General features: G+C 40.3%; 2 protein-coding genes across 4 annotated transcripts in view; one reads left to right on the forward strand and one right to left on the reverse strand.

Annotated features, from left to right (window-relative positions):
- The first annotated feature begins 12977 nt into the window (after nucleotides 1–12977).
- On the forward strand, nucleotides 12978–46804 carry EMILIN2 (elastin microfibril interfacer 2). The gene is made up of 8 exons (XM_042808732.1): nucleotides 12978–13102; nucleotides 13277–13399; nucleotides 26212–26387; nucleotides 28521–30443; nucleotides 34897–35226; nucleotides 35734–35772; nucleotides 41488–41622; nucleotides 42500–46804. Exons 1-8 carry the CDS (start codon nucleotides 12978–12980, stop codon nucleotides 42835–42837), a joined length of 3189 nt encoding a protein of 1062 aa, XP_042664666.1. The 3' UTR covers nucleotides 42838–46804.
- A 1915-nt stretch (nucleotides 46805–48719) lies between these two features.
- LPIN2 (lipin 2) overlaps nucleotides 48720–71713 on the reverse strand; it is a 38744-nt gene continuing 15750 nt past the window's right edge. For all 3 annotated transcript variants that reach the window (XM_042808735.1, XM_042808733.1, XM_042808734.1), the window contains exons 3-20: nucleotides 70937–71032; nucleotides 69206–69504; nucleotides 65259–65366; nucleotides 64141–64264; nucleotides 62983–63304; nucleotides 62642–62741; nucleotides 62104–62291; nucleotides 61141–61234; nucleotides 60765–60834; nucleotides 60572–60661; nucleotides 59856–59938; nucleotides 58579–58723; nucleotides 57511–57659; nucleotides 56950–57036; nucleotides 55077–55229; nucleotides 54126–54240; nucleotides 53417–53520; nucleotides 48720–53072 (exon numbers count right to left, since the gene is read on the reverse strand). In XM_042808735.1, coding sequence (XP_042664669.1) covers nucleotides 52928–53072; nucleotides 53417–53520; nucleotides 54126–54240; nucleotides 55077–55229; nucleotides 56950–57036; nucleotides 57511–57659; nucleotides 58579–58723; nucleotides 59856–59938; nucleotides 60572–60661; nucleotides 60765–60834; nucleotides 61141–61234; nucleotides 62104–62291; nucleotides 62642–62741; nucleotides 62983–63304; nucleotides 64141–64264; nucleotides 65259–65366; nucleotides 69206–69504; nucleotides 70937–71032 — 2472 coding nt within the window. In that variant the 3' untranslated portion in view covers nucleotides 48720–52927. The remainder of the gene's footprint in view (nucleotides 53073–53416; nucleotides 53521–54125; nucleotides 54241–55076; nucleotides 55230–56949; nucleotides 57037–57510; nucleotides 57660–58578; nucleotides 58724–59855; nucleotides 59939–60571; nucleotides 60662–60764; nucleotides 60835–61140; nucleotides 61235–62103; nucleotides 62292–62641; nucleotides 62742–62982; nucleotides 63305–64140; nucleotides 64265–65258; nucleotides 65367–69205; nucleotides 69505–70936; nucleotides 71033–71713) is intronic.

Genomic DNA, 71713 nt, shown 5'->3' on the forward strand with positions numbered 1-71713 from the left:
CTCATTTGTGCCTCATGATGCAAAACCAAATGATCTTTTCTTTCACCATTTTTTTTCCTTTTTCATTTTCAGATCTCAGTAGCAAGATCACACTTTCAAGCAGTCTGTCCGATTTTTTTCATGTTTTAGACCGTCTTGCCATAAGAAAACTAGCATAGCCATAAAACAAAGGATATTTATGACTTTTTTTTTAGAGCCCAGCTTATAATTTCAAATTGGATTTCTCATGAATAAGTGTTACTCAGTTTCTCTTCAGGAAGTTTCCTTTATAGGAGTGAGTAACAATCAAATCCCATGTCAAATGCATGATAACATTATCGAAACACAGGAATTTGGGATCAAAGAGTGTGCTGGTTAGCTCTGTTGCCAAGACTGTTCCAGATCCTTATAAAGACGTGCTGACACATCGACGCAGTGTGTGAAGGAGCTATGTAGAACATTTTCCACAGTGCTACTTGAAATGTAAGCCATTCCTTTGTTGGAATCTCTCTCCTGCATCTGCAGAGATTGCATACAAAAAAAGTAGTAATGAAAAAAATACACCATCTTCCTGGGGGGTAAGAACTGGAAAGAAATCTCTGCTCTTTTTTCTGGGTTGGCAAAGCAGAAAGTTCAGTGCTCTGCATTAAAACGATCTTTTGAGAAACATTTACAATACACTTAAAACTTTGGAAATCACAAGTTTATTAATTGTCACTTCATTATGCTGTCCTCAGCCTTCAGAATGTTCCAAAACATTTCAAAATCAGAGCTCTCACTTTTAAGTCTACTCAGTTTTTGGAGCCTACTTGCTGCATCTTATGTGCACACTGTGCTGATGGTGCATCTCTCTTCCCTCCTTTACACAGTGCTCCAGATTCCTGGAAGAGAAGAAAAACTTGTGAGAACATTCCTGAGTTTTAGGCAATGCCCATTACTGGTCTTGGAATACTTTGACATAGCAACAGAGACAGAGAGAGAGGGAGAGAGATTCAGCAGTATTCAAGCCTAGTTAACATTCACTTAAGTTAAAAAGAAACAATACCATCTTAGAATCCATAACATCTAGAATTTTTATTTGCATAATTGCCTCTGTTGGCAGACCTTGTAAAAAAAAAAAAAGAGCTTTTGTAATTCTTGCTGTTTCTCTGTATATGTGTTTATTTATTAAAAACTGAGAAAGAGCTTTGTGAATGGTAAATGTAAATTGTTCATTAAAAGGTAATAGGAAAGCCAGAGTCTTTAGGATGAAAAAGAACTATCAGATTATCTCTACCAAAGGGTCAGAAAGGCTTTGCAGATGATGTGCTGGATGTCACTTCACTCTTTTTCTTTTTTTTTTTTTTTTTCCAAACTTCAGTTTAGGAATCTGGATGTTCTTTCCAACCAGGTTGGAAAGTAAAGATGATTAAATAAGATTCATTCCTGTAGGTAGTAATGCATTAGGCTCAAGTGGGAGTTGCTGGTTGTTCTGTACTTCTGAAAATCAACCCGTTGGATTTCCACCCTAAGAGAACAATAAGCTGGCTCTGTAAGTAAGTACCCATTTGTTAATATGACTGTGATGGCATGTAGACTGTGGCTACAGCCACAAAATCCAGCTGTTCGGGATGGCTTAACTGCTCATTAGTAACCTGCGTTCAAAGTAAGGCTTTTAAAATCTAATGGATTTTTCTTCCTTTTTCTTAATTTAAAATATTAGAAAAGAACCAAGGCCCTAATAATTGCTGGAGAGCAGTGCAGGATGGGTCTTATTTTTTCATCAATTTGGACCTCTACTGCATTGCATAAATGTCTCAGCCAGGCATAGAAGCTATCATTCATCTGAGTGCACAATTCCAAATGTTCCAAAAGTGTTTGTTTTCTCCAGCACCAAGAACATGCTGCCATATCAGATGCTAACAGTTGAAAGCACAGGAACGGGAGGCCATAGTTAAGATTTCCCATCTGAAACAGCAGTCTGAATCTACCAACAAATGTTTGTGAATGCTAACGTGCATTTTTTGTGTGACCTTATTCCCTGTATAACACACCAGTTAAACACACTGTCTAGTAAGAAAAGCAAGTAAAAAAAATTGTTGGCTATTTATTTTGTTGGTGTTCTGCATAGGTTCACAGCAACTACCCACTTTTCTCATACCCTCCCTACCAGTTTGCTCATGATCTAGGACCACAAATGGATAAACTGCCTTACTAATAGTCCCAGTTACAATGTCAACTGCAAACACAGCAAGCAACTTTATACATATTGCTCTTGTTCATTTTCACAGACAGTGTGTGCTTTGCACAGAGACTGAAAGCTAAAGCTGTAGCTCCTATAACCTCCAAAAGGCCCAAGATAACCCTGTCTTTTACAGCAGTTGAGTTGGTTGTCAGTGTAGTATCTTTTATAACAGCTTTTTCTTGCCAATTGCAAAACAGGACCAGGCCCTAGAGACAGTCTGTAGAAAAGGATTGTTTTGTTCCCACCCCTGGATGTGTGTCCAGCCTATGTTGCAATGCTTGGCAATGGGGGCACGTTTTCTTTTTCTTTTTGCTAACTACCTAGGGGGAAAAAAAAAGAAAAGAAAAGAAAAAAAAAAAAAAAAAAAAAAAGAGTATATCCCTGCAAAGAATCTAGGGTTGAGTTTTAAGCTGAGCTCCTGACTCTTCAACACACTAAAGCCTGGAAGCAATTACGAAGTCTGAACACTCAGAAAAGTTTTGCAAGTCACTAAGAAATGACTCAGGCAAGAAGTGCTGTCTGTAGATTAAGGGACATGTTGAAATATCAATAACCAGTCACCACAGACTGAACTGATGGAAAAGAAGGGAAAGTGTCTTTTATTCTATGTTACAATAAGCATTATTCTGTAAGTTTCAAGTTTATAACTTGACCTAGATAAGCAATGTTTAGTAGAGAAAGCTGGCACTACAGACATGGGATAAAACAATTGTTTTATTTGAAGGCTGAACTGTAAGACAGCAGAATGAAGAACTGTGATTCTGAGACTGGTTAGAGAAGTTAAAATCTTTGCTGCCTTCTAGTATGCCACATAGAAAATACTTCTTGAAAACAATCTGCATTGCCAACTCTGGAACAACAACTCAAAAGGACTGCTCAAGATCAGAGGCAGTTGAATTAAGACATTGCAACTGCAAAGACCTAGCAATAAAAAGAACTGGGAGATTAGCTTAAAAGTTAGGAGATTTTAAAAGCATATAATTTTTAGTATTTGCTTTTTTGTTTCTGAGTCTGTCGGATGGTTGTGAATCAGGTTTTCAAATCACTCTCTGCAAGGGAATGCCAGAACTAACTTTCTTGCAACACAATCTGAAGTGCTCAAATTATGCTGGAATTCCAGGAACTGGAGCTTGAATGAAAAACCAAAATGCATGAGATTCTGTAATACTAAAAAAAATAAAAAATAAATTAAAAAAAAATTAAAAATACAAACGAAGAACAGTGATTGCACAAACTATTTTTCTGCCTCATTTTTTTATAGAAGATTGATATAACAAATGTATCCCATAATCTAACAATGATAAGACTTTCCTCCTCTCAGGATTTCACTGTTGCATCTTATTGAGTTTGTTGAACTGATCAGACCTCTCTAGGAATAAAGGCCTTGGGAGCATTCCCACTTTTTCAGAGCAGAAAGAACAGCTCATCCGAGAGGCAGTGAAGGTTTGGCAGTCTGAGGATGCAGTCAGTGAAATGGCTTTTGCAAATTATCTAAAACTGCTCTAAGCATTTTCAATTGTTCATAATTGGTGTTTCTAGAAATTTGGCATACTTGAAAGGCTGTAGATACAGATGTCTTCTTATGTGAAAGATAACCATTCCTATAATCTCCTAATCTGCAGTATACTATTTGCAGTAAAACTACACTGTAATTATTTGCAGTGAATTCCTTGACCTTTGATTAGGAAATATCCTCGCATATACTTCACTTTATTCTCCCCGAGTTTAAAAAATATTTCTATAATTACAGCCTCTGCAGTACTATTTCTTCATTAATAATTGTTAATGACAAATGACAAGGAAATGACAGGAATGAGATGGTGTGGTTTATTAACCACAGCCAGGTTGGACAGGGTCCTGGGCAACCTGATCTGAATGTGTGTGTTTGGTGGCCCTGCTAGGCAGGGGGGTTGGAACTACATGATCCTTGAGGTCCCTTCCAACCCGGGTGATTCTGTGATTCTGTGATTAATTAATGTTGCCTTCAAGTGTTCTATTGGTGGAGATGTATGAAAGCCTCGAAAGGAATTGACGTCGTACAGAGTTTTTGGTTTCAGGTGAGAAAAATGAAATTCAAAACTAAGCTGCACCTGTGTCTCAAATAACTCACAGATTCTACTGAAGTCTGAAATATTCTAAAATGTGTTGACATTTATCAACATTAATAAATGCTTAATATCCTTTAGATATGCTAAAGGATATTAAGATGCAGAACTGAAACTTCAGTGGTTTGAGATGAGGCATTTTAAGCGTATATTCATGTATTCCTCACCTTCCACTACTTGTAATTAATTACCTACATGGCTTGTTAGGAGACATGTATTTAAACCTACCTACCCACTCACTGGATAAAAGCCATCAGCATGGCTATTGCAATGTTTCTGTATATCCCTGTTCTCAGTGTGCTTCGCTGACCAATGCATGGTTGTGCTTCAACCTACCATGCCTGCACAGAAGAATTGCAAGAATCATAGTATCATAAAGCTTAGCAAAGACCTCCAAGATCATCAAGTCCATCACTACCCAAAGAACATGCCCAAAGAACTTGAGTCATGACTGCTCTCCCACTGGGATGGCAGAATGAGTTGGTGCCCTTGGCCCACCACACTTGAACAAAGCAAGAACCAAGTTGAGGGAACATCTACATTGATGAGAAAAATTAATTACTTACTGGATCTCACCACCACGAGATTCTCTGAGGCCAACTACTAGGATGTATTTGAGGAATATCATCTCTCAAATAAGACAAATTCCAAGAGCTTTGACACAGGGTGGCAGTAAGGCACACAATGCCTTTTCCCACAGACAAAATGAATGCAGCTGGTGATGTTATCTACCAAAGATTTGATTGAAACAAATCCTGGGTAGTTAATCTCTAATTCCTGTGGAGATGTAAGCTTTTAACCCCCACCAAATTGGTGGGAATGAAGTAATTACCTGCTTCAAGATGTTGCCCTTGGCTGATTTGGAATTTTTAATGATCAAAACAGAGCACTGCTATCATGAGCTTATGTAATTGCAACCTTGAGAAATTAAATACAAATAGGTCTGATTAAGACACAATTAGGCATGTAATTTTGACACAATGAGAAACATTTCTCAAGAATAATTTCTAGGATAATCTCTCAAATAAACGTATTTTCTTTTTTGTAAACTCTGAACTAAACAAGAGAAAACTTTTCCTTTTTTTTCCCCAGTTTAGTATGCTTCTTAATATGTTTGTCTTTGCAAGTACACATCTCTTCACAAGACATTTAGGATCGAATAGGGCAACACTTGCAGCCCTTCCCAGCAGGCAGAGGGCTGAGGAACAGTTTTCTCTCAGCCCAAACCAATAGAAACTTGCATTGGGAAGAAAGTACAGTACATTAAGACAAATGTGAGAATAACATTTCACAGTGTTTGAGCTATAAACAGAGCAAGACCCTGCCCATTCTTACACTGCTGCACTTGACACCTCCTCTTTCCACACCTTCCTATCTCCAGTACCTTTCTGTGTCTTATCCCAAGTTACACTGTTGTGCAACCTCTCACATTTTACTGCATCTCCTTCTTTCCCTTTTTTTTTTTAACTTCTCTCTCATTTTTTGAATCGCCATTTCCTTTGAAACTCTCAAATGATAGCAAGAGAATCACAAACTGCAAAAACTCATCAGATGCTTTCCTTTGCACGTCATGTGACATTAAAACAGTCACTTCAATACAGTACTGGAGCCTGCAGATGTGTTGACAGTCAGTATGTTTGCTGCCTGATTCTGATCTGGCTGCAAACTTTTTTTGTGTAGAAGCTGTGTGTTTATCTTTATGAATCGGGCTGTGGTAGCCTTATACTATTGTGGAGGAAGTTGTGCTCATTTTGTAGATCTGTTTGCACATCAAAGTGTTACAGCCTCATTCTGTGTTTTAGGAGGTTGCTGCTGTCATCCCATAAGAAAGCACCTTCAGGGACCGAGCAGGGTGAGTGACTCAGAAGACAGTCGCCTTGGGGAAGGATGATGAGGGTGATCCCCAAGAGAGATTCTCCTCTCCATAGTTTTATGTTTGTTTTATGTTTTGTTGTGTATCACTGGCTGCAGGCACTGGAGGCCCTGGAGCTGTCATTTTGTTCACCACAGGCTGTCTGCAGATAGTTTGAACAGCAGCTTTTGAGATTAAAGACAGCCACATACCATCAGCATGTAGAGAAAATGTATGACTAGATAAGGCGGAAATAAAAATAGGTTTTTGGTTTTGTTCTTTCCTTTATTTTGCTTTTTCCTGTAACCTCAATGAGATTTCATGGGACATGGACAGCATGCTGTACCACACTGGGGAAAAGCTGGGAGAAACTAGAGAAGCTGAAGTAAATTGCTCAGTGTCTAAATGGCTGAATCAGAAAAATGAGTTAGCCTATATAAATCCTCTTTTAAAAACACAGTGTGACTACAGAGAGTCATCAAGTATTTGCAGTCATGGTCTTTACCTAATGAGGTCTTACATAAAATATTCCTGGCATTTTTGTGTTTGGTTAGATCATTTTGAAACTCAAACTTCCTTTATAACCTTAAATCATCTCCACAGTGTGCAAGTTCAAAAGGAGTTACATTTCATTTTGAATGGGGGAAAAGGGAAAAAAAAAAAAAAAGATAAGAATCAGAAGAAACATACAGAGTGCCTCCTTAAAACCATCAGTCTTTATTTATTTTTAATTGGATAATTATTAGGCTTGGAGTTCTTTTCTCCATGAAAGCAAGGAAGACATTGGGAATTACAACTTTAGGTTTCCTGCCTCTTGTTTTCAGAAAGACCTTCTTTATTCTGAAATACTGCACCACCACCAGAGGTGAGATACCCAGACCAGAGTAATACATGTAGCTGTAGCCAAATGTGATGATTATTGATTTCATGGCAAACAAGACTGAAGAAACTTTACAGCTAAAGTGAACAGTGCATGCTGTTTTGGACTCTGTCTTTAAGTATGTTTCAGTTATTTGTAGGGTTTTTGAAGGGTCTGTGTGCAGGCAGCAGGAGTTGCATTGTAGGAACCAACTCTCCCCTTCGCACTTGTACGTTGCAGTGGCCATAGCCATGGAAAGAACCAGAAAGCACTGTGCATCATTTTCATTGAAGTCACGTGGCGATTTCATTAAATCAAAAGTAAGCAAATACAGAGGGAAAAGAAATCTCTTACCCATATCTGCTCTATTCTCCTACCATCATCTGCCAAGAAATGCTGATCTCCTCTGATCTTCTTTCCAGCACGCGTTGACTTCTTCCACCCTTGTGCATGTCAGCCACACAGAAGGCTCTTCACTGAAAGATCTTGTGGAACGTTAAAAAATTTCCTGATGATCATGTCTTCTGCTCTACTGCCTTCTCCATTGGCTCCAGCCTTGCTGTGGCAAGAAACCAGTGGCAACAATGGCTTCAGCCTCTCACACTGTATGCTGAGAGTACAGGAGAGCATTTATCTTTCCTGAGGAAGCAGTGTAGACCTTAGTCACTATGTCTCCTCATATTTAGTAGTTATGTGTATTTAGTACAAAGCGGATACATTTCTCAAGCATGAAAAACTTGTGGCTTACGACTCACACTATTCCTAATGCAGAACAATGGATATTGATCTCTGCTGTCCTGGGCTTGAAGCCTTGAGCAGATTGTAACAGAGTGCTGAGGGTCTGCTCAGATAGCAGTTCCCAGGGACCCAGCAGTTGTTTATCTTATTCTTTAGATAAAACCATAACTATGACCACAGCACCAGTTTTAATACAAACACTTAATGCATGCCACAACTGGGCAATGTTTGTGCTGCAGTTGTAAATCACTGATTTGTTTTTCTGTCTAAACAAGTAAACCTAGCACAAACATTTATTTTTAATTTTTTTTGTTGTTGTTGTTTTCTCAAAAAGAAAATAACTCAAAGAAGAAGAGATGGAATTGCCAGGTTGCCCACTTGTGTGGTGTGACACCTGCCAGCCTGTTCCATGAAGCCCACACAATACCACTCCACCAGAGCCCAGGGAGGGAAACACGGCACTGCAGATGTGGCATAAGCACCGGCCAGGATGGCATTGGCTCTGCATGCTCCACAGATGCAAGAGTGCACAGAAGAGTTCTGCTTCAGGACTCTTCGGTGAATTGACATCTTCATAGCCACAGAACTGTTATGGCCCTCCAAGGTGGCTCTTCAATAAAAAGTAAACCAATATCTTCTGTTCTCTCTCTTTATTTGTTCACCCTGGCTAGGGCTTGATTTTTTTTTCAGTTTAACATCTCTGCAAATAGTCATTTAATTAACAACTGACATTTGCTTTTCATTTTCTCATTAATTTTCATTAAACATTCAGAGGTAGAGGTGTGTCTGTCTGATTTCAGAGATGACTGTACCTAGAAAACAATGAAGGCTGCTTCTTGCAGTGGGGAATAATTTTTTTAAAGATATCACAGTGAACAAAAGTAACTCACAATATGAGATAAACCGAAGGATACCAACCCTGGACTTGAATTATAAATGTTGATGTTAGGATTAATCTGTAGCAACAGGGAGAGCAGGCATCTTACTATTAAAGGCACATTTCTCTTCTGGAGCTCTGCAGTAAATACCCTGGTAATGTTTTTGCTGTTTGCTCTGCCCGCCCACTCTGTGCACTTTCCTCTCTTTGGCAGGCACTTGCACGTGGCCCTTGTTGTTTTCCCAACATCATCCCGTTGCGAAGCGTTAAAGTGCAGTCGATCCTGGTGCTGAAAACACAGCCTCACAGCACAGTCAAGGGAGATACACTTCAGAATAACGTAAAAAGACTCACGTCTGTGATGTCTGTTTTCCAGCAGCCCGTGCTGCTGACCCCTCTGGTCACCATAGCCTTCTCTGTGCACTTGCAGATGACATGCTCCATTTGGAGGGAGGAGTGCAGGATGCTTTCCATGTACTGTAAGAACCGTCTGTCTTGGGATTTCTGTGAATTTCAGAGATGAGAGGATGTAGCACAGCAAATTAAAGTCTCAGCATAGCTGTCTCCTTGAGAGCAATATTAACCTTAATACTTATACTCTGAAATAAAACTTGTTACACCCATAGAAAAAATGCAGCCATTAGCAGAGCTTGAAGCACATGTTTGCTGTGCACCTGAGTTGAAAATTCTCCAGTCAAAGCCAAATTTTTCTTCTGGATATTGTTGAATCCACTGATATCATAGGTCCAGTGTGAATATCATAGGCGCTGAGGTCAATTCCAAACATCTGCCCCAATTCATCCATTTTTATTCAGCTCAATACTTCTCAGCACAAATCATCCTCTGCCTTACCGAGCCACGACAAAACTTCACTCTCAGCCTTGGTGTTTGCATTCAGGCTCCCACAGGGCTCTTGTGTCAGTGAGGAGAGGTGAATGTTGCTGCAAGATTTTGTTCTTCACTGTTATGGTTTATTTTAAATTCAACAAATTCAAAGACACATCATGCTTTGTAGTGGAATCATCCTATTACAGTAATGGCAAAGCAAAGACAGCAAGTACTATCCGGGTTCTCTTTCACAATATTTACAAAGTAATTGATCCAGACAGCAAAGGGACAACTCCTCTCCATCAGAAAACAGGAGAGAGATGTTCTTGCACAGTTCTCAAGTAAACAAATATTTTTCTGAGGACAGAATCCTGAAGTCACAGGCAACTCTTGGCTCATTACTTGCCACAACCAAGAGGGGAGGGAAGGCTATAGGGGCTTTCTGTTCTAATAGTGCCGTATAACACTGATCCTTTGATCAATCAAGCAGTGGAGTCATCGTCCCTGGAGGTGTTCAGAGCCAAGTAGATGTGGCACTGAGGGACATGGGTTAGTGGGCATGGTGTTGATGGGTCCATGGTAGGACCAGATGAACTTAGTAGTCCTTCTGACCTTAATGATTCTATGATTCCATGATTCCATGATTATTCAATTTGCATGTCAGAAAGGAACACTCTTGGCAAATCAGGTCATAGCTGCCTCATCTTCCCTCACCAAGATATAAGCTCTGTGCTTTGTGTATGGCAACACATTTGTTTCATGTTCATTTTGGTTAAATTAGCCTTTTAATTTTTGTGCCGTGCAGTCATTCTCAAATGGGCATGACCTCAGTCTTTCATTATTTAATCCCTTTGTGGGATGATGTACAGCTCTTGCACGCTGATCATCACTTTTGGAAAAGGACCAACTTCAGGAATTCCCTGACTGGATGAGGGGGAAAAGGAAGGAAGAACTGTTATTACTTTTTAGGGGCTGAATTGTAGCTTTGCTTTATTCAGATTGGAGAAACTCCAAATAATTTCTGCCAGCACAAATAATGATGCCTGAATGTCATGCTGTTGCAAATGTAAACAGCAGAATGGTAAATTACTTACTAGTTGCCTGAGGTGTAATTTCTTACATAGTGAGGTGTTGCCCTCTTCAAAGAGGGCGGAAGGATGACATTTTTTCAGGTGAAACAGGTTGGATTCAAATGATTGCAATACACTCAGCTTGCCCCATCACTGTTTATCACTGGTGAATGCTGTGCATGCGTGAGCTGTTGTGTTTCTCTTCGGGGCTGTGGACAGAAAGTGCTAGTGTAGGTTCCCAATGAAACCATGTCTAAAAAGCAGTTTGAAAGCATAATTTTGACCCCTGTGTTTAAAGCTTATTTTCCTGTCAGAGTTGGAAGCTGAGAAAGCGAAGTAACGAAGGCAACAGAAGATGCTGGATAAGGCTGACAACGGCCAGCAGACAAAAGCTGCCTGTTGGGGCAGGCCTGACTTGACAACCCAGCCTACAACTCAGAGCAGGCCACTGCCTAGAGCAGAAGAAAGGGCCCAGCCCTGCTGCCTGCTCTGCCTGCGTGTGAGACCTAGAAAGCCAGGGCTTGGCTGTAGCCAAGGGAGGCTCTGGAGCACAAGGACTGGGTTGGGACCAATCACGCTCTGCAGCAGTCATCACTGCTCCCAGATCTCCCATGGGCCTCGTGGTAGCTGCCCAGCTCCTGACTCTCCACCCAAGTACTGTTCCCTCCTTCTCTTCCACATCCCGGGTGGGGGCAGCCTTGCAGCTTTATTCAGCTGTGCTAAGTCCGATCATGGCGGCTTTAAATACTTTACTCATTGTCAAAGATGTTATGAAAGCTTAAGGGACTCCTGAGTCCCTGCCCTCCACCCTTCACGTAGTCCTACAGACCTGCTGGAGCTTGGGGTGAGGAGCTGGCCCAAGGTTCAACAACAGTGCAAAACAAACAGTTGCTGACTGCATAGTCTCAATGGCTGTGTCTGAGTGACGGAGGCAGAAGCCATCAGGCTGCTGCTGAAGGTAACACTGGACAAGCATGGCCTGCAGCAAGATAAGAGCTCCCATCACCTGTGCAGGCTTGATGAAGGCACCAGGCCTCCTGCACGCTGCTCAAGCACAGCACAGAATCACAGAATCACAGAATTGTAGGGGTTGAAAGGGACCTCTAGAGATCATTGAGACCAAAACCCCTGCCAAAGCAGGTTCCCTACACCAGGTCACACAGGTAGGCGTCCAGGCAGGTCTTGAATATCTTCAATGAGCTCTGCCTCTTGAATATCTCCAATGGGCTCTGCCTCTAAACCTCACAGGACAATGTTGAAAGGATCACTTCAGAAAGAAACAGGATCTGGTGAGGACAGAGGGCCTCACTGTGATCTGCAGAGCAGGGAACCTGCCACTGGCTGCCTGGAAGGGGCACGTGGTCCAGTCAGGGTGACTGGAGTGCACTGAAATGCAAGTGAATTCCAATAACCATCACTACCTGCTCAGCAAATAATTTATCCTATGGCTGTCACTTGTCTAAAAAGAGAATTTCTGAAGTAGTTTTTAAATGTGTGTTATTTTTTACCCATATAGGTTAGTTTAGAAGATGTGTTATTGGTGTTGTGATGCTTGCTGCAGGATGAAGGGCAGAAACTGTCTTATAGACACAAGCTCCCTGACACTGAAAGATCAACAGGGTTCACAAAGAATTTAGACTTCACTGGCTCTTACGGCATTCTGAGCTTAATAAAACTGGGCATATGAGGAAAAAAAAAAAAGACCCTTGGGAAGTTACTGCTTTTCTGCTTGCTCCTTGAGCTCTTGCCATCTTTTCTGAAGTAGCCAGGGCAGAAGATGCAGCGTTGGATGAGCTTATTCAGCTTATTCCTGCTCATTCAAGACAAAACCTGGAAATCAGGAGAAATCAAAGAAGCTCATGGCATAGGCAGACGGCAAGGAAAGGGTACCTGCACTGGGCCAGTCTGGTTGAGCCACTGGGCTGCACATAGGACTGCCCGTGGCATCACCACAGTCACCTCGAGCGGGACAGCAGGGCCACGCATGGAAGCAGAGCCCCACACCTCCCAGGTACGCACCACCAGCTTCCCACGCCTGCGTTTGCCCCACTCGAACTGGAGCCCCGCACCCAAGGTTCCGGGGCAGCCATCCCCACGGGGCCCCTCTCCCAGCCGGTCCCTGGGGCTCCCCCTCGGGAAGGGGGAGCGGGGCCCCCGCTGACGGCGACCGGCGCCACGCTGAGCCTGCGTCCATCCCTCCGCCTCGGCGCTGCCGCGCTCCCCCTCGGCAGGGGAGAGGGGAACGGCGGGGGGCGGGCGGCGAGCGGGGCCGGCTAGGTCCGATCGGGCGGGGGTGGAGGGAGCGGCGCCGGGGCCGGAGGGGCGCGGAGCCACCGCGGAGGGCGGAAACAGGGTGGGGGGGATTTGCGTCAGTGAGGGAGCGGGCAGAGCGGCGGGGCGGGCGGACAGACGGACGGAGGGAGACGGCGAAGAGGGACTCGCCCCATGGAGCTGAGCCCCGGGCCCGCTGTGCCCTCGGGCTGGGCGCTGCCGCTGCTCCTCGCCTTGGGCGCCGGGCTCAGCCACGCCACCCCGCACCTGCGCTACTCCCGCCCGGGCTCCCGCAGCAAGTGAGTACCCGCGGGGCAGCGCCGTGCTCGGGCGGGGTGGTCGCACGGCTTGGGGGGCCGTTGCCGGCAGCGGGGTGAGCCGAGGCGGGCTGGGCTGCGGTGCCGGGACGTGCGGGGCCCCTCGCGCCTCTACCGCTGCCCGGCGCTGACGCCTCGTGTCTCTTCTGCCCTCAGGAACTGGTGCGCGTACATCGTGAACAAGAACGTCAGCTGCTCGGTGCTGGACGGGACCGAGAGCTACGTCCAGGCCCAATACAAGTGCGCCTGGAACGAGTTTCCCTGCCGACCGACCCCGGTGTAAGTAGCCGAGGAGGAGGCGGTGTTAGGAGGGGGAAGCGCTCAGTTGTACGAAGTCCTCCTGAAGCCTAAGCACGATCCCGGCGGCACGGAGCTGCGATGGCCGTGCTCGGGCTGCACCCCAAAGCGAGCACAGCCCGGGCGAGACGGCCGTCCTTCTCCAGCCTGCGGTCCCCGAGCACGCCCCGAAGCCAGCGCTCTCTTTTATTGCAAACATAAGGCCGCTGGAACTAATTAGAGCCACATTGAATCTGTTGGTGCGTTCGCTGTGCGAACTGACCGGGATGGGGGAGCTGTGCTGGCACACCGCGCCGTGCTGCCTGCCCGGGCCCGCGGGCCGCTGCCACGGGCGTCTGGAGCCCAGCACCTGCTGGCTGCACACCTGTGTGCTGCTCCGGGTTGTACCAGGCTGTGTGCTGAGCACGGCGGGTCTGGGGCTGCTCTGCGCAGCTGGATCAGCGAGTAACAGCAAGGGAGAGCCAGGAATGTGAGCCAGTGTGTTTGCAGCTCCTCCATCAGTTGCCCGTCCAGCAAGAAGCACAGCCAATGCAGAGATTTGTGCAGGGCGTGATGCAAAGTTGCTCGTTTGGTTTAGCTTCACGTGATCATTAAAAAGGGCGACAAAGCTGTGAAGGGTGTGGAGCGTTATGGGAACCAGCTGAGGGAGCTGGGGTGGTTCAGTCAGGTGAAGAGGAGGCTTAGCAGTGACATTATTGCTCTCCACAACTGCCTCAAAGGAGGCTGTGGCAAGGTGGAAGTTGACCTCTTCTCCCAGGTAACAGCAATAGGACAAGAGTGTATGGGAGTTGCACTGGGGGAGGTCCAGGTTGGATATTAGGGAAAACTTCTTCTCAGAAATAGTGATCAGGCAGAGGTTGCCCAGGGAGGTGGTGCAGTCACCGCCACTGGAGATGTTCACAAAGGAGGTAGATGTGGCCCTCAGGGACGTAGATGGTGAGTATGGTGAGAATGGGCTGATGGTTGGACATGATTTGAGAGGTCTTTTTCAAACTTCGTGATTCTGTTATTAACCGTGAGCACACAGCAGCCTGCAGAGTGAGCATCGCTTAGAGCTCAGCCTGCTGTGTTGAGGCTGTGTTGTCTCGCAGGTGGAGCAGGAAGTGGGGACAGCTGCACTGCTCTGTGGCTAATCTCTACCAAATTCCTTTCCTCAGTTTCCCCAGTGGAAGAGCAGCAGTATTTTGCGCTCTTTTATTGGAAAATTGAACATGATGAGTGCACTGTAAAAGTATCTCACCTTCTCCAGAAGTCATTGGGAAGACTCCCAAATTTTGCGGGGCTCAGGCTTACACTTGGACTGAGCTGATGGCAAGGATTCTTTTAGGACAAATAACTGTTTTTGATTTTGACGTGTGGGTAACTGGTTTTAATCTGACATGAGAAAGTAAGGCCATGACTGATACTGCTTGGTACCTGGTGCTACTGGAGTGAACCATGTATGATGATGGCACTGCCTTCCCGGGGCCTGGGACAATAGATGTTGGGCATTTGGCATTTGAATGCACTGCTTTTTGTTTGTTTGTTTGTTTAGAAAAATAGCTTTTCTCTTTTGGGATATATAAATACAGGAATTTGAAGCAAATAACAAAGGCAGCAGGCAGCCAAGTCACACTGCCTTGTGTAATTTCCCTTGTTTCTCTCTGGAGTATTGAACTGGCCACTTTGGACTTTTGATTGAGGCTGTGTAATGGAGCGTACACTCCGTTGCACAGTCTCAGTAGTGGAGCTGTGGAGGAGTGAGGAAGGGTTACAGCTGAGCTCTGTGGACACATAAATCAGCAATCATGTAAGTAAGGAATTTCAGAGGTGGTAAATTAGCATTTTCTTAGACCATCTGCTAGTAGATGATGAAGAAAGTGCAAAGGCATCTCTTCTGGCTTGGGAAGTTCCAGAGCCACGAACTGGTTGAACTGGTGGCAGTTTTGGCGGGAGTCAGAAGGGGAAGCCCGGCTCCAGTCGGGGACCGAACTGGATGACCTTCAGAAGTCACATCCCCTTCCAGATTACACTCTAGTTCTAAGAAATTGCACTGCCTGTCCTTCAGCTTTTCCTACATGTCTGGAGATGGCTGCTGTTGGAGATACAATATGTGGCTAAACAGACATTTGTGCTTGCCTGCTGTGGCCAATCTCATGGAACTTTTCTGTTCTTTGAGAATTGAACTAAATAGTTAATGTAAGCCTTTGTTTCCTGAATTTGACTTTCTGGTGAACGTAAGTGTAGTTTTATTCATACCCCGAGTGGCAACTGCTACCTAATTCCTCATTCTTAACATAAAATGCCCTAAGTACCTGTTGTAGCAGCAGCCAGTGAACACGGAAAGCAGCTAGAATGTCCTTTAAGTAGATCCTATGAAAGTCTTGAAATCTTATTGTGTACAAAACAATCTTCTCATAGACAGTGACTTATTTTTCTGTCTGTTGCTGGTATGCTTGTTTTCTTAGCAGCAGAGTAAGAAAATAACTAATCCAATATGTTTGAAATACATTGTTCAAATCCTGCACACCACTGTGCCCAGGAATAACTTCCTTCAGGTGGAAAGTATTGTTTAATTGAGAAGGAATAGTGGTTTGAATAACAAAATGTATTTATATGTTTGCTAGCTCAGTGCCTAGCTAGCAAATAGAATAGAACAGGAAAGAGCTATAAAAGAAACAAAGAAATGGCTGTGAGGATTTTTCTGGAGTTGTTCTCTTTTTTTTTCCTTTATATGTGGGCATAGAGAAGTTAAAAATTAACTAAATAGTAGAGATTCATTGGAATAAACAACAGTCCCTGTGTAGTCTCCTTCAGATACTCTTGATTTATCTGAGACCTCATTCTGTTACAGACATGGGGTACAGGGAGATCTGAATCAAACAAAGAATTTGACTGTATCAAAGATGTATGGGTTTTATTAGTACTTGAGCTGGGTTGGTTTTGGGTCAGTCACTGGATGAGTTGAAGAGCCCTTCTGGTGTTTCACTACAGCCTAGCTTTTGCACAGCAAGTACTTAAGTAGTTCTGCGCATTTAAGGCGCTGTGAGTATTTCACTGCCTTAAGCATACAGTGTGCTCCTGAGTTCCAAGTGTTTTTCATGTATGGGAGTGTTAGGTGTTGCAGATATGAATTACAGTCATCAGACTTTTTGTTTCAGTACAAATAGAAAGCTCTTGTGATTAAGCCTAAAAATTATATACATGCATGAGCCCATTATGTCCATTCAAATATCATTCTACTCCTAAAATGTTAAGTGGAAACTCAGGAAATAATTAAATTTCATTGTTCAAATGTTTTATAGATATTTGGACTAAGTAATATGTTTCCTTGCTGAACAGTTAGGGGATGATTAAGGCGTCAGGGATTAATGTGAGTTAGTGTGGCTGCCTAAGAGATAGGAAGAGAGGGAGTATACAAAGAAGCAGCAGAAGTGCCCTTTGAAGTATGTTCCCTTTGAAGTTCGGGGACTCCTGATTTATTTTATTTAGAAGTGTGACTGGTGAAGGAGAGAGAACCTTTGTTAGGTTCTCTCAGGCATGAAGGATACTAATATGAAAATATTAGTCTTGTTACGCACCAAAGAGAACTTTTATATTTGAAATTTAGCACTGTTTCATAAATAACTGACCTCTCCCCACTTACTGTGCTGCAAATTTCCTTTCCTGGCTTTCTTGTGAGTAGTTTAGAAACTTAATTAGCTTAAAAGCAGATTGTACAATCTCCTTGACTAGATTCTGTAAACTCTTGAGGGCTGTGGATCCGCTGTAATGCCCCATCGTAGAGGGGCTGGAGGAGCAGGGTGCCTGGGCAAGACTTTCAGGGACATGATTAGTGGGCAGTATCAGTGGTAGTTGGACAGTTGGGCTAGATGATCTTAGAGGTCTTTTCCAACCTTAATAATTCTCTGATTCTGTGTTGGACATTTCTCTGGTCAATGTAGCTGCTTTGGCGTGGGATGTTGTTACAGGATTGACTATACCTTAGATGCTCCAGCTTCTAGCCCAGCATTCTGGGGCAATTTTGCTTTCACTAGTAAAGTTAAACTGATAATAAGCCAGCCTGTGAGGTGAAAAAGGGGAGTACTTTCTGGTTTTTCATTGTTGCTCCAGAACTGGCAAGCAGGATGTCCCTGCCCGTGGAGAGCTGGAGAGTATGAGGCAGTAAATCAAACAGAAAAACTTAGACTGGGAGGAACCACTGGAGGTCACGTAATTGCCCCCGTGGCCCCCAGCTAACAGCAGAGCTAGCTTTAAAGTTGTCATGTTCCCAGGGACTTGAAGAAAGGATGTTTATCAGATCCCCCAATTCAGATAACAGTCCCCATTAATTCTGTGCATGTGCATGTAGATAAGTGTGTGCTCAAGTGAATAATGAGTCAGGTCACCTGTCTTTAGCTTGTGGGGAGTGGATTTCGTGATTTAGTGTGAGCATCTTATCTTAACGCTAACGATCAACATGTAGTAAGCAACCCAATTACTGCAGTAGGTTGCACATGCTTATAAAACTGCCAAGAAGGTTATAAATGAATCAATAGCTAAATTAGCAAACCTTTCCAAATCTCTCGTTGAGCAATATTTTCCAACTTCTTGTATTAAATAACCTTAAACAAGCCTGCTCCCAAAGCAAAGTTCAGTCATTGCCAAGGGGAAGACTTAAGGCAAAAAGACCGAAGTAACTTTAGAGGCTGTTGCTGCTGGTTTTCTGTAACCATAAATGTCAGGATAGATGACTATACTGATTAGTTACACTCGGCTTTAAATAACCAATATACAACACTTATTAATAAAAATATTTTGAGAAGTGGAAATTTTCCTGCTGGCACACAGGATGTCAGACTTCCAGTTCAGTTCAGATGGCTGTGTTGATTTATCGTTCTCTGGCAACCTCAGAGCGTCCTGGGTGGAGCACACCAGCCCTCGTCTAGAAACATATAGTAAATCCACATGTAGTTTTCAGTTCTTGAACAGTCCCAGTGTTGTTTTCTCTGAGAATGCTCACTTGATGAAAATGGAGCGGCATCAGAGCACTCAGCACCGGGCAAATCAGACCTGAGACATACAAGTCAGTACAGGATCAGACGCTGTGCTTGCCTCTGGCTTCTAGCAGTGCATATCTCATCAGAAAAACTTTCAGGATGCACAAAAAGTTGAGGGCTATTTCATGTTTCCCCTTGAAATATCTAGAAAAGTCTTTAGGGATTTATTTTTTATTCCTCCTTAGGTATTTTGTATGCAGCAGAATTTCTTTGTACAGGCTCCAGCTAGCTGTCTGCATAGGGAGTTTAGCCTAAGGGATTCTGCATTGAAAACAGTAAGGAAACTTAAACAACTTCAGAGCATACTTCAGTTTCCTGGAGTGCTTGTTTGATAATCTTTGAGAGACTGCTGAGCATGGTAAACTTTCCTGGCAGTCTCCCTGAGCTTGAAACTGTGCATCTCTACACACTCAGTGCAACAATGACTTTCTTCTCTGTGAATTGCACAGGGGATTTTAATTTCATGCATCATTCATAGTTTGTTGCTGTAATTCAGAAAGCCACACACTGTTCCTCAATTCACATTAATGTAAATAATTATACTCCTTTGTGTTCTTCTGGTTTGAGAAGTATATGACTTACAGGTCTGGGGCCTCTTCTGTTTCCAAAATAACAGATTGTTAATTTTTGGGAGCTGCAGACCCACTTAAGGTCTATTTTGTCATAAATCACCCCCTGGAAAACAAAAACAAAAGAAAAAAAAGAAAAAAAAGAAAAAAAAAAAAAAAACAAGTAAGAAATATTTTGCATCATTAGAAAGCGAGCAGTTCCTGTTTTAGACATTGCTGATTATTCCTCCCCTCTTCCCACAGTTCTAAGGACATTTGACCTCCTTGCTTTCAGTTCTCATCTTTCCTCTCCCCTCCAGGTCATTTTGACCACTTTACTTGGTAAAGTATTAGCTCTCAAAGCAAGGCTGTGCTTTGTTCTGAAGGTTGTGATCTCAGCTAATCCCACAGGCTGGCTCTTGTGTTCATAACAACGTTGGTTATCCATTCCATGTATTCAATTTGTATGTTTTCTACTATTGGCAGTAGCTCACACTTAGAAATAAGCTTGTGTCTTGGACAGTGGAAGCAAAAGGGACACTGCTGGAGCTGTTGTTTCTCAGGGAGCTTTGTCAGAAGCAGTACTCTGCATTTTCACTTGGCCTTTGCACTGGTGTAAGGTGAGAAGCTTGTTCCCCACTGCAGGCAGGAGCAGGTGAAGGTGTTGTAAGCATGGGAGCTGTTGCTGCATCCCTTTCTGTTCTGTCACTATTGAACTTCTGCACAGTGCTGTTCTACAAAACTCTTTTGGGTTCTTGGGCTCTAATATCCCATTTTAGTTTGTTTTTCTTTTGTTTTGTTTTTGTAGAGTCAAAGAATCATTAGATTTGGAAGGGACTCCTAAAGGCCATCTTGTCCAACTCCCCTGCAATGAACAGGGGCCTCTGCAGCTGCATCAGGCTTTTAGTAGCTTATTGTTGGTCTATCAGCATGTGGTTGACTGGCATATGTTTATCTTGTGACAAAATAGAAGGAAGTAATCATGTAAGAAGTACAAATCTCAAGAACAAAGCTGTGCTTTAAGCAATACCTACAAGTTCCTTAAATGCATCTTATATATTTGTTTCTCTGTTCGTAGATGATGCCTGCCTAGCTTTCAGAGGTAATAATTCAGTAACATTAAGAATATTAAAATCTACACCTGAAACTTGGTTTTCATCATTTTTTACTAGAGTTTAGTGGTCAGCATATTAAAAATAAAATCCTTGATGACTGACATATATTCCAATCTCTGTCTCTCCATGTATATATACATGCATACCTCACTGTGAGACCTATCTCACTGGAAGACCTCTTTTGCCCCTCTTATGTTTAAAAAACAAAAAAATAAAAAATAAAATCTGGTAAAATTGTAAAATTATTTTGGATACATTGAATCAATGCTCAGCACAAAAGAGAAGCATGTGAAAGATTAGGTTGTAGTGAGCTGATTTTGGTAGGGTGGTTCTCTGATCCTTTGCTGTCACCAATAGATGATGGGACAGTATTCTTTAGAGGTAAAAGAAAGCAACTTTTGTCTATTTGTCCTAAAGTGCTGATGTGCTGGGAATAGAATGGGAGGGAGGGATCTTGGAAAGCAAAACTGACCGCTAAAGTAAAAAAGCAAGGATAAAGATGAGACTTTCATAAGTCTGTAAGAAGTAACTTGGTGTCTCTAAATGCCAGATCAAAATCAATAACCATTTTTGGGTTTATTAGGATTCTTTTAAAATAGATTTTTAGCACCTTGACTTTTAAGTTAATCTGCTCCTGTCAAAACGTCTTTCCACCAGTTGCTCTAAATGCCTTAGGACAAATTCCAAGTAAAGACATATTCTTCTTAAATTAAGCTCATCTGTGGGCTAGGGCTGAAGATAGCTGCCACTCCTGCTGTGTAGATTAGCAGCTGCCAGTGCTGCAAGATTATAAATGAGCAAAATGCAGAGATGGGATTCAACTCATCCTAACTTCACTTCTTTGCCCTACGGAGATATACGTATGAGTATGGAAATTTAGATATCTGCAGTTACGGTGACTCAAGTGCAGGTCAGTAGTGTCCAACATGCTTGTTGGTTAATCATATGAAAATAGGACTTCAGGATGGGATGCTGTCCTGTTTAGACTCAGCTGGCTGTTCTGTTCCCTTAGTGGCACATGTGGTTAGTGCCAATCCATACATTGTAGGCAGCTGAAGTTCGGTGTCCTGAATCTCACTGTTAGTGACAATGACAAAATGTCTGCTTGGTTTCACTGGAGCTGGAATTTCTGCCACCTTTTGTAGGGGCTACAAGTAGGTCTAGAGAGTTGGGAAATAGAAGACGCTGGGCTAACTACTACTAGCTCAGTAGCTGTGTGGGAGGAATGGACAACTGAGGTATATTTTCAGCCGAAGCCCCTTCAGCCTGCAAAATAAAAAAAAAAAACTTTTCCAAAATGTGATTGCATTTCACTTTATCTTATAGGTAAGTGATGCGTGAGGAGGAGTTGTATGCTACTCCAGCACCCCCATTGAAGTATATTGGAGATTTGGATGACTGGGATGTGCCAGAGCATACTAGATCATTTAGAAAAAGTGGATCTACATTCAGTGAAAGCATTAAGTAATGAAGATTAGCTATCTTATATTCAATAAGACCACGATTTGCAGGCCTCTGAAGTTATGGGACCTGTTCCAATGGCTACAGAATTCTGGACTGACCTTGAAGTTTTGTGCTCAGAATAAACATTTTATACACTGCTTATGTAGAAACATGCTGATTCTGCAGTCCCTTGCTCACAGTGAGGATGTGGTGGCAGTTATCTCCTTGCATTTCCCTAAAGATTGGATGTTAATATCTAGTTACAGAACTGAGCCATATGTTTTCCCACCAGTTCCGTCCAAATGTTTCTGATTTGTTTTATCGCTGTTAGGTGACATTCCAAATATCAGTGCTAACTGCTTCCTTCTGTGGTTTAGCACCATGAGAAAATTATAGCTCATTCCATAGTCAAAACGTCTAGCTTTTGAAGCAAACATGTATTTTTAATTAAAGCGTTTTCCTAAGAAAATACTTTCCTCTCAAAGAGGAAGAGACACTGAACATTACTGCTGCACTGTACTACTTCAGTTCAACTATGAAATATTTAGTTATTAAAAATGGAGATGTACATTACTGTTCTGAATGTGTTGTCTCATTTGATCAAGGTGTTGAATTCATGGCAAAGGTAGTAGGCACTAGTTGCTAAAACTCTGTCATGGAAAGACTCCTAAAAACCCAGCTGTTCTTATTTTCTTTCTTTCAGGGAAAAATGAGACTGTTGAAATCACTCTGTTCATGCTTTCTAAAAGAATGACCTCATTAATATTATTTGACTTAATTCAACAAAAGGATATGATCATCTTCTTTAGCTGGGGGTCCTCATGGGTGGGTTACTGAGGTACAATAAATGCTGGTGGTACAAGTTTTAATAATATAATAAAAACATTGCAATCTGTGAGATACTTGTAAAAATAATTGTGACTATTAACACTTACTTGAATAGCAGAAATCAACTGGAGGAAGACTTAATGTGTTATTAAGTCTTATTAAGTTATGTTCCAATATTTGCAGGCATTAAAGTGGGGCCAGAGTTCTTTAAGTGACTTGAGGAACTTTTCTGAATCTGTTTGACTAAACTGCTTCCTTAGGTAACTGTGTAGAGATACACATCTATGAGATAAAATATGGGTATAAAATATTGTTAAAAGCTGTCCAGTTGTGTAGAGAAGCAACGTTATATTGACGTTGTCTCTTTTCCTATTCCGAGTATGTTTCGTATGCCCTGATATGAATATAAGTGAGCAATTTGATTGGAAGTACTGCAAATATAAATACAGACTTATTCAGTAGCTCCCGATCCTATGTCATTAATTATGTAGAACTGCAAATTATTTTTTGGATGTTCTCTCTACCAGAAAGTTATGTTTTGCTTTTGTTCTGTCAGAACCGTTTCCAAGGATATAATTGTGTTTGGTGCTATTACACTGTTAAATGCTGGCACAGCCCTGGAAGTCTGTGGCTCCCCTACTGAAATCCACTCTGTGAGCAAAGTTCTGGCTTTAAAAACCTCTTTTAAAAAGTTGTATAATTTGCCCATATGAAAAATATTAAGCATGATTCCTTCAGATTTTTTTCTGTTGTTCTTTTGTATGTGATAGTGTCTTGTAATTTACTTTTAGCTGAATGTTGAAGTCATCTGAAGGTGGCTGCATTGATGAACATGACAGTAGAGGAAGTATGCATAAACTTGTCTGAGCTCTGATTGAAGTGACAGAGATGGTACAAGGAAAATTGTATAATTTGAGTAATCAAATACGTATTTTGCACTACAGTTGTTTTTATTCCTTTTACAGAATTGTTTTTAGCTATAAAACATTATATATATATAATAAATATATAAAACATATAGCGTAAACATTCTCTATGGAAAGAAATAAGGAAATGCAACTTGGTGGTGTCTGAAGACAGTCAAAGTAGTTGGATTTGCAGAAGGGATTTTGGCCCTGAAAGTGTGGGAAGGAACACACACAGAGCTGTGAGCAGTGAAGTGCTTTATGGAAATCAGAGCAAAGTATGTACTACCATTTCCGGCATAGGAAAATTGATCTGGATTTTGAGTTTGTACTTCAGTAATGTGGTGCTTGTGTGAGAGATGGTAATGGCTCTTCAACCACTTCAAACCCCTAAAGCATCTAGCTAATCCTGACACTTCTCTGCCTCTAGCAGCTGGTTCAAAGGGAGGGAGTTGTACCCAAACTCCCTAAGTGAGATGTGGTTTAACATTCAGATAAGCAAGAAGGAAAAGGAAGTTCATGGGTGGCTGGGATGTTGTCCTTTACAGTGGTGCCCTCTATGCTGCACTCATCTATTTAATTTTTAAGCACTTGACCTTGAGATGTCTGCACTTTACATTTGTAAACAGCATTCAGCAGACGTTTTCATGAATGCAGTAAAAGAAACTATGAGCTTGAAACCAGCCCACAGCTGTTTCACGTATGCTATTGCAAAGGTAAAGAAAAAAGAAAAAAAAAAAGACTGGAAACTCACTTGGAGTTAATGTTCACCAAGTCAGAATCAGAAAACCTGATAACCGCAGCAGACCACCATAGCTGGGAGTGGCTGACAGACAGATTTACAGCCAGACCCACCCTTGCCTTTCTGTTAAAAGAAAAGAGAATCCAGTATGGCTTGTCAGACTGACTACTGTTTGGCCCCAAAACAGTTGTGAAAAGAGGACAATGTCTCTGGTCAAAGTAACTTATTGCCCTTTAATGAAAGGTTAAAAGGTAGATAATGGCAGAACAAGGGGAAGTGTTTTTAAGTTGAAGGTGGGAAGAGGAAGGTTGGATATCATGGGGAATCTCTTTACCAAGAGAGTGGTGAGGTGCTGGAACAGGCTGCCCAGAGAGGCTGTGGATGCCCCGTCCATGGAGGTGTGCAAAGCCAGGTTGGATGGGGCCCTGGGCAGCCTGGTCTAGTATTAAATGGGGAGGTTGGTGGCCCTGCATGTGGCAGGAGGGTTGGAGATTCATGATCTTTGAGGTCCCTTCCAACCTTGGCCATTCCATGATGCTGTGATTATAGATGAAGTGGTAACACAAAAGAGCACCAAGTATTTCCTCTGTGCAAAAATCAGAATATATTGTTGCAGAACTGGAGAAGAAACAAATTAGTATTTAACACTTTGAACTCCCCCACCCCAAATTTGTGAAGCAGCTCACCAAAAAGCACACAGCAAATGGCTATCAGATGTAGGACATATTAAAATTACGTCTGTGAAGTGGGAGATGTTGCATAAATATATATATATATAATTCTTTAATTATATACAAATGTGGCGGGAAAAGTCATGGAGATTGACAGTTAAACTCTGTTACATTCAGTACGAACTGCTTCACAGTTGGCACAATACTTTCCATCTGATAGCTAGTTACTGATTACTTTGAGACAAAAAGGGAGTTTGCATACTAATACAAGGAAACATTGAATGAAACATGGAGTCGATTCTTTGTGATAGCACAGCTGTTTCTGGTTCTGCACTGTATTCTGTGTCCTAAAAGACATCCTGTATGAATGAAATCTGTTGGAGAGCTCTTGTTGAGCCCTTTGCTGCTGCCTTTTGTTTCTTGTATGGTATTACTACTCCCAGGGCACCTCAGTTGGGAAGCATGTCTGTCTTTAATGGAAGCAAACTGAAATGGTCTTCAAAAAACAAGTCCTAAAAACTGTAGGCACTATACAATTAGTTTTATTCACAGAAAGGAATTGGTATGAGGAATTGGGATAACTTTTTGTTTATGTTGAAGAATGTGTTCCTGGTGTACCACTCCTGTTGTATTTATTTTCCTCATTTAGTCCATATTTATTCCATATTCTTTCTTTATTACATATTTACTTTTATCAATCCAAATAAGCTATTCCTTAAGTTGGTGCAGTTTTTATAAAAGAAAACAGCTTCTGAAATTTGGCTTGGGGGGATTCTATATTATACGTGCATAAGGAAAACTGTGAAAATAGTCTTGGTTAAAGAAAGTTGTACAGTTAGAAGCAGTTTGCTATTTAATAACTTTTGAGCAAATAATTAGGGATCCTTGAAGTTGTATGCACGTAACGTGCAGAGGTTTGTCTGCAAGACCCTCTTGAGCTTAACTGGAACAATGAAGTGAGGAAGAGTTGCTTCCTTCACTGGCCCTTGCCTTTCTTCCAGCTCCTTCTTTCATGTCCTTATCTGACTCATGCTTTCAGTGTTTTGTCTTTTCCTGGAATAGTCTTCCTGGCTTTAACTGCTCTGTACACACAGATCATGAGGAATGTTTAAGTGGTGACTATGGAGAGACAAAGCTGGCAGAAACATTTTGTGATATCATGTTACTGCTGGAGGAGCCTCATGGGTTGGTTTGTGATGACAAGTAGTTAGAGGAGAAAAGTTTTGAATTTATAGAGTAATCCATACTCTGGCAGTCACTGTTACTCTCAGCAGTGTCTGGTGGATGACCCTTCCCCCAGCACGTTATCCCACTTGCTCTGGCCATGCTTGCTCTCCCTGAACTGGCCTTGGTTAAGTGCAGGTAACTTTAAAACCTGGACAAAAACATTTGTTCGTTTGGTGTTCCAAGAAGAAAATGAAGTACATGTGAAATGATTTTAAAGGGAAAACAGTCTTGATTTTAGGTTTGATCTGGATAACAGATGAGATTACAAATAATTTAAAATACTCTCTGTTTTGGCAGATACCGAACAAGTTTCAGACCTCGCTACACGGTTGCATATAAGACTGTGACAGAGCTAGAATGGAGATGCTGTCCTGGGTACAAAGGAGAAGACTGCAGAGAAGGGCCATCGGAACAGCCTAGGGCAGCTCGTCGGCCCACAGCACCAGCAAAAGCTATTGTGAAGAAAGGCTTGGGTAACTTTTTCTTTCAGTTTTGGTATGCATGATCATGTCTGGTTTCTTGCTTTTGTCCTCTTAACAATCGTTATGGTTTTGATTAAACTCAACTGCTGGCAGGTACAGGATCTGTATGCAAGATACTGTGTGGCAGGAAAATAATAGCCAGGCAACAGTATTAAGATTACTGAGAATTTCCTGAAGAACAACGGAGGGATGGGTGTGGAACACTGGCCAATAAATGCCAGCTCTCTGCTCATGATTCAGGGAAATATTAAGGTCTTTTTCTTTTTTTTTTTTTTTTTCTTTCTAGTAGTATGAAGAGATTTTGTGTTTGTTTGTTTCTTCAGTCTTTGGAAAGAAAGATATATTTGAGAGGAGCTGCTATTAAAACAAAAAAGAACGTACTAATTTTAATACTAGGAAATTCTTCCTAGCAGTTTCACAGTGCTTTGTTTGTTCAAGGGCTTGAGCAGATTTTACATATTAATACTAGATTACTTGCCTTAAGTAATGGGTAAGGGAATAATAAGCCTCAAATGCTGAAAAAATACCTTAAAGAATGAATTATGTTTGTATGAGATACTGTATTCTTAAAGGGTAAGAGGAGTGTTCTTACTGTAGTATTATGACTTTTACCATTAAGAAAAGATGATGAAAAGATGTTTCCTTCTAAAGGGCTTTTTCACAGCATCACAGGAGATTAATATCACATATAGCACTTAGTCAGATTTCCAGTGGCTTTTTTAATGTAGTTGAATGAAGTGGTTTGAATACATGGCTTTAAATTATTCCTATAGATTATATACATTCTTTAAAAATAAGGCTTTTAAATATTTTAGTAGCCCACCTAAAATATTACTTCCAAAGGTGTTGCACAAAGGTTGATAATAAAACACAGCAATCTCTTTAGTAACTTGTATGCTGCTTATATAGAGAGATTTTCTTTCTGCTCCTACAAAAAATCCCCAAAAAACTGTTTCCGTGAAAACATGGACCAATGTGTATGTAGTAGCTACACTCCATATGTTCATACTTCTTCAGTATTAAATTGGCCACCATGCCAGTCTTGAATATCCTTTATGCTGTCTTCAAGCTGAAATCCAGTTTAAAACTAAGAATAATTCCGATCTCGTGGCTTTCAGAGCCTATCTTAATGTTGTCTTACCTTGCAGCTTGGAACCAGTGCTAGGATTCTTTAGTCTGAAAATTAAACTGTTAACAATTCTTGAGCGCAACGTAGACACAATTTGACAGGAGACTTTTCTTATTCTTAGCTGTTTACTTGTCATCTGAAAGAACTCTTCTGATGCTAAGAATTTGTGTATCTGTTTTCCATAATAAAGTATATTTTCTCCTTCACTTCTGCTTCTTAACTTCATTTTACTTGTTCCTGTAACGGAATGCCTTAACTGTGCAAAGGTCTTTGAATTTTGAATTATAAGAAGGATATAGTGCAAAATCAGAATTGGGACTGTGGATGCTGTTGTTACAGAATTTGCTTCTTAGTGCATAATGGCACAGAGGTATGTAAATAAATAGTCTGCTTGTACTTTTTTCATTGGAAGTGCGTAGCGCCAGTGTTAGTTTAGTTTTGGATAGGCAGAGATTATGCGTTGTTTACTATTTAAATATGTATCAAGTTAGGGCTAGGGTTGCATAATTTTGCAATGAGTGTGATAACAAGAGTGAAGAACTCTATCCAGTATATGCATTTGAACTCAACTCAGCAAAATACTGGAGCACAAAGCCTCTTAATGCACATAGGTTGTTGCTACTCAAATCTTCAATGGAAATTTAAGAGTGGCACATGCTAAGTTATTGCTACAGAGAATACCATTGTTCTAAGAAAATTGTGTCTTGACACGTATAAATCTGTAACGTTGTATTAGTGATTTTCTGCTTGCTAATTTATTTAACAATTAGTATCATGGCAGGAATTGGTCAATGTTATAAAACTTCGAGTTTGAAAATATTTGGTAGAATTTTAATAACAAACTACTGAAAGAACTGACAGGAAAAGGAACTAACATTGTGCATTCTAGAACATTATTTGGATTTCAGCAAAAGTACAATCGTTTTCCGTTGACTGAAACAGACACAGCTAGGAATACTTATGTAAAGACTTTGTCTGCTATTTCTTTGAAACAGATGCTGAACCAACAGAAGTGCCAGAACCTCCACCACATGAGAAGAAAATGCAGTTTTTTGAGGAAGAATTATTTAGACTTACGCGATCGGTGATAGAACTTCAGTCCTCCTTGGCACGTGTGAACGAAAATCTGAAGCTGACTGTTCAAGAAGATGCCAGTAAGATGTTGGTCACTTGGCTGAACAACCTTTATGATCGCCCAGAGCCTGATAGTGCAGTTAGTGGTGAAACAGATAGTATTCATCTGCCTGGACTCAGCAATAAAGATCAGAAGGACCCTTTTCTTGATTTTGAAGTGGAAGATCTGAAGTCTGAGCTAGCTGAGGTCAAAGAGGCCTTGAAGAACAGGAATGATAAGCTGGAAGAACTGAATGGTAAAGTAAAAGGCTATGAAGGACAGTTAAAACAATTGCAGGAGGCAGCACAGGGACCCACAATAACAATGCCTAGTGACAATATATATCGGGAATATATAGACTCAAGATTTGAGTCTCTCAGACAGGAATTGCTGGAAGGATTTGAAAAGAAAATGGCAGATCTGAAGAACTCTTGTGAATACAAACTACAAGATATCCAGCAGCAGTGTGATGACAATGAAAATAACTGTTTAGGTATAATAGATGTTATAAAAGGCAAAGAAAATGACTTGAAGAAGGAGATAAATTCTCTCCGTACTCAGATTCCATCAAACCATTCCAGTTGCTGCAAGGAGAGTGAGAGAAATGACTTGGACCAGCAGATAAAAGATTTAGATAAGAAGCTTGACAGAGTTGTGGAAGCACACAGGATCTTGAACGTGAGAATAGATAATGAAATCAGTCGATTGTCAACTCCAGATTTGGAAGACATGTTTGGTGAGAGGCTGGAGGAGCTAGATGCAAGGATGAACATCACTGAACGAAATGCTGAAGAGCACTGCTTTTACGTTGAGGAAACTCTCCGAAACACTATAGCTGTTGAGGCAGATGAGCTGAGAGACTTGTTTGACCAAAAACTGCGGGCACTAGAAGATAGGCTGGGTGGCACTATTTTAGAGATGGCTAATACCACAGACCCAGATGGAATGTACATGAATCCTGTGCCTATCATGCCCAGTGACACTGGGTTTGCAAATGAGCAATTTACAGCAGAGATGAATCTCATGAAAAACAAACTGCTGTCCCTTGAACGCCTCTGTGGGCAGAAGTGTCAGTCTGTACCAGAAGGTATGGAGAACCTTCAGAAAGAGCTAGAAAATTGTAATAACAGTTACAGTCACTTGCTTATGAAAACAGAGAACAACTCTGCTCTTCTGCAATTTTTAAATAGCTCTCTTAATGAGAAAATTAAGGGCAACCAGCGTGACAACCAGAAAATACAGAGAGATTTACGTGTACTCCGGTATAGTCTAAATGTCATGGATAAAGATGTGAAGAATATTCAAGATGGCTTGAATAATTGCAAGGAGCAACTTCTGGGAGTCAACTCAACCTGTAGAAAGACACAAAGAGGTGTCTACCGAAAAATTGATCAAATGCAGAAGACATTTGCAAATCAAACCATTCATCCTAGTGATAATTGCTGCAGTGAAGTGAGAGAGAGACTAGAACAATTAAATGACCAAATCCTGAATGATCATAGCAAGTGTAAAGAAAAGACCCATAGTATGCAGGACGGCGTTTCAGATGTTGAGAGCAGAGTCTCACGTGTTGAAAAGGTTTGTGGCAAGCTGGACTCTGTTTCGGGTAGCTTGCAGAAGATAAAAGAAGGTCTAGATAAGCACGTGAGCAGCTTATGGAACTGCATACGTGAAATGAATGGAACTATATCATCTCATTCCAAAGATATTTCTGGCCTCAAAAATTCTGTCCAGCGGTTTTATAGTCAGGTCTCTAAAATTACCACAGACATGGAAGGCATGCTGAAATCACAGTCTGACACAAGTAAGTTTTCCTGTCTTTTTAATGCCGTTTTATTTGCTTTTAACAGGCCTTCTTTTCAGAATCATATATAGATTAACTAAACAAAGGAGGAAAAAAATAATTTTACACCATTACTGCTTTGTTTTTACAACTGCAATTTTGACTCTTTGCTTTAGAACACCATTGAGAACTTTGACTGCTTTTTAAAAGCATTCTTAAAAGAAAAAAAAGTACCATGTACTTTCATGCCTTCTTTAAGCCAGAATAAGTAATATTTTTAGATAGTGTATTTAAATGAGTTATAGTTAATAGTTATCTGTGGGTGTTATTCCAGTTAATTTTGTTCAGCTTTATTTTTCGTATGTGTGTATATGTGAAATTATGTGTGAGAATCCCCCAGCTGATTCCTCCAGGGGAATTTAAGGGTAAGTTGAGAAAACTGAAGACAAAGGAATTTGAATTTAAGATAAGAAAGATTCCCTGTAAGTTTTTTCCACAGCATGTGTTAATAATTATAACTCAGCATCAACTCTTTCATGTGCAGCTTTCACAAACAAGCTCTGGCATATTTTGAGGTGTCGATTTAACACTTCATAGCCCTGCCAGAAGTTTGCATTCCCACAGTGTAGTTGGCAAGTTGACAATATGCTTACGTCACCACTGGCGTTGTTTTCACGTCTCGGCCATTTCTGTTAGTCATCCAACTTGTTAGCTCAATGTGCCTTCCCGGTGAGTTTCAAGTTTGTGTCAGAGTGGTTGAGAAGCAGAGGCACATCCTGTTTGGATCATAATACCATGAAATGGTGACTTCTGCATGTCAGTGAACCTGGCTATGATGGTTTTAGAGACCTTGCCAAATGCCAGTCACTCCCCTCTGCAGTTCTTGCCTAAAATTTCAGCAATGTTTTTTGAAAGAGTCGAAGTTTTCTGAAGCAAGTTGGTTTCCTGTTTCTGTTTCCATGAGGAAAAAAAAACATAGGAAGTTCAGACTATTCTGAAATTTCACTTTTCAGTTGGTTGTGTAGTGCAGGAGATGCTTCTCGTTTTAATTCGGTGTATATCTGAGGTAAATTTGACACAAGGCAAATTACTGTGTCAAAAATCGAGATAGAGGTGCCATGTTTGGGTCTGTCCAGTCCTGCTGGAGTATTAATTCTTGGATGAAGTTGGTGTCTTCAGAGGGCAGAATGCATTCGGGTGGTGAGAGAGCAGTATGAAAGAGGCCAATTTCTGTGTCTGGCCCTAAATCTGAAGAAAAGGTGCTAAAAGAAAACCTCATAAGTTGTTGGAGCTGGTGTTGTTTGGGAAAAATCTGATGCATAACTGAGAGTCTGCTTGTGTGCATGGAAAAGTTTCTTCAGGAAAGATCCAAAGTAATTTCTGTTGGGAAGAATGCTTCTCCCATCCCCAGGCAAAGACTTGAAAGCTTGTGCTAGACGTGTTTGTTTTGAGTGTTTGATTAAGACCAAATGCATTGCAGTACTTAACACAAAATTCCTTCTGAGGTGAGAAGCTCTTGTATTAAGTACTAATTAATTTAATTATTTTTAATTCTCTTCCATTGAAGGCAGAAGTGAGGAGGAATAGAAGAGGTCCAAAATTCTTGGATATTCATAGTAAAATCTTCTCTCAACATCTATTACAGCATTATAAGGCATTAAAAAGCCTAAGCTTACCTGGGCTGCCATAGCATAATTCAGTTTCATAGCAGAGCTGTTCTCTGTATCCACCACTGGGTTTTAAGGCACCCAGGGAGAAGCCCAGCTGTTAGAGCTGGGAAGTGGAGTAACCTGGGCGGCTGGTTCTGCTTCAAGCTGCTTCTGGCCCCTCAAGGGTTCATGCGTTGATCCTCGAATGTTTCCAATTAAAATAATACTGTCTAGCACAGCAGTCTGGTAAACTTTGATAATTGGAGGTCCAGAAAGATTTTGGCAAAAGAGCCACTTTGGAAAGCAGTTTGGGAGCCCCGTTACGGGAGCTGGGCACGGCTCTAACGGTTTTTACTTTCATGTGTGACTGCGGGATCCTCTCTGATACCTATGCTGATTGGAAAGGTTTTCAGTTCTGGCTGTAGATCAGTGCTAAATTTCTTCTGTGCTATTTGCCAGCATATCATAGCATTCAAGTGATATCATTTGACTTCAGAAGGACCAGAACTGGAACAACTCATTACTAATATATGGTTGTTGGGGGTGGTAAGGCAAGGATACTTCAGAAGGAATACAACTTCAACTCTTATCACTTAATCTAGGAGCATTGCTATATTTTCTTCCGAATTTTTTATTCAGATGTTTTGAATTCAGAGTCCAAACTAAGACACTGCATTAGAGAATGGCTGCACATGACAGCACATAGAGACCCAGAGGCCAGAAGCATGTGGTATTAGTTTGGATTTCTGGTGAAGATTGCATAACATTGTTCTGTTAGCATTAAACAAGGTGATGGCAGGTGGTGGTCTGCTCCAAGCACATAAATGACTGCATATGATGTATTTGCCAAGGTAATGCAATCCAGCCATATTTTGTCCAAAATAAAATGATCGCTGCCCCCAGCTCTTCATCTTATACTATAAGTCCTTGCAGAAGAGCTTCTCATTGCAGTCTGTTCCTCTGTGCAGGCACAATTGTTCTTCGAATGTTGTGAAACTAAGTGGTGTCAAAGTCAGAGGTTTCTTTTTTGCTGCTGGCTTTTCATGCAGATTCATGAAGCTTTTTGGTGGATGGAAGTATAGTCTTAAAGCCAGCTGCTTGCAGTTTGCTTTGGTTACCGTTATTTGACCTGAGCTGCAATTCCTCTGGTGATTGTAGAAGAGTTTGAAAAATAACAGCTAAACATCATCTGCTGGACTTACAATGTAAGAAACAGACCGTACACTCTGCATTACGTCAGTGAGAGATAACATTAACTGTTAGCATTGTATCACAAATTAGGGTCATAGAATTGCAGAAAGGTTTGGGTTGGAAGGAACCTCAAAGCCCACCCAGTCCCACCCCATGCTATGGGTAGCGCTGCCCCCAGCAGCTCAGCTGCCCAGGGCCCCATTCAACCTGGCCTTGAGTGCCGCCAGGGACGGGGCACCACGGTTTCTCTGGGCAGCTGTGCCAGCACCTCACTGCCCTCTTAGTAAAGCATTTTTTCCTGACATCTAACCTAAATCTCCCCTTTTTTAGTTTAAATCCAGGGCAAAGAACTCATTAAGTACCTCAGCTTTCTTCATGTCTAAAGAAGCCAGTTCTCCTCATTTCCCAGAGGGTGCACTCTCCTTTGCTTGTCTCTTAGAACTGATGTAAAATCAGCCAGCAAAACTCAGGAAGACTTTTTTAGAGGGCATATATAGCAAATGAATGCAGGTGTTACGAGACTGTAACTTTGGATAGCCTTATAGTGATTTGGAAAGCTTATGTGAAGTTCTTATGAGAGGTATGGAGGGCCTGGGTCCTGCTGCAGACTCTGGTGGAGTGTCTGGCATGACGAGTTGAATTGGGTAGTTTGCAAGGGGACGTTTGTCCATTTCTCACTCCCATCCCTTTGCCTAAAGTCATGTTTCAGTTTTAAATTTCAACAAATATATCCAGTGCTAATGTACTATAGCAGTATAGTTGGAAATTTTTTACTATGCTGAAATGTGCATTTAGGCAGGAACTTTTTTTTGTTAATACCATTCTTGATGTAGACATAATTCAGCTTCCCACTTCAGAGGATATTGTATCCTTAAATTTAATCTGGGACTTCATTTATATGAATACATCATAATTCCTATAAGGAATTTAGAACTGGAACAGATCTCAAGTGTAACTGTGTCAGCCCTGATGTCATATGCATTGGCTGCCCTGCTGGAAAACTCTCTTAATGGTATCTCTTCTTTTTAAACAATAAAGGCACTTTGGGTAAATTATATCCTGGGGTTCTGTCTTTGTTGTTAGAAAATATTAGTAATGGGAGCACTTAGAATTATTAATTCATTGCTTTTCAAAGGAGAGGAAAATCCCTAAGCCAGTGTCCATTTACTCTTTTTCTTCTGTGGATTTATTTTTTTTCAAGCTCAAGGCTTGGATATGAACAAGTCTGCTCTGTGCTGGGTGTTGAGGGCAGAGTAGAAGGAAGAGATGTCAGCAGGAGTGACGTGAAGGAAGGAAGGAGAGCATGGGGCGGGGGATGAAAGCACTGGTGGGAGGCAGCTGTAAAATACAGGCTGGCTTGGTGCAGAAAGCCCAGGCTGGACTAATCAAGGGAGTGTTCACAGGTTGCTTTGACTGTTGCTCATCCCATCCCTGTGGCACAGGCTGAGGAAGTGGGCAGTCTGTAGTATTTCAAGTGCAATGTGGAGTTTTGTCCACGTGGCTCAGTGTCTGAGTGGTAAGATGGTCCTGAATTGAGTCCCATTTAATTCTGAAATACTTCCATCAATGTGCATGCAGCAATTCTGTGTTAGGCAAATAATTCTCGGTTATTTTCTTCTTCAAATGTTCCAAAGGGCGACCAGAAGCACCGCGGCAGGCAGTGCCACCGAGACCTGCGCTGCAGCCCCAGCCTGGCGCACCATTGCTGCCCTCCAGGCCCAGGATCCAGTCCCCACGGCAGCGGCCCCCGCTGCAGCCGCCACAGCCCAGGCCTGCACGCCCGGGGCTGCCTGGCTCAGCCCTGACTCCATTCCTGCCTGGCACGACCGGGATCATCCTGGAAACCGGGGAGGCCGGACCTCCTGGCACGGTGCTGATGTCAGGGAGAGGCCGGCTGAGAAGCGTCGATGGTCAGGCTGGTCAGAGCACCATGCCCATTGCAGAGGGGTACGCTGGAGCACCAGGTGAGAGTCAAACGAATAGTGAACTCTTCAGTAAGACCCATGGACACGCCAGGTCTTTTCTGGGGGGGCCTTCCTGTTCACCCGTTACAGCTATTTGGAGCAGGCTTATGGCAGAGGTGATTTGTAATGGAGCTTGGCAGCCTCCAGCTGGCGATGGAAGCATGCTCAGTACCAGTTTTGTTACCTTTGTCAGGGCTGTGCAGAGCATGATGTCAGTGGGGCTGACGTAAAATTCTTGGTGAGTACAGCAGCATTTGCCACTAGGGAGAACTAACTTTTTCTTCCTGTAGTGCTTATAGTGTATTAGAATAAGAATTTAGTTTTCTTTGCCACAACCACCACAGCTTAACGATAACCTGAGCATTTTGTAGGAGATGCTGTTTGTTAACTATTTCAGTAGGCTATTTTATGCTAACAGAGGATATTTTTCTAGAAGAATGCAATGATTCTCTGTCATAATGTACTCAGTTACATACCATTGCAACACATATTACTTTTCCTTTTCAGGATATCCAAAGTTATCACCTCCAAACATAGACTCACAAGGTAAGATCATTGTTTCCTAGAAATTCTTTGCACAGGTGCTTTATTTCAGACTCTGGAGAGTGCTGGCTGGGAGAACAAAGTGATGTTGAGGAAAATCTGATGCGTTTTTTGTTCTACCCAGGCATTAAATCTGCATCTTTTGAAAATTTGATCTTAAAAAATAATTCATTTGGGGCTCTTGTTGCTTATTTTGTGAGGTTGTTTTTTTATTTTTTATTATAGTTTCTGTTTCCTAGTAAATGTCAGGACTGACTTTGTTCCTTTTAAGTGAAGAAATAGATAATTCTTTCCAATGAATTTAATATTTCTTTAGTAAGATATTAATAAGGCTGATTCTAAGGTCTTGAAGCACTGTTAGTAACTGAGATAGCACGTGAGTTGGTCCTCCTCACGGGGGAGTTTCTGCCTTTGTTGAAAAGATGACAACGTGTTCCTGACTACAGTGAAAGTAGGAGTGTTTCCCACTGTCCACCACCATTTAGAAAGATGTAAAATGCAGTTTTCTATGTTAGGTGTGGCTTTATCATAATTGTCCATATAATAATTCACTCATGGATTTGTGTGATAAACAGGTATATTACCTTTGTGTGGGAGACACTAGTTGGCCTCAATAACTATGTTGATGGGGTGCTGCCTGCCCTGCAGCCTCACACCCCGGATATTATCAAAGTCTTGTGAATGATATCCTGTGAATATTCCCACCCTTTCTTCACAAAGAATGATTTCATCTAAATTTGTTTAAGGAAGTATCATAAGTAGATACAAAATCAGGGCTTGATGGCATCCAAAATCCCAACCTTGGGTTTTAGTTTAGTAGCCTTAAAAAAATCACAGGTGCTCTTTCTGAAGGCTGGTCTGAGGACTGACAAGAAGAGCTGTGAAGATTCGATGTCATAATTCTGATACCTATACTTTCTAATTAAAAATCTATCAGAGCCTTGAAGCAATCTTGAGGATTGCAGTGGCAAGAAAAAGCAGCAATAGATAAGGCTTCTGGAAAAGGATGTGAAGAAAAGCTCATTTATCTTGATGCCAGCTAAGTCAATATAAATGCCTAGATTTTTGTGATAAATGGATATCCTGGGGCTTTATTCTTCTCTATACAAACTTCTGCAGTTATAGGCAGTAGTATTTTAATAGGTTTATGCTAAAAATGTATGAACTTGTGCATGTTGAAAATGTTGGAAGGACAGGGTGGGGTAGCTGATGTGCATGATTGCTGCTTGGTGGGACGTGTTGCAACGAAGGGTATCACCCTGAGATCTACAGAGAGACAGGCTCAACCAAGGAGCTATTTCTCCTATCTATGCCTCTGAAGACTATCTCAATATAAGACAGACCTGCTGATCTGTCACACTTCACCCAAAATCCCCTGCACACCCTGAGGTCAGATAAGGTCGTAGAAAGCAGTTAGTATGGTGTGGTACAAATGTGATGTGGCACAAATAGCTATTTTACTTATTGGAGTTGGGGCATTTACACCCACAGACCCTAATCATACGAGTGGGGACTGCTTATAAATAGCAGTGACAGAGGGCTATTTGGGGCAGAACACAGCAGCTGAAAAAGTTGTAGAAATTAACAGCTGAGGAAGGGAAGATTTGGAGTTTATTGGAGGAAGGACTTAGGTAAGATGTTGAGGAATCTTTCATCCCTAATTCTAGTTAATGATGTCTTTGTCAGCCTTCCACATTTTACGGTACTGAAATGGTAATTTGAAAGATCAAGCCTTGTACTGTAGAATCATAGAATCATGGAATCCTCAGGTTGGAAAAGACCTTAAAGATCACTGAGTCCAACCACAACCTAACCAAACTACCCTAAATCTGACAACCCTCTGCTAAGTCATGTCCCTGAGCAAAGTCCTGTAATTCCTAAAGCAGAAAGCATGTATTATTAAATTGGCCTTCTAAGCACTCCCTTTTGTTTCTGATTCCCTTTCATTTCTGTTTCTGAACAACAAGTTTATGATAAAGGTGAGCTAAATACCAGGACCAAAGTTCATCCGCTTAATCTCTTTTACTACAAAAAGCGTTGAATCAACTGTTACTGAAAAAAAGCATCATGAGCAGATATTGAAGCATGACAATTTTAGAGCCATGAGAACTTTTCTTTACTGACATTTGCAGAGGCAGAGGTCATAGATTGGCTGATGAACTGGTCTGGGAGCCAATTAAAAAGTGCTTGAAGATCCCCAGTCACACAGATGGGCAAAGACAGAGCCAAGAAGAGGATTTGGACACTCTGATCAGCATACAGAGGATCACAGTGAAAACATTTCACTGAAAGCACAGACTGCCTTCCCCACTCTCTGGTTTGCATTGTTGGCAGTGCCCTCAACCCTGCAGCTCTGATGAGGGGTGATGGCTTCTCTCAGAGAAGCTTTATAGGAGATTTGTGTTGGATATTAAGAAAAGTTTCATCTCAGAGCGGTAAGGCAGTGGCACAGGCTGCCCCTGGAGGTGTTCAAGAAAAGTGTGAATGTGGCACTGAGGGACATATTAATGGGCAATATTGGTGGTTGGTGGATAGTTGGACTACATGACCTTAGAGATCTTTTCCAGCCTCGATGATTCTCTGATTATTGTGCTGTGTAGTACCAAAAACTGCTGAGCCAATGAACCCTACTGCTGTATGAACACTGCTGAATATATGCAGATGAATGTTGGTCTGGGCTTTTTAATTCTTCTCACTTGTCTGATATTGAGCCATTTCCAGTAAAGCTATGGAAATGTTTCAAATATAAAACCATGAGGTTTATTGTGATGTAAGATTTGTGTTGCTGCAGGTGCTCCTTGATTTGAAGAAAAAGTTTATTGAATACATAAATTCTCCTGCTGTGCTTGCAATGGATTCTCTTGCTTATTTAGCCCTTCCTTTTGATTGTTTGACTGGGAACAATATTCTGGTTATTACGCATTACTGATTCGGTGCAGTGGAAGGCATTGCGCCGGTGGTTGTGTTTTGCCACTGTTTGTATGAAAATACAGCATAATTCACAGAAGCAGACTTGAAGGCCTGGCTAAAGGACAGATATTTGTGCAAGGAACAGTAGGTCAGCCACAGGGCAAACCTTTTCTGGCTGAGATTTGTAAATTAGGAGCGTTAAGACCAGAAAGGGCTGTTACGGACAGACTTTTGGGCAAATTAGCTGCATCTTCATAGCACACTGAATGAATTATAGAATCATTAAGGTTGGAAAAGACCACTAAGATCATCATGTCCAACCATCAGCCCATCCTCACCATGACCACTGACCACGTTCCTCAGTGCCACATCTGCACGGTTCTTGAACACCTCCAGGGACGGTGACTGCAACACCTCTGTGGGCAGCCTGTGCCACTGCATCCTTCTGAGAAGAAATTTTTCCTATTGTGAGTTATGATCCATTTCAGAAACAGGTGACTTTAGCACAGCTCACAGGGCCTGTGAATCTTTTGTGAAGCTTTTTCTCTGTCAAGCTGTGTCTTCATGAGGATGGTGTATGTGATTCCTAGCTTTTAAATGCTTTGAAGCTTTTCTTCCTGATTTATTTGTAATTCCACATCACTAGCTTAAGTGAGACGTTCCAAGCACAGACCTTGCCTGGAGAAACTGGTCTCTGTGTGAGGAAAAGCATTTGCAGGTGGGGATATGTGTGGGAGGTTGGTTAGCTTCTCTGTAAGGTTCTGCAAAAGCATTGCTGAGAGCTATTGGTAGGACTTGTGAAAGCTTCAAACAGGTGCAGCTGGAAATCATAGAATCATAGAATGGCCTGGGAAGAGGACCACAGTGATGATGTAGTTTCAACCCCCCTGCTATGTGCAGAGTCACCAATCACTAGACCTGGGTGCCCAGAGACTCAGCCAGCCTGGCCTTGAATGCCTGCAGGGATGGGGCATCCACAACCTCTTTTAAACTAATCTACCAAATATTTAGAGGCATTTAAGATTCCTCCTTTAGACCAGTACTCATGAAACTGAGCTGATGGCTCAGAAGAACAAGGCTGCGGATCTGAAGCAACTTCAGCAGCAGAATCTAAAGTCTATTCAAACAATTATTGTCAGTGCAGGAAAACCTAAGGGAAGCTGTGGTGAGCCAGGACAGGAGTCACTTCCCCATCCGGATGGTATGTAGCTGCTGTGAGTTCCAGCACAGCGATTATGGGCAAGCTGCAGAGTTTGTGCCATCTGTACTGTGTGGCTATAGGTGAGAAGAACCTGTCTGAGTCAACCAGTGAGAAGTTAGTTGATGTGCACTAACTGTTGGTTTCAGTCTCAGAGTAAGCTGAGAGTAGAAAGTGGTGTTGAAGTGCTGGAACTTTGCAGGAGCTCCTTAAGTAGACTTCCTGCAATTCATTTGGGCCCTTTGAACAACTTCATCTCAGTTCAAAGGAGCTCCTGCACGTGCATTGGCAGCTAAAAGGGCTTCTGTCTCACAAAGCAGGCTAAGTACTGAATGAGGAGATTTCCAAAGATACATGAGACATCTGGTTAATAGCCCCGAAGGGAACTGCTGGTGGCTATTTGCATCTCCTTCCCCTAAGTTCCCCTGTGTTCATGCCAAGTTACTCAGGGGGGAAAAAAAAAAAAAAAGAAAAAAAGAAAAAAAAGAAAAGTCTAGTACGGCATTGGTGTATTCTCATTGTGGACAAAGATTTGTCACCTTCTTTGTACTGAAGTGAATTGAATGGTTGTATCATTGGTTGCTACACTGTCCAACTGAGAGAAAGAGGAAACAAATGTTTATTTTAAGGAAAGCAGAGCAAGGAGCAAGGACTGGCACAGCACAGAGATGACATGGATCCTAATCTGAATAGGGAAGAAGAGAAAGAGCAGCCAAGGGGAACTTTAAGTGTATTCATTACTTACTAGTAATTGAGCATAGAAACAAGAGCTGACCACTGTTGGCAGTGTTCCTGCTTAGGGGAAATGTGTAGAGGAAAGGGAACTAAAACAGGATGAACAGGTGGGTGGTCACTTAAGTCTTGTCTTTAAGTTTGTCTGCTTAAAAGCAAAATTTTGTCCTAATCGTCCCAAGGACATTTCATCAATCACCAGTGTAACTGCACTGTTTAGCTGGTAAACAGATGATAGTCATTGTGAAATAGTCATGTGTCTGTCTGATTTGCTTATAAAACAGTAAAGATATAGAGTGAAAAATTCCCCAAAAGAAAAGGAGAAGAGCCCCAGGGATGGTTCTCTTTGTTGGAATACCTGTTGCTTTTGTAGATATTTTCACGGCTCTTTAGCAGAGGAAATCAGAGCTGTATGCTCTGATTCTCAACTTAACTAGGAAAGCTGGCATGAACTATAGACCTTCAGCACTTCTGTTGCCACTGTGATGGTGATATAGAGCAGAGATGTCCAGGGGCAGCCTGAATCCCATGGAAATTTTATGGCAGAGACTTGCTAAATTCAGGTACGGCATGATTTCCGCTTCCAGTATTTATGAGCCACGTTTCTTTTCCTTAGAAGGAAAAACAACCTGTAGGCAATGCCTGTTTTCTGACTGGGAGGCTGTGGCCAAAGGGAAGTGTTGCAGTACTCAATGTCTTTTTAATGGTGAGACACCTGGGGCTTGGGCCAACAGTATGTAGTCTGCTAATTCTGGCATCCCTCAAGGGCTAGGCTGAGTGGTGTACCTGTGGGAACAGAGACACTGGGTTATAAACCATTACAGGGAAGGGCTGTGTTGTCCTGAAGTGACCCTAAGTCATGTTCTTACCCATTTTAGGACCTGCTGCTGCTGCGGCCTCTCTGGTGTCCTTTTCAGCTGGGCTCACGCAGAAGCCTTTCTCCAGTGACGTTGGTGTTGTTCACTTTAACAAAGTGCTCGTGAATGATGGGGATTTTTACAACCCCAATACAGGTAACAGCCAAAGAACGGACCCACGGAGGTGCCAGATGGCAATAACACGTTACCAGGGTATGATGCCATCCCTGGCCTTGTGGTGCATTGAACAAAACAAAATACATGAGTCCACCCAAACCAGATCCACCACGGTAGGAGCTTCCCATGGATTTAGCAGGCACACTCTTGTAATATTTGGTTTTCCACACCACCCCAATCATGCTGAGGCACAGCTCATCACCAGCACTGCAGGTCTGTGTTCCCACCCCACCTCAAGCAGCTGCATCCAGTTAGAGCCGAGAAGCACTTGCTGACCCACCTCACTGTGGCCTGGACAGAGGAAGGAATGAGGTAATGTATTTTACCTCCCCAGTGATGGTTACCATGGCCACCTCCTTCTCAAGTGTCATATCTCTTGAGGGTGTTAGGCGTGCCTCAGCCTACTGGACACTTGCACAGCACGTGGCTGCCTTTTGCTTCCTCACCCAGCTATGAGTTGTGGCAACTCCTTAGGACAGGTGGCTTCTGAGTGTGGACAAGACATGCTAGTTAAAGTCCTGAAGGACTGGTGGGCTCTGACACAAAAGAAGTAGTAGGATTACATGTGTATCTCTGCAACAGGACTTAAGTGTACATCCCTGTGGTGTTGGTACTTTCTGCAAGCCGAGCCTGAAGTTCTAAAATGAATGGTAGTGGAAGAGTCCTGTAGCGCAACACTCTCCTTTGCCTTCATAACTGCTTCCAGTTGGTCAGCTGCCTGAGCTGATCTTATCGCAATTATCTATGTGAGCAGAGGATTAACCCATGTTGCTTCGTGTTTCTCACTGTGCATAGGGTGCTTGGGCCTGTCTGTGTTGACCAACTCGGACTAGCTCAGCCTGTCTCTCTCCCGCAGGCATATTCACATCACCATATGAAGGGCGCTACCTGATCACGGCTGTGCTGGCTCCGGAGAGGGATGAGTATGTTGAAGCAGTGCTGTCCGTCTCCAATGCAAGTGTTGCTCAGCTGCACACAGCTGGGTACAGAAGGGAACTGCTGGAGTACCACAAACCCTACTCGGGGAAACGGACCTGTGGTGGTCCTGGAACATTCCACCTTGTTCTTCACCTCAAAGCAGGAGATGAAGTAAATGTCGTCGTAACAGGAGGCAAGCTGGCCTACACAGACTCTGACGAAATGTACTCCACGTTTAGTGGGGTTCTCCTTTATCCTTCTATTTCCCATGTTTAGGCCCACCATCAAACAGGAGAGAAGGGTAAGATATTCTGAAGAAATTAAGAGTAATAAAATTCAAAGCTTTAATATATTCAGTTTATATATTTGATTTCAGTGATGATTTGTCTGTAATGAAACCTTTTTTTTGTCCTGTTACCTGAGATAGCTACAGCAGACCTGGTTCTGTAGCCAAACTACTCTTTCTCCAAGTCCTTGTTTACCTGTACAGACAGAACAGCTGTTAAGCAACAGTTGCATTCTGAGTTGATACTTCTCCACTGCGCTCTTATCCGCTATATTAAATATCCTTTTCAGTTTTATCCCCTGTTTATCTCTGCCAGCATCCCAAGTGTATCAGAGTTTACATCTTAGCTGAAGTTTACAGCTGCAGTCAGCTATTTTTGCGCTTTCAGTAAAGCAGGGACAAGAAAGTGAGATTGTACAGGACACCATCGATGACTTCCTCGTCCTTCTGTTCTTTAATAACATGTTGTCAGTACGTTCTCACAAACCAAAAAGCAGTTGCTAACCATGGTGGTGCAAGGAAGAAAATGATGTTTGCATCAGGTTTTTTTCTCGCCTTTAAGGACCGAGTGCAGTGCTCAGAGTGAGTGAGTGACTCCAGCACTGTGCAAGGAGGAGCAACCCTTGCCCCAGCTTTTCATGGGTGGGTGAGAACTCTAAGGACTTTTGACAGTGCTGTTCTCTGGAACTCTTACAGTATTTGCATTAAGAAGGTATTTTTCTTCTTTGTTGCATTGTAAAAGATAGACCAGAGGAAAAACAGATGATATGGGAAAACAGTCTTTTTAAACAGTACTGTCCAATGTACAAACAACGCACCAGAGGCACTGTAACTTTGTTTTAGCAGCCTCCTGCTTCAAGTGAGCTTTGTTTTACTTGTTTCACCACTCAGCATCAGTTGCTGTGGACAGGACAACTTGCCTCTTAGCTTAAGCCGCAACAATTTTCTGTTTCTCCTGTCAGCCACTTCTCAGTGAAGGTGAGAAAAACGGTTTTTTGTCTCTTTTGAGTTAGCATTTTGAGCTCCTCTATGGCTGGAAAAAAATCTTAACCATGCTTTGATATGGGCAGAACTATTCACTGCCATCTATATGTTATACAAGTGGATCATCTTTTCATAGTCTGTTGATCCTGCATAGAGCTGTATTTATTATCACAGTAGTTTGTATAGTACGTTTTCCTTCTTATGAATCCAGAATGGCTTTTTGTAGCACAGACCAGATAATTCCTTCACGTGAAGGAAGAACTCCTTGTGCTGTAAGCCTTCAGCTGAAGCCTTTCCCATCTGAGGAGGTCAGATGAACACTTGCCTTTGTTGCATAGTTTTGGAATAGATACTCCCCAGTAACTCTGTTTCCAGGCGATGAGATGGGACCGTCCCACAACAAATGATCACATCCTGGAAGTTGAGCTGCCTTTGAGAAAAGCACACAGAAAAAGCTCTATCCCCCCAGGAGCTCTTCGTCAGTGCCTGTGTAGATATAGGAAGGAGCAGAGGAAGGAAATGGCCACAGATTTTTAAAGCATGTGAATGAAGGAGGTCTCCTGGTACCTGATTTTCTGCAGTTGGGGTTTTGCTGCCAAGCACGAGGTAGCACTGGATGTATTCTGCTGCAGGAGCAGCTTTAGGCAGCAGCTGAAGGCACCTGGCACACTTGGCAGCCTGGGGAATGGAGCCAGTCCCTCTCCCTCCCCTGAGTTTGTCCTGATCTGTGCCGGGGCCATTACCATGCAGTTAGCAACCGTGTGCTCATTCAGGAGTATCCTTTCTTATGTCCTAAATCAACAGCCCACTGCTCTCTCACTCCTTCTAGGTCTCAGAATTGAAGGGACAGACTGGAAAGATTTCTTTTTAGTCTTTCTGAAAGCCAGTTACATCAACCGTGTATATATATATATATCTGAATCAATTTCTCATTATGTATGAAAGCTGTAGAGGCATTTTTCCTTTTAGGATATTTTCTACTCTCCTCAAGAAAGCTGTGTGCTCTAAGAAGCTGGCTGCTGTCTCTGTGTGACTCAGTATTGTTGCATTTTGGTGCCTGTTCTAAAAATGACTCATGGAAACAAACAAAGCAAGCTGAGTGCCTGGGGAGTCCCAGCTGGCAAACACCACTTCTTCATTTTTATTTTTTTTCCCCTTCCAAGTGAGACATATTTTTAAGAATCAGTGGTGCAAGTTTAGCACTGGAGTTGTGTAGCTTTCATCACCTGATTCTCACCTAACTGCTCCTCCAGGCTTCTACCTCCAGCTCACACATTCTCCCGAGCACAGTGCCCTCATGGCACAACGCTGTCTTTTGCCAGGAACCCTCCTTGCACCTGGGATCTGAGTGATCCCATGCAGTGCAGCACAACCAGTATTCACATGCAGCTAAAATTTTCTAAACTATATCACAGCAGGAGTGGTTCTCCTGTTTTGAGAACACCTTGTAGGGCTGTCAGGGATAGTTTCCTATTCACTATCTCTAGTGATAGCTAAAGCTATGAACTATGAGCATCCATGAGGAACCTCTGCGTTACACTCCTGCTTCACTTGAGAAAAATGAACCTTAATTACCACTGTCTCAGTAATTGCTGTAATCGGGGCAAGTGGCTCAGATCTTCTCAGAGCTTTCAGGGCATAATATCTGCCCAGCTGGGATGATTGAAATGCTGTAATATAGGAAAGGAGAATCAGAGATCCAGTTGTCCTTCAGTCAGAACTTCGTTAAAACATTAGAACAAAATTCTTTGGCAAATCAAGCAAAATTATCTTGTCCCCTGTGCTTCTGTTTCCTATCAGAACAGGACAGACCAGCAAGCTGACAGCCAGGGAACATACCTCTGCTCTGGCCAAACAGATTGCATCCTGGAGCAGTTGGGAAAGGCAGCAGAGAGCCAAACAATAATTGCAGGAAATTATAGGCAAGCTTGGAGCAAAGCAAGAAGGCAAATTTTCACCACAAAACATATGAAACTACCTCATTAATTTAATTTGCTGTTAAGACTTAGGAGACATTACTATACTGACCATTCAAAGCAATGAGGATTTTCTACAGCACCCCACCCTACAGCCATTCAGTGTACCCCAGGTTACTTGCAGCAGTTTTGCACAGTTCTTCTGACAGAGCATCTGATCAGCTTGGTGAGGATAACCAGCCATTCCAGAACCACTACAAACAGCCAAAGAAGAACAGCTGTAAGTAAAAGGCATGGAAGGCAATTTGAAACAAAGTGCATGCAAGTCCTCACTAGAGCATGAAATGGCCCCAAGGCACAGGGAACACACAAAGGGCTCCTCAGCTACAAGCTAGAGATTTGTATCAGGAGCAAATTTCTTCCTGAGGAGTTGGACTCAATGATCCTAATGGGTCCCTTCCAATTCTGGCTATTCTATAATTCAGGAGCATTGTATTTGCTAAGTAAGTCCTTATGGTACAGTGCGGTAGTGGATATGAATATGTTCCACCAAAACCACAAACGCTGTCACACTGTCAGCTTGCAGATTGAAGGAACATCTGCTTCCTTGAGCTTTGACCAGCAGCTAGGCTTTGGTTCCAAGTTGCTCCGAGATAATGGTGCAGACTGTCCTGGACCAAGGATCTGCCGAGGCTGATCATCAGCACAAGGTGGATTTGCAGTCAAGCCAGCCCTCCTGTAATGTATCCTGCAGACTTCAGACAAGGTGCAAAATAACAGCTCTGCCAGTCTTTTGTACAAGGGAGACTTCAAAGAACACCTTAGAACATGTTCATACGTAAGCAGGTTTTGCCATTTATGCATTTTGCTATCTTGATTGTATCAGAAAAGTATTTTTTTTTTCCAGCAAAGAGCAGCTCATTTGAGTGTGTGCTTTGTGTGCATATGTATACCTACAAAAATGGATGTACAGAAACTGATACCCAGGAACAGGAAGAAAATTGTTCAGTGGAAACCAACTGCTGCCATGTCCAAATAAAACCTGCCTGTTTTGTGATCTTGGTGCCCCTTTGCTTTCCAGTGAACGTAGTACTATCTTAAGCTGAAATTTTTGTTCTCTCCTCCACCACCTTTAGAACTTCTTCAGGTTCTAGTTTCTTAGTCAAGTTTTCCTGTGTATATTTACTTCAGTGTCAGACACTGGTACAGGTTTTGTGGTAGTACAGAAGTTCCGCCAACACAGTTCTTAGCTGCCCTTGTTTCTGGCTATTTCAGTTAATCTCCAAATTTGGATTGCAGAGAGTAAATTTTATAAGAAGTCAGGACAAAATATGGACAGGTAGGAAGAAGGAGAAATAGTAAGGAAAGGGGTGGGAGAGAATAAGTAATTAGGAAAAAAACAGTGAAGAGCCTCAGATCTCTGTGCTGGCTAAGCATTACCTGCAGATGACAGCTGCTGAAAGTGGGCTTCAACAGCACAAAGTGATGTTTGAGTCAGGTTAGGGCTGCACGGCTCCCTCCAGCACTCCTTCAGCATGCCTGCCCACCTCTTCATTGTGTGACTGTGGGAAAAGTGGAGGTTAACTCACATGCAGGAGCCCAGCTGTGAAGGAAGAAAGGACCAGACTGTACGTAACAACACCGAGTCCTCACATGCTGGATGCAGGCACTGGAAGACACAGGAACAGTCATGGAATTCTAGACACAGCCCTGCTGTGGCCTCCCCTCCTCACCACCTCTCCCTCTCACAGGGAGGCCAGGCCTGCCACCTCACAGGCCATGCAACCACCTTCCTTTGGGACTCCACCAAGCCGCTGGTGAGGCTCCTTGCCAGCCCCTAAGGCCCTCAAAGCACAGTGACCAGTTGCCCACCACTCTATAGGAGCTTACAGCAGAGGCCTCTAATTCTCTACGTGTCTAAAACCGTTCTCACACACAGATCAACCCACCCACCGAAAACAGGCTTACTTACTGTCAGCTACAGAAAAACAATACAAGACCAGACAATACTTCTGCAAAAAAGCTGAACATTGGGCATACACAGGACATGCCCACCTTTGCACTGCTTGCAGTTGCATTGTTGCTCACTGCACACAATGCACGAGCACTGAAACCTACGTGTGAAAGATGGGCAGTGTTGGGAAGCACCCAGATGCAAAGAGAAGGTTTCTGTGCGTGAGCAGAATCACAGAGCACTCCAAATACCAGTAGAAATTCTGCCACTGGAGCAGGAGATAAAACTAGCACTAAGCTGTGTGTGGGCAGAGGAAAGCTAGTGTGCACTGGTGACAGCAATGCAAGAGATAAGAGTTAAACTGCAAAGGATCAAAAGGCACAACGTGATTTACACTTTGATGTAGATTTGCCATACATTTAATTGTGATTGAAATGGTTGGATGTTCTGTTTGACTGCTAGTCAGTTGCATTTGTCCATAGCAGTAAGAGGCCAAGAAGGGTAAGTTTCTACCAAAAGCTTGAGATCCCTTTTCCAAGATGATCTCACAATAATTACCTCAAGCAAATTAAACAGCTGTCTTGGAAGACAATACTTTGCCTTGAAAGGAAAAAGTTAGCTTGGACAGAATTAGGATAAAACTCCAAATTAGGCCAGATTTGCAAGTGCTTACGCTACATCGTCGCTGGATTTTCTTCAAGGCAGCTAGTGTGTTCCCAAGATGTATCTATGATTACAGTGCATCTGTTACCTGACATCAATAATGCACATTTAGTTTCATTATAGATATAAGCAAATATTGATATTGGCAGACAATGCAAGTCTGATTACAGCAATCATTTGTCAGCTGTATAAATACTCTACAAGTAAACCAAGCATGAGAGAAAGCAAATGTATCGTTGTCCTTAATAGAGCAAGCAACTCTAAATGTAAATATAAATGCAATTTAAATAAGCCAACATTCACTAAATTAGCAATACAAAAATAGAATTCCTAAGTACAAATTGAAGAAAGAAAGTGAGTTTAAGTTTGTTTATTGTGATAACATTGTTCTCAACATCAATATGCATTGCACTGAAGTGTGGGTTACTGCACCCAAGATAGTCCAGTCTTAACAAAAACCACTATTGGTACAGTCACAGATTTGACAGCTTTAAACACACTACCTTATTAGTGATTGGGTTGCCTGAATAGTCAGATATTCCACTTCTTCACTGTAAAAATGAAACAAACTATTAAAGAGAGTTTTCCTATCCTCAAAACAAACCCAAATGTAACTTTCATCTGGAAATAATTAACACTGTAAAAAAAAAAAAAAATCCCAAACAATTCCATTCTATTCAACAGGATTCAACTCTGGAAACTAAAACTACTTTAGGCAAAAGTGACTTCTCAAATCCATTGTACATTTTTGACATTTCATTATGAATTTGCATTAAAGCCATTTAAACAACTCTTATTTATATGACAGTATTTTCTGGAAGACTTGCATGGGATATTAACACAAAATCTCATTTATTTTAGTCTTTACCCTAAGCAGATTCAGTGTTTGTTTCAGAAGTTCCATAAGTAAGATGACACGAGCATTAAAACCTTTCCAGTTGAAATATTAAATAAAAAAAGGACAGGAAGCTGAGGATACACGAGCCATATTGCACATGCAGTAGGACACTGTCAGGGGTTAAGTCACAAGCATGCTTTGAACAGTAAAAAGTAAATCCAGAAATGTGAACCACTTAAAAGTTACTGATTTTTAAACCATCACAGAAATGGGTAATGTCCAAGTCACTAACAAGTTCTGAATCGCAGTGCTCCTTTATATGTTCCTGGATAGGTATCATTGACACAGCTTTGGAGATGGCTCCAACGCTAAGTGGATCTGCATCTTCAACAACACAGTCTTAACTGGGAGGTGTATGTGCTCACACACACACACACACACACACACACACTTAGAAAGTTCCTCTTTCATAGAAAGAATATGTTACTTGTGCTAGTTTTAAGTACAGCACAACTTGTTTTCAAACATGATTTCAGGCCACTTCTCTCAACTAAGGTAACAAAGGACAGACTAATGCAGACTCTATATCTTCCCCCTTCATATGAATACTGCAGTACAAGCCTACAGCTTGGTAGCAACAAGATGTCTTTCCTTGTCAATGAAGTGTCCAGTACTCCAAACTATGTAAGTATGCAATGGCAGGTACAGTAACCCATATTCTGTACCTAAGGAGGGTTAGAAAAAGCTGAACAAAGCTTTGCATATGAGTCAAATTAAAAACAAAACAAAAACCAAACCAATCAACCTTACTTGTACCAGAAATTCTCAAGAACACTTTTACATATCACCAAAAACCAAATAGAGCAGCTGTTACAGAGATTGAAAAGCAAAATTTTTAAGTAAGCAAATTTTTGAACATCCCTATACTGCAAAACAACAGATCAGCAGAATGAGGAGCTCACTGCAGCCACATCCATATTCATATCATCTAGAATCGCATGCATTTGGAAATACTCTTGATTCATTAATTCTCATTAATTCTCACTGCTGATCCAAGTCCCCAACTGAAAATCCAGTTTCTCTTCTTAGCAACCCAGAAAGATGAATAGAATTTCAGATTAACAAACAAACAAACAAAACAATCACCAACAAAGTAAGAATGAACAAAGATACAGCCAAGCCTCGGTAACAATCTGCACAGATTGGAATCCCACTGCAGACAAACTGTATTTTTCTCAAAGCGTTCCCCCTTCCCCAAACCTATGTAACATCAAGGCCACCAAGAATAAGTCAGGGATGGTATGTAAGATTTTGACTTCCACAAAGGACTGCTTTAGCAGAAGCAGTTTCATCACCTTCATGAAAAATGGAATCTTCACACAGACTATTACATCTCATAATTAAAATATTATGTGGATTCTTACATATCTTAAGGTATTTAAGTGGCTTAAAAGCTCAAATCCCGTTGATTTTCAAAGCACTTAGTGATCATGAAAATGTAAATTTCTACAGAAATCGAGGGAGTAAAAGTTTAAAAAAGAAAGGAAAAGATACATGGAATGACATTTGCAAGCTTCTGACATAGTGCAAATAAAATAATGCAGTAGAGCAAAATATGCTTTCAGTTGAATCCTGTGAAATCCACTTAAACACTCAGTAGATTGATGACGAGCAAAAATGTGCTGAAACAGTCACTGAAAGTATTGTTCTCATTGTTTGAGGATGCCCTTTAAGTCAGTTAACACGCATGGCACACAATAACAGACAGGTGTAATTTCCTTTCGATCCTCATAACCCCATTCTGAATGAGAGCTTCCACATTTACCCTGGCCCCACCCCTCTTTCTTTCCTAATGCTTTATAAAATTCCAGTATATTCCTGTGACTATAAGAAAATAAAAGGTAATTTAATTTATATAGCAATCTGAAAATTACTGCCCCACGCAGTTCACCAGTTGTCTAGTATTAGGCTGGTGTTACATGAGAATGCTAGGTTAAGACTACTCAGCTTGATAAAGGAAACAGTCATGTGGGTGGGGTAAAATTCCCTAAATGCACTCATCTGCATTTAGCATAACAGAGATCTTCTACTACACCCAGGCCAAGTAAGTTAGAGCAGAAGGGCTTGGCCAAGCCACGTTTCATTCAGAAGCAGCCCTAGGTATGCACTGCAGCAGTAGCCATACAAGTACCTTCTAAAGATCACTTACTTTGCCACTGGGAGTTGAGTAAAGGTGAGAGCTCAGCTCCAGAGCCTGGCAGGATCCTTGGTACACAGCTTCAGGAACTTCTTGCTTAAAAAGTGTCAGGAAAGACTTCACCCACATAAAGTTTGGGACTGAAGTTTAAATGGCTGAAGGCATTAAGCCCTAAGGGCTACAAGCATATAATTCTCACCACAGACTTGTCCTAAGGAGGTTAAATGTACTAGCTCAACTTAAAAAGCAGAACTACTCTCTTATTTTCAAGTATTTCTGGAAAGAGAAATTAATTAGCGGCTTTCACAGCTGATAAACACTAGGCTTGGAATGCAGTTTGTTCTCAGGCTCTGATCTGAACCTGAGGAATGACCAGCACAATGTTTATGAATAAAACAAAAGAAAAAAAAAAAAAAAGAAAAAAGAAAAAAAGATTTTATTCTGCTCTGCAGCATTTAACCATTCTTATACTTGGAATCTCATATTGAGCCACAGTTCCTTCCAGCTAGTGAAAATCTGCAATACAGAATTCTGGAAAGACCTGCAGTAGGTAATTAAAAAAATTAAATACTTTTTTTTTTTTTTTTTTTAGCATAACAATTCCCTGAATATAATCTGAACATACTTTTTACTGGCCTCCATAGCATACACACATACACACCTCCATGATGAAAACTGAAATCAAAATGCCAGCTCCCCAGCTCTTACAGAAACGTTCAAGATTTCTCTTGATGGAAATTTAACATGAAATAGTGCAGCCTGAAAGCAACAAAAGCCATACTAATATCTGACAACAGCTTTCATTTTAACAAGCTTATGATATAGTTTAAGCATTGCATATTAAAAAAAAAAAAAAAAGCAGCAGAGTTAGTTTGAGCACAGACTGTACAAGAACAGTGTTGCACATGTGACAGAAGGCATATTTACATTTGAAGATGAATTTTGTGTTTTCACACTGTCGGCCTAGTAATGGCCACATATTTTCTGTATTTTAGTGGAGAAAGAGCACACTGTCTTCAGTTCTGGATCCTCTGCAAAAAAGGTCTAATTGCCCATCTGAACATTAGACCGTGTTTTTTATTAATAGGTCTGACATTCTATTTGGCAGTTTCTGTATACTTTTTGGCTTTGTTTTAGAAAATATACTATTAAGACTAATACAAAATCATCTACGCTTACAATAAGGTCTGACTGATGAAAATGCAAAGTCACTCAGCATTTAGTTGCCATGAACCTCTTGGGTACCGTGGCCATCAACGACAGACCAATCTCAAGTGCCTTAGAACAAGTATACAAAGACAGGCAATAAAGAAACAGACAAAAAAAAAAAAAAAATCAAAAGCCCACAAAAAATTGGACAGCAGCTTTGCATTTTCTTCGTCTTACACCAACGGAGTTAAAGTGATCTCTTTAGTAAGACTTATGGTACCAGTATATAAATTAGAATCTTCATTAAGAAAGTTCTTCACATTTAAACTGAAGTCGAGTAGCTGAAAATGAAATTCCATTTCTAGATGAGAAGTATTTTTCAGGCCAGGTCTTCCATGTTAAGGTCAGGAAGAGGATCTCTCCAATAGCAAAAGGAGCTAAATTCTGGGCATGGAAATGCAGAACTCTGTTCTTTATTAAGCAGTGGGAACACATGTTCCACAAGCTCACTTAGTCTGTAATACCTACATTGAAAAAACAAAAAAGAAAAAACAAAAAAGAAAAAACATTATTTAACAGTCTAGTCACTGCTCAAGTGTAGCCAAAAGAGCTTTAGAAGTCTAGACCAGAAAACTAAGTACTAACTAAGTACTGCTACTTCAGGAGCAATTTTCGATTTTATTTTGCCAGTTTACTTCCATTTTGAGGAGTTTCGGTTAAGTAACCAAAGCTGCAAAGTCTCTGGCAAACAAAACATGTCTTGTATGTAACAGGAGATCATAAGGAATCATCATGGCCACAACTGCAATTATTTTGTAATCTCACTCCCAAGTACCTTTTCTAACTGAAACAATAAAAATGATCTTACGAAGATTTGTTTCCCTTAGTCCTTTCTTGGATCAGTTCACCCTTTGGATTCACAGTAAATATTCTACAGTCTGGAACTCCCACTTGCATGTAGGCATATACATCCTGCAAGAAGCACGAACAAATGCACGTACTTTGTTATTTCTTTCTGTGATATACTGGAAAGCATACAGTAAAACTGTCTCTGAAAAGAAACAAACAAACAAGCAAACCTCCCAAAAGTAGACCATAACAAAACACTTCTCTCTCAACCCCATAAGCCTTGTTCTCAAGCCTCAGACCACAAATATGCACCACCAAATCTATATCACACAATGCTACTTCTCATGACACTGTTCCTCTTTGGAATACCTATCTCCCTAGCTCAGTTACAATAACTGTAGAGAAAGTACAGGAATTGTATTGATAGAAAAAAGATTCAAGACTGAGGAAAATCAAATACCCTTAGTTACGATGCAAAAATGCTGATAAAGAATTTGGAAAGCTGTTATATCCTGAGAATATTAATACATCTGTGTAACAGTTCTAGTAGTCCTGGCAGCCTTCATTTAAGGTATCTGCATTTGGACTTTCACGACCAAACTCAGAGAAAGACCAGTGTCCTGCTGTCATATTCAAACTTAAATAGACACAACAATAAAAGCCTATTTCCTTTCCTTCCCAAATATTTCATGCATTTTAACCCTTCAATTAGAAAAGCTCAGACTTACATTGGGCCTGTTTCCAAAAGCAGCATAGAAAGGTTGTTTACTGGGAGCAAACAAATTCTTGATATCATTTAAACATTCAATTTTGAACTTTTCAGGCTTCTTTTCTATTACTTCCCTAGAATAAAATTTGAATAGTCAATCTTTAAATCATGAGCAAATAGTGGGTATCCTGCACCCATTTATCTGATGATTGTGTTCTCACTGATTTCTGTTTCTGCTGTGGCTGGTTACGTAGACATTGGTAAATACTTTTCCAGGGATGATTCAAGAGATAATAAAAGAATAAAAGATTGTTTTCCAACATCTACAGTAGAAATAGGTGAATAAACTGTACCTAGATTAGGTAAATGCAATGAAATTCACAGCTTATGAATGCAGTTTGGGAATTGACTATCTGGACCAAAAAGCTGAAGGAGGCCTGCCAAGTGACGACAGTGGACGTGGCTGTCATTGTTAGCCATAACTTAATGGTTTGGTTTTAATTAAAAAAAAAAAGAACTAACAAAAAGGCTTTTACATTATGAGCACTTCTCATCAAGAACAAGCAGACTGCAGTTCAAAAGATTGGTTGAATCAAGTGATAGCTAAATATTCTTCTGCAGGCAGTCCTGTATAGAATGCTCCTCATACTGCAAGATCAGCAAATTGCACTGATAAGAGCGGAACCTAACAGTAATCAGTCACAGAATTGAGGAACAAAGAAAGTAGAAAATAAGATGCTGTGTGACTGATGTTTTGTGCTTTGCAGCCACATCTAACACATCCATAGAAACAAAAGTGAAATTCAGATAAATAGCTTATTGCTAGAGGAACACCCAAGTCTCAGTAGCATATCTAGCACAGAGCAGAATGTTTGGTTACAACTATAATGATTAGCATCAGAAATCTTTTAAATTTGCTTCTTTCTCTGAGATGGGGAGCAAATAGATGTATGAAATCCCACACACTTACCTATGAAAGGCAGAAAATAAACTGCTCGGGGACAACATGAGAGGTCCCCTGGGAAGAATTGTTCCCTTGTCGTTCACCCAGTGCAGGTATCCTCTAGTCATATCCGCCATTCCAATGGCACGAGCAGAACAGTACAGAAACTTGTAGCCATTTCTAGAAAAGAAATACCAACTTTGTTCATTTTACTGTTGAAGACATTCTTAGTAAACACAAATATCCTGTTGCAACAATGTCACTAGATTAGGTACAGACTTGTGGTAAGCTGCACCAACTCCCAGGAAAAGACTGTTCCAGTGTTCTGGTATCTGAAAAGTACATTATAGTTTAAAAACATGGCTCTATCAAAATTAAGAAGTGCAAAAAAGAACAAGAATAGTAATCGTAAGATTATGTATCTAGACAGACTAGACTGCACTTAGATAAACACCACATTAGTATCTCCCAGTTTCTTGCAGCCCAGATATAGATGTTAGCAATTATTTATTTGCATTGCATAATATCAGACACCAGATCTCCTGTCTTGTTGGTTGGTATTTTTCAGATCGTTACTAGAATTTGCAGCTCAGAGTGAAGGAAGCATAAAAAGCACTCATCAAGCCCCATTCTTTTTTCCTGAGGACTTCATAACCATCTCTTAAATAGATTTGTAGACAATTACAGCATACACAAGAGACTCAACTTTTTAATGCAGATTTTCACAGATCTGATTCTATTTGGCAAATAATTTCCAAACTACTTTTCTATCATACATTGAACACAAAACAAAGTTCAAGTTTTCTGCCAAGGGGCCTCAGATGAAACACAGCAAAAGTCAACAAAGGATTTCCAAGGCCTCAAAATTATTTGGGGGGCGTGGGGAGGAAGAAACTTTAAACTAAGCTTTGAACTAAAAAACAAAAATAAAATTTGATTATTTGAAGGGGACTATGGAATGGTTTAACAGCTGACTCTGTGATCTCCAGTAGCAAGTATTATTTCTGGCAGCTCTATTTTTTAATTGTTAAACAAAGGACCTAATCTAAATGAGAAGATACAAAGTAGGTTTATTTTGCACAAAGTCATTGGACATAAATATTACAAGGCTATATACCTCTTAAAAGAGCAGTACATTTACAAGGGTATGACTCACCACACTTCTAAACTAAGCATACATCTCACCACTGCTGCAACAAGAAAGCTATCTTCCCTCTCCCTCCTCCCCTCTTCTAGTCACATAAGCTGCCTAGGCAGGTCCTGCAGATTACAAGGTGAGCGTGCACAGTTGACTAATCCAGACAGCAGATGGGGAAACTGCTGTTTTGCTGGGTTGTGTCAGTTTATGTCAGAAGCATAACAAAGTGAGTAGCACAAAACTTGATCCAGGCCACCAACCTTTGTGTCCATGTCAGTTTTTAACTAGGATTGTTTCAGAACATGGAATCAAATCCTAAGGAAAGTTCACTTGAGTTTGGTAGTGAATGTGTTAAAACAAAAAGTATCTAGATATTGGGATGACACTGTTTAGGTCTGAATTCACACAGGGCCACGTTAGTAAAGGCTTTGAGATTAACTTGAGTTACTGGAAACAAACATATGCATGAGTGTTTGAGAAGCTGTTACTATTAGTACACTCTTGTAGTCACAAAAATGCTACACAGCTTTAAAAAAAACTCAAATGCAGAATCAGAAATTTGAGAGGAGCAAAACTGGTGGCTTCCATTCCTATAAAAGGGTACACCTGAGGGACAAACCTGGCTTTGTTTGCTTTTGACTGAAGTGATTACTTTCCATCACTTAGGCCAACATGAGAAACTATTAACATCAATTCAACTACCTGCCCATTAATTCCTAAATTCTAGAAAGGGCCTATGTGCTTCATAGATTACATACTCACTCATTTATGGAATGATAGAGTTTTGCAATGCCCTGATGAGTCCAGTCCTTGCCAAGCTGAGGGAGTATCTGTCCCAAAGCATCAGACCTAAAAGCAAAATTGGAGATAGCTGAAACTAAGCGTATGAGTCTTGTTAAAGACAGCTATTAATGAATAGACAGTTTGCAAAGAGTATTTACAGAAACACCTCTGCAAAAGGTCTTAGCCACTTTGAAAGAGAGTTAGTACCTATTCCACACTGAGCCATTAGTGGCAGCCATACAACACAAGTCAGTTTCCAAGCTTGCACCGTATCAGACAAGACAAGTCTGACTGTAAGGGCAGTAGTCACATGATGAACATTTTAAAGAATAATGCAAGAATGCTAAAGACATTTTCTAATTTGCTGTAAACACAAATGAAAATTTAAACCAAAGCAAGGAACATTTCTCATAACTCTTAATAAATGTTCTTCAGTAGTCATCTTAAATCAGGCTTCTTTGTCTTACTTTGAAAAGACAGCATCAATAAAGCAAAATAATGTATCAAATACAAAGAAAAGAAAGGAAAAACAGTATTTACTTGGTTATCGTTCCATCAATGTCTGATATGATGATTTTGTCATCCCAGTTCCAGAGATATATTGTTCCTGCACAACGGCAAGTCCCCTGATACTGGGTTGTGATACTGAACACAACATCATTAGGGCCATCTCTGAGCTTCAACTTTGCCTTTAGGATAAATCAAAATAATTGAAAATATAAATTAGTGTCACTACAGAATTTTTAGAGTCATAAATAAGCTAACAGAAGAAAGTTGCAGGTTCTTCCTCATCTGTTCTGATCAGCTCATCAAAAAGTGAACCACGGTTTACACCAGCACTGCTCTGCTGGTTAAGTCTCCTTTTTTACTGGGTACACATCTGTCCATAGGTTCTACATTTGCTTACAGCAGCACTGGCCATAGTAATATCAAAAGATGTTACTTAATTCTTGCTATTACAGTATATTTACAGTATTAACAACTAAGTATATTTGATATTATACTATCATATAAATAAATTATCTGCTTACTACATCTGTACACAACTGATCACACAACACTATTTCCTACCTAGCGGGTGCTTTTTTCAAAATGCTTACTTGATGAGGGCCATATATTTGGATAATAGTAGAATTAACTTGTAAATTAATTTGAAATGAGTAAACTGCCCATCATCCTTGATGTACGTTATTTGGCTGTTCAGATTCCAGAATACCCAAACTGCAGAAAGCAATAACGTCACTCGTTTGGAAACATCTTAATACGAATGTTTGCTTATAGAACTTTATAAGAAATAATTATTTTTAAAATTAAAACCCAGAATCATGATTATTAATTAAAAAAAAAGAAAGAAAGAAAGAAAGAAGTTGCCCAATGGAAAATATTTTATGTTTCTTTTAAAATTCAACTGTTACTGTTACATTTCAGGTGTCCCCGTTCCTTTTTTTTTTTCCTACTGTTAGAAAAGTAATCCCAGTATCGCTCCTGATTCTGTGAAATGTTTCTATGCTAAGCTTCTAAAAAGCAGAGAAAGCCAACTTTTAGAATCAGAACAGAGAGTACAAGAGGACTATGATGCATTAACAGTGCAAGGAAGGCGCCACTTACGATTTGGTCAGAAGACAGCCGAAGTGACTTCTTGTAAGATGGAACGTTCCCGTGAGTTGGATGCTCTGCTGGAGCAGAATCTAATTTCAAGGATTCCTTTAATTCTTGTGATGCTTCATCACTAGATGAATCATCTTCTGGGGGTCTAATAGGACACCAAGAAGAAGAAATTTAAGCTGCAGAAAATCCTTCTTTAATGGTACAAGATTCTTACTCCAGATTAATTTCTGCTTATATCAAAGATTTACTACTAGCATGACAGCAAAGATTAACAAAGTCCAAAGACTAGCCCATGCCCAGATGAAGTCAGTATATGCCAACTAGCAAATAAGACTTGTAATGCATGCTGCTATTGGTGGAGCTCTAAATACTAGAGCATAGTGCATAGTCTAGCTGGCTCCACAAGAGTTTAGTAGAGAGTGTCAAGTGGTCACTAAAGGTAGACTGCAGATGGAAAGGGATACTGAGTGAGTAATGGCTTTGTTTTCAAGAAAAGCTGCTACGCTTACTACATATTTTAAACTGTGTGTGATAAATTAGTGGAGTAGCTCACCTTTTAAAGTCATAGATTTATTTTTCTGCTAATCAGAGATTTCAAGATTAAAAGCAGCATTTAATCTCTCTGAATCTTACAGCATACTCAGTTTCTTAAATTTTTAAGACATCAACAACATTTACAAATATCTTAATAAAATCAAAGGCGAACATGAGTATACACAGTGGGTTATTTAGTCTGACAGTTCTGTGCTAAATACTGCTTGTTTTCAACTACAATCTTGGGCAACTTGTGTACTGTAATTAATGCTATTTTATTGTTTCAAATATTTCACGTTACAAAAAAACTGCAGATGTTTTAAGTTATTCAAGCAACATTAGGATTATACAAAAAAGAATGACAAAAAATATCTCAGAAACAATCCTACTATATTTAATAAGTTGCAGAGCAGTGGCCCCTTGCTAAAGGTTACCATATATGTCTTTGTTATTCTGTCAGTTACATCAGGATTTGAGAAGTAAAAACAATAGGATTTAGGAAATAATTGTAGTGTATTTCTAGTTCCTACAATGTCTAATGCCATATAATTCTGCTGAGTCGTTTGCCAAGCATATTTGGCTTCTCTTCAGTAGCTTAAAAGAAAAAGTTTCTTCCCACAGTAGTAATGAATTCTTCACTCAAAAAAACACAAAAAACCCAACAGCAACAAAACCACCAACATGAGAAAAGAGGAAAAAAACCATCATTCAGTCCACAAAATAGTCTTCAGACAGGAACACACCTACTACTAACTTGCTCTTTTATAGTTGCTGGCAATTCATTTGCTCTTTGCGTCTCAGACTTCCCCTCTTTTGCCTCTGGTATCTAAAACAAGATGATAATAAAGAACAGATCAACATTTTAAGCATTTTAAACCAATCCAAGTGAATTCATAATCCATACATAAGCTAATAGCTATCAATGCAGTACACAAACTATACCATGACTCAGAATCGCTCTTTCATTTGATGAATTCGGCATGAAAGGAGCAGTGAACTTCTAAGCTTATAAATATACTTTTTAAAAAAATATCTATTTTTTAAGACATTTCCAATGTTTAGAAAGTTTAGTTTAGTCTAAAATGTGGGTGTTTCAGCATGACATCTATTATATGTCTACTTACCTATTTATGTGTACTTATATGTCTACTTATCTATGTGTATACATTCCTAAAATATATTGCAGTGACTGAAGAGTAGCTTTGACAAGTGCCTATGGTTTAGAAGAATTAAAAATACTGTGCATCAGCTACATAGAATAAATGATCGAAGGAATGGTGAAAAAAGATGGTAGTGTTTGAGACTAAATATTCAGAAGTAGCTACACTACAATGAACAACTACCAGCTGACAATCAGTGACAGTTACACGTGCAGTGTTCTGAGGCACATCTGACAAATTAGTTTTATCATCTTTTAGCAGTTACAGAAAATAAAGAATCCAAATCAAGTCTCAGTTACCTGTTTAGTCATACTTTCTCTCTTGCGCCAGAACCACCACCTTCCAGACTTCTTTGGCATCTTTTCCTTGACCCAAGATTCAACGGTAGCCTGAAAAAATTTGCAAGTTATTAATTTTGTGTAGAAAAACAGAAACAAGATAACATGCATTATTATCTGCAAAATCTTCAAAGAAGTAAACATTTCTATTTACCTTAGGCAAACTTTTCTGAAATACTTGCAAACTCAAAATCATTGGAGCAGCCAATGCCCAGTTATAATACCTGTTTCAAAACATGTTGGGAAGTTATTACAAAACCTGAATAGAAGTAAACAGTGTGCAAACTGCTTTCTCCTCAAAGAAAATACATCCATTTGCAAGCAACAACTAATATTAAAGCTAGTTACAAACAGAGTTACTTTAATGTACACAATTCAGCATCAGAGCTGAAAAGAAATATTACTTTTGTTAAATGTAATCCAAAAGTTTAATTCAAAAACACACTGGAAGCTGAAAAGTGCATTCACTTTATGTGGTAGGTTTAAAATAAGCTTTTCTGTGAACTAATTGTATGATACGGATAATTTACCTGTTATAAATCCTTATTACCAAATTGGGATTGTCTATGAGTCCAGGGTTTTCAGCAAATTCATGATAAGTAATAATATGCTCCATGAACTTTTCTGCAATCAAAGCAAATTTAAATTAAAGTTAGAAATATGAAATCCTAAAAAGTCTGTTTAGTTTGCATCTAGAAAAATGTTTTCTGTCATTTCAGAACCTTTGCTGATTTTGCAGTATCAAGCCATTCTAGTATGGCCTACATGTCAAGAGTCTTGTGGCTGCTTGTCCTCTCAGTAGCATGTAAAGCTTTGTACCACTTATTTACACACTATCACAGGAAGGAGAAATAAGAAATGAAGGTGTATTTATTCTAGCCCTAATAGTAAGCTCATAAAATTTCACTTGATGCCTTGAGATGGGATGACCGTTAAATAAGTAATATTAAAAATAATCATGAAATTACATGCTCCTAGAAGTTCCCTCAAAAATGTACAAAACTTTAAAGATAAGCAGAACTTTAAGAGAGAGGATTTAAATGGTTAGAAAGGTAAGTGTTAACAAACATTTAAGAAGGGAAAGGCAAAGCAGGAGAGAAGATAGTACTAAATAACAATATATTCATCTCCCAGAGGCTTAGAAAACACTGAAAAGAAGTTATCAGGCAATTGGAAAGAATGCAATTTGTGAAGTTCTACATCAGATTAAGCAAGAAATTTCAGCCAGAAATAAGAGTGGTCAGAGATGCAATTAGCAGTATGAAAAAGGAGTAAGAAAGTTTCTCAAGATACAGTGTGCTCTTGAATAATTTGAGGCTAAATTTCACAATCTCTGCTTGGCAAATGCCAATGAAGTTTTCTAAAATTCTCCATTTTCTTTTCTTAATGTAAGCCTAATTAAAGGCAAAGTCTTCATAAAAATCAGAGCATTCAAGGCCCCTCGTTTAGCCGCCTGAGCATTACAACCACTTATGATTTCTCTTCTCACATACCTTTAGAAATCTCGCCGTTTTCATTGAGACCTCCACAAAGTGAGAGCGTGACGTCAGGCAAATCCATGGCAGAATCAGACATGCATTCTGTGCCACTATCAGCAGCAGCACTTCCTACTGATTGGGGTGACTGGGAACCAGAAAGGTTGTCTGACTCCGTCCATTGTCGGAAGCCTGGATCAGAATCACTACAGAAAAGAGAATCACATTTTCCAAAAAGACTTAAACACAAATCAGACACCACCAGGACCACCTTCAACCCTTTATTATACTGGAATATCCTAACTATCACCGGCGACAAAACTGGATTTAAAGGAAGAAGAGTTCCTCAACATTCTGTTGTCACAGAGCAATATCATGCTCCTCAGTATTTACCAGAATGTTGTAGAATAAGATTAGGACTGTTTTTTCCACAAAAGCCTAGTTCCATTATCTAATAAGAACTGGGGCTCACGGTCACTTAAATCATCCACACATTAATTCATGTAGTTTAACTGCAGAATAAGCCCAGGTCCATGGAATCTTAATTCAAAGCTACCTTTTGGGAAAGTAGAGTGCTGCAACTTCAGGTTCCAAAGCCTTTAGGTCCTCCAAGTAAATATCATCAGGGCCCTGGTGATGACTTCGCTTGTGCACCCCTGTTAATTTTAACAGTCAAGTTATTGAAATGAAGCCATCCAGACACATTAAATACAAACATAACTGTGGATGATTCAGAATTAAAGCATTCATAAATTGAAGTTTAATCACAGTTAAAACTTTAATAACGATTAAACTTTAAATAGGAAAAACTGAAAAAGTATATTTTGTACTTTTTCCACTATTGCCTCACATTTGGTATATCACCTGAAGGAGACAACCAGCAGTTTTATTACATACCTTTCTTTTTTGAAGGAGAGTCAACTTTTGCTGTTGGCTTTGTTTCAGGTAAAGAGTCCACCAACAGTCTGGAATGATGGTCAGAATCTAACGGTAAGGAATCTTGTGGTTCTATAATTGCAGAAGCAACAGAATCTTTAACATCCATCTGCTTAAGCATAGGATGAGTTCTTGGCTCAGGTTTCAGGACTGTACAGACAGAATCTTTCACAACATCATCATCTTCAACTTCATCAGAGCTGAGGATGACTCTAAAATGAGTCTTCTCTGATGGAGTAATGGTAGCTGTTCTGGGATGTTCCAGTTTCTCTTTTTTGCTTATCTGAAAGACAAAACTCCACTCAATCCTTTCACTTCACAGAATAATATTAAAAGAGGAGTAAAATCAAACTTGTACCCAAAGGTAATTTTGCCAGTAAACGGGGAGTCTGGTCACAAGTACACTGATAAGAATTTCAAGATTTATTTTAGCAAGAAAGAATCATAAAGATCTAGTCCAACCATCAATCCATCACCACTGTGCCCACTAAACCACATTCCTAAGAATCACATGTACATATTTCTTGAACAACTGCAGGGATGGTGATTCCACCACTTCCCTGGGCAGCCTATTCCAGTGCCTCACCACTCTTTCAAAGAAGAAATATTTCCTAACATAAAACAAGTTCCATCTTATTAGTGAAGCTGCCTGCAACAAAAGCTTTTTACAAGCTTGTTGAACAAGTTCAGTAAAGAAAATGGCACGGAGGAGGTTTTGACATGACCAACCATGGCAAGGAGAGAAAAAAAAAAAAAAAAAGAAAGAGCATGATGTATCAAGACAAATGCCATCAGTTGTCCCAAGAGTTAAAAAATTTATTAAGGCTACCATACCTCTAGAATGAGCTATAATTTAGACTAAAATAAAGAACAATGATTTCCAGAATTGTTTTATTCAGTTTCTAGCTAAAAATTAGAAACCTTTACATTGCCACTGTAAGGTTTTCCATAACTACTTCAGTCAACAAAGACTGAACAAAGCAGACTATCAACCAGCCACAAGAGGGTGCTACTTCCCTATTTCAGCAAAGAATTCTACAGAACAACAGCAGATTTCCAACTCATTTGTAGTGCATGATGTTAAATATGCCAAATCTCAGTATACAAAGTTCAAGATACCTTGGTTGATTCCGGGAATCCTCCCCATGTCCATTCCATGTGAGATTCAGATCTGAGCAAGCTCTCAGCAGGTTTAACTTCTAGTTCTGAATCACTTTTAGGGCAGACTGGCTCAGAGTAAGGGCTAGCAAACCAGAAGAACAAAAAAAAAAAAAAAGGAAGAAAGCTACAGTGTTTAAAATGCATTTGTTGTTCACAGTTACTCTTGGTTGAGTTTTCTAGAGCTTAACAGAGCTTCAATTATTCTGTAACATGGCAAGAAGCCCAGCAGGGTTTTCAGACAGAAATTAGGTTAAAACCAAAATCACATTAAAGGACTTGCACAGCAATCACCCTAAACAAGTTCCTCCAATGTATCTGCAGTGCAGGTACAGCTCTTTCTTAAGCCTACCTTCTGCTAAAAAACACGCAAGCCATAAATAAATAAATAAACAAACAAACATAACAGAAAGAAAAAAGTGTAACCTGAAAGTAAGGCAGAAAACAGCTTTTAGATCCTTGGCTCTGTAACGATTTAGTGTTTAAGCTTCCTAGGACAAGACCTGAGTAACAGAAGTCTTGCAAAACTAACTCACGAATGTACAAAGTAACACCAAATCACACCTACAGCTGGGGGAAAAAATATTAGCAAGTTACAGTCAGAGAGGCAAGAGAGATCACTTCAACACATCCTTCAGACTACCCAACTTATTAAAGCTCCATCCAAATTTTCCTACAATGGTTACTATGTATGCATCAGAATACATTCATTGACATTTACTTCTAATAACTTTTAAGCCAAAGGAACTCACTCTCAAAAAAGGGGAGAAAAATGTAATTTAAAAACTGTTTTGCTCTTGTGGTCTTAGGGAAGAAAAAAAGCAAAAGTTCGTTTTGCTGTAGCATTTATGGATGGGAAAAACCCAAATCTATCCCTTCTTAAATAGGGGTTTTATATGTGGGAAATTCTCAAAGTTTTGAGACACTGAATTTGTGATAAGAACACACTGCATTCTTATCACAAAAGCTAGGCATGTTGCATAGTTTCACAGATCAAGAAAAAAACTGAGTAAAATGCACATTAACTTTATTATAATTATTCATCTTCATAAGCACAATGACATAACAAAATGACTCACTTATCCAAAGGGGACCAGTCTCCATCAGATAATGGGTAATGATCCTTCGAGTGATAAATCAAAGATTCTTTTTGTTCATCACCTTTTGGTGAAGAATTTGAGGATCCTCTGTTGGAAAAAGAGACATTTAGTAAGTCAACAATAAGAAATTTGCATTACTAATTCAGTTAGAAACGTGACCTGTATGTTATTAAAAATCCAATATCAAAAGAAAGAAGTGTACAGGTTGGAGAATCCACCGATCGCAGCACACCTGCATACAACTTAAAAAGGAAATAGTAACTAATACTTGAAATATGAAAATATTATCAGCTTATAATCATATATTATCAGCTGAAAATATTATCAGCTTAAACAAACCTACTCCTCTGGCATCTTATAAGTTAATATTGAACTAGGAAGTCACAAGACCTTAAGTGATATCATTGTCTAGGGACAGCTAATACTACCAAACCCCATAACCCTTCATTAGATAAACAGTGGAATCACTGAAAGTTAAATAGAAAAGGCAGTTTTGACACCACGTTTTACAGTTGCCTATTTCACAAATTAAAATATTAAGAAAACAAGAGCAGCTACTGGCTACATGATTCACCCACAAGTTTGCAGATAACACACACTACAGCGAGTAACTAGATGTACTGCACTGAACAGCAAGGTTTTTTGGAACTGAGAACACTACTCAGTATCTGTAACAAAAAACACCAAGAACCACTGAATAGGAATGCATTGTATTCTACACAGAAATCTCTTAAATATTTCCCTCATAATTACTTCAGATCTTTTTAAAGCCTTGTGAATTCACTTGAATAATTAACTATTCTTAGGATATGACTAGAGGTTAGATGAAGAGCATAATGGCTACACAGCACAAATAATACAAGGAAGATGAGCACGGAATTTGAGTAAAACACAAAATAAATTATTTTAAGACACTACTATGGAAAAAAGTAAGATAGAAATGTTTCATACTATATACTGAGTACTGCAAGAGGCAAAAGGTGTTGCCAAACAATTAAGAACGCATACTAGAAAGTAATTTTAGTCAGGTCCCTCAGTATTTCAACTTTGGAGGGGGACAAGATGACAAGTAGGTCATAGTAAACAACTAAAAATCCAAACGCTGTCGAGGACCACTGAAAAGAAAATGGGAGAATTGATATTAGACCACTGCACTCCCGTTCATAAAACATGGTTTTACTAATAATTCTGAACCACCTATTTTGCAACATTCCGTAAGACAGCTACCCACTTCCTCTCATTCAGTTTTCAGTTTTATACATTATCTGAACAGATAAGACTTCAGAGGCAGATAACTTCAGACTGATGCACTGTGCTGCTATAAGAAACCAATGAAAGTCATTTAACATTAGATTAGAGTGCTAATGTGAAAGTTAACGTCCAGTGAATGCGTTTCTGAAAACACAGATAAATTGCGTGGACTGAAATGGAAAATCCTTTCCATTTTGCAGGGTGAGAGAACAGACACGACACAATACCCTCAGTGCCTGAGAAATAATGCCCTCCTATTCCTTTCTGAGCATACACACTAATATTAGTCATCCTGGTACTATTTTAGGTAAGCCAAACACTAGTAGCATAACTAAATCTGTGGCACATACCGTCATAGTTAGAAAAGACAAAGGATATTATAAAAAAGGCTGTATAAACATTTGGAAAGAGATTTTGGATTTTCCCAAGAAACAGGAAACAGCTTGTCTTTCACACTGTAAGAAAAGAACTAGATAAGACATGATGTACTAGTATCTGTGGCTGAATTTTTGACCTTCCTGTCAGAACACCACTCTTCCCTTTTCCTTTCTTGGTTTCACTCTGAAATCCACCATAATGTTTAGTAACAAATAAGGTTTTATTTCTGTATTATTTTTTTTCCCCCAAAACAGGGTTTTTATAATAATAGCAGTAATACTAATAATAATAACTTAAAAACTGCTGATATCACCTTCCATCCTCGCAGGATGTGAGAAGATAGCTTTACATTTATTTACTTTTCTCCCCACAGCTGCATCTTCATCTGGGAAATTAATGGCCTTGCCATAGGCATATGCATTTCAATTCCTGTGTTGGTATTGGAATGACTGTATATGAACTCCCCTAACAAATACATAGCCATGAACTTATCTTAGCATCTCTGGGCTTGCGTTGCTACAATTTAATTGTTGTTCAGTCCTTCAAATACCTGTCACTCACATAAGAGCATTCTTTTAACAAAAAATTCTTCCTTTCACATCACAACTCTCCGCTCCGAGAATGAACTTCAACTGGTGTTTTTGTTATTTAAAAATAAACAAATAAAAAGCCTGTTTGATTCTTCATTCTTTAAGATCATCCAGTTCCAAACCCCCTGCCAAGGGCAGGCTTGCCACTCACGTGATCCAGATACTGCTGTCTCAGTGCTCTTGCACTGAAGACTGAACACAAATCTATGCTGAGTCCTAAAAGTCCCCCATACACATGCTAAAAGGAAGGTTTCTCAGTTCATTTTCTTAAAGCAAATTATTCTTGTATTTTCCAGATCAGATATTGAATTTACTCAGACAGTATATTAAGTATTAAAGCTGTTAATAAACCAGTAAGATTTGCCTAAAAATCAACTCTGCTTCTTTCATTCAATGGCCTAAGAAACTTCCATGGAAAACTGATGATTAGGTTTTTCCTGGAGTTTATGTATTTAAATGTTGGATACTTTTCATCTATTACTACAATCATTCCTATTACTCAGGCAAGCTCCTTTGGTTTCTTAGTATGCATGACAAATTTACTACAGGCTCCAATGTACTAATAGTATCCACTAGGAAATACAGGACAATTCCTTGCTTTAACTACACCTATGTAAAGGGTTTTCTCTATTAAACTGAAGGATCATGTATTTCTGTAGTTTTCAGTTATCAAAGTAAACTTTAAGTTACAAGAGAAGTCCAATTCAGATGTGGTGTACTACAAACATTCCGCACTGCAGTCTGTGTAGATGTTTTCAAACACCTTACTGCATCAATCTACCTCAGAAAAGTTACACTGAACTTTTTAATTGCTAGCCACAAGCAAGACCAGGACAACACTTCTTCACATGTTACTTCTACAAGCAGCGCATGCTTGCAGCCTGGAACGCCAACTATATCCCAGGCTGCATTAAAACAGGAGTGGCCAGCAGGGAGAGAGAGGTGACTGTTCCCCTATACTCAGCTCTTGTGAAGCCCAGTCTGGAACCCCATCCAGGCCTGGGGCTCCCAGCCCAAGAAAGATGTAGAGCTCTTGGAATAGGTCCAGAGCAGGCCCATTAAGATGATCAGAGGGCTGGAGCACCTCCCCTATGAGAAAGGTTGAGGGAACTGGGCTTGTTTAGCCTGGAGAAGAGAAGGTTACAGGGATACCTCATTGTGGCCTTCCAGTAATTGAAGGGAGCATGGCTGTTTACAAGGATGGATGGTGATAGGACAAGGGGGAATTATTTTAAACTGAGACAGGGAAAATTTAGATTAGATATTAGGAGGAAGTTTTCCATACAGAGGGTGGTGACACACTGGAACAGGTTGCCCAAGGAGGCTGTGGATGCCCCATCCCTGGAGGCATTCAAGGCCAGGCTGGATGTGGCTCTGGGCAGCCTGGTCTGCTGGTTGTTGACCCTGCACATAGCAGGGGGTTGAAACTGGGTGATCATTGTGGTCCTTTTCAACCCAGGCCATTCTATGATTCTATGATTTACAAGAATGGGCTTAAGTGGATCTCATACTTATAATGAAACTGACAAACTTGAATGATTCTGTAAGGATACAGAAGATCATGATGTTGTATTTTGTTTAAGGAAAAACCTACCTAATGCCTATTGAAAGTTATGGATTACTTGTGTAGAAAAAAAAAGTACCAGTTACTCTTTAAAGGCCCAAAAATGCGTAGTAACAGCAGTTAGCCAACACATAACAGTTTACCTTAGGGGCTGAACACTTTTCTCGTCATCTGAGCTTATTTCCATTTCAAAAATCTCTTCTGTCCCAGTAGAAGAAATTTGATCTTCTTTCCTGACATCTTGTTTGTATTTCTTTCTTCTTCTTTTTTTCTTTTTCACTGATCCTGGGGTGAATACAGTCTCCGTTTCCATGGCATGTGGAATTTCTGAGTTTGTACATGTCCTCTCACTTTCGCCTGATATCAAATGATTGTCAGTGTCTTTAAAAAACTGATCTTCAGTAGGTATTGGAGATGTGGCCAAATACGCAGGAACTTTTTCCTAAATAAAAAAAAGAAATAAATAGATTCTCAGTCAATGGAATGGTATTTAAATTCTTTGCTTTGGAGCACATGGTTCTATCCATAAAAGATGATGAAGATGATTAACAAAACTAGGCTAATTAAGCCCACTGCTGTCTATTTATTATGAAACAGATTCACAGAAAGGTGCAGGTTGGAAGGGACATCTAGAAATCATGTAGAGAGGGGTTTGGAATTAGGTGATCTTTGAGGTACCTTCCGATCCAGGCCATTCTATGGTTTACTCAGGTTAGAAAAAAACGTATCTCCTACACATCAAAACAAAACCAGCACCAACGCTGTTAACAGTTTAGTTAAAACTGATTGCCCATTGAAGAAACAATCCAGATGAAATCTTTATGAATCAACCAGGTGTTTATTTACACTGTAACAAGAAAATAAAATGTATCAAGACCTACACCAAAAGAAACACAATGAGAAATAATAAATATGAAGTGGGGCAAAAGGGGAGGATAAAGAAAGTGCATAGTTAGTGGTTACCATTCCTGCTTTCTGAAAAGAATCTCAAGACTGATCTATTCTCATCAACAGCTAACACAACAGCAGCTAGAAGAACTGCTTTCAGTTTTGATTTTACTCTCCGGGTCTGCTGAAACAGAACTCAAGTTTTCTTTCTCATAAATATTACGACTTCCTGCCCTAACTTAACATTTAGTACACTACTCTAAATGCTTATTTACTTCTTCCACTTAAAGTAATATTTAACCCTTTTCAAAATGAGCGCTTCCTCTCTTTCTCAAGCAGTAAACACGGAGTGTCATAAACCAGTAAGCAGATCAAGTTCATTTCCTTGAAAGACACTGATTCCTGACAGTGAATTCACAGCTTCACCTTTCACTTCACTAAGACAGACCTTTTCCTCTAAATCTTTTACATTTTTATATTTAAAATTCCTTTCCCTTTATCTTGCTGAAAAAAAATGCAAACATCCAAAAGTGAACCAATATGTATGACTGAAAAATTCTGCAATTACACAAGTTCCATATCCTTAGGAACTAGGCTAAAGTTTATCCCTTTTTTTTTTTTTTTTTTTTTCCCCAAAGGCTTGTTATTTTCCCATTGGAAAAGGTCTTAGGCCATTAATTACTATATTCCAATACAACATGGACTTCAAGTCAAAGAAGCTATTACCAATTGGCGACAGTTCCATAAATATATTATAAAAAACTGTGCTAAAAAGTGTAAGAAAAATATATGCTAAAATAATCAACCTTCATTAGCACAGAGGTCACTAACACAAGCTATGAGAATGTATGCCAAAAAAAAAGGCACAGCAATCTGTATAACTGCAGGCTTTTAGAAGTAGTAATATTGACAGTACTATGCCAAGAGCTTTTAACACAGCACTCTTAACACAGTACTGTAGCCATCACAAAGCACAAATCCCTTACATTTTCCTCTTCGGTTTCTTGTACAAAGAATGCTTCTCCATTGTCACCCAGTTTCATATGAAGATCAACAGCATCGCCATTAATTTCTATATCAATCTGTGAAGAGATAATTTAATGTGATTAATTCATCACAGGTGAAAGCATTGACCTAAAGTCTTGCTAATCTCTGATAAATTTTATTCCATTGTATGATCATCACTCTTTCTCTTTCCTTCACTTTTTGAAAGAAATTTGTTACAATGATCTCTTATCTTCTTAACTCAAAACACGCCAGGCTGTTAGAGATCCTAAAAGCTACAAGAAAAAAGTGGAGAAATGTGGAAAGCATCTGATGGTAAAACACAGCTCACCTAATTTAGAGCTGTAGAACCATAAACCATTGATTTAGTCTTTCTTTCCTAGAATAACGCTGAATGACTGAAACTATTCATGTTTATCTGCTTAAAGTTCAACCTCAGTTGGAGTCTCATACAAATCAGAGTCTCAAAGAGCAAAAGGTAAAGATGACAAGGTAGAAGCCTCCTGAAAGCGGGTTTTGTTTTGAGAAATAATGTTCAACCTATATTTCAATAGGATAGACATTTCCCACAATTCTTTTTGCAACTCAGACATTGGTTCAGATTTTCCTTCTCAAGAGTTTACGGGAACATGACACGGCACCACAAACCTTCTGCAACCTTCTGCAACAACCTTCTGCTTTCGCAAATGGAAAATATTTCTAAGCTCATAAACAGGCTCTTTAACTTACATTCATTGCACAGAATAGAGATGACTCTT

This window comes from Centrocercus urophasianus, unplaced genomic scaffold (genome assembly GCF_019232065.1).
Source record: "Centrocercus urophasianus isolate 14NV4802_14NV808 unplaced genomic scaffold, USGS_Curo_1.0 seq_11, whole genome shotgun sequence".
NCBI classification, from domain to species: Eukaryota; Metazoa; Chordata; class Aves; order Galliformes; family Phasianidae; genus Centrocercus; species Centrocercus urophasianus.

Bases quoted from the DNA above. Each gene is read 5' to 3' on its own strand.
- EMILIN2 (XM_042808732.1), top strand. From the start codon at position 12,978: ATGGAGCTGAGCCCCGGGCCCGCTGTGCCCTCGGGCTGGGCGCTGCCG. The intron at 13,400-26,211 runs GTAAGTAGCCGA...CTGTTTTGGCAG, and splicing joins CCCTGCCGACCGACCCCGGT to ATACCGAACAAGTTTCAGAC. The intron at 41,623-42,499 runs GTAACAGCCAAA...TCTCTCCCGCAG, and splicing joins TTTTTACAACCCCAATACAG to GCATATTCACATCACCATAT.